General features: G+C 46.9%; 1 protein-coding gene across 1 annotated transcript; it reads left to right on the forward strand.

Annotated features, from left to right (window-relative positions):
* Positions 1–23358: 23358 nt before the first annotated feature.
* Positions 23359–54020, forward strand: SLC7A14 (solute carrier family 7 member 14). Its single transcript, XM_017827766.1, has 8 exons — positions 23359–23386; positions 37084–37482; positions 42521–42757; positions 43506–43723; positions 45605–45751; positions 46860–47068; positions 47616–48493; positions 49729–54020. The coding sequence occupies exons 2-8, from the start codon at positions 37179–37181 to the stop codon at positions 50049–50051; spliced, it is 2316 nt and encodes a 771-aa protein (XP_017683255.1). The 5' UTR covers positions 23359–23386; positions 37084–37178; the 3' UTR covers positions 50052–54020.
* Positions 54021–56285: the final 2265 nt, after the last annotated feature.

A 56285-nucleotide genomic window follows, 5' to 3' on the forward strand; every position in this document is an offset into this window, starting at 1 on the left:
AAAACTGTAACACTGGTCTAAACTTTCACCATGAAGCCAATTCTGTGCCAAGTGACTGAAAAATCCCTTCACTGCATCAGTTTCCTAATTATTTACAAGCAGACTGGTGCTACCTTTCCTGTTAGATAGGGTTCCCATAGCAACATTACTTTTATCACATAAGAGGATTTACCAGATTAAAACAGACGCCTTCAGGTAATTAAAATACATGAAATTTCTTTGTTATTTACATTTCTGCTAGCGAGGAACCACAATACTCAATTCAAACCAGGATGTTGAGGATCTTTGCGACCGAACAAACAAGAAATAAAGCTGTCAGTGTTTGTCTAGTACAAAATGGGGACATGCCAGCTGCAGGAGGCATTGCACACAAAAAGCCTCCCAGTTTGGAGCATGCGATGCTGAGAAGGGCAGGCTGTGCAACCTGGTATTTGCATTTGGAGCCGGTGCCAGAAGGTTGGGATGAATGGCCTGGTTTATTTTCTGGAGAGCCAGTTTTCAAGAGAAGACATAATGCATTGGATGTGTAAGAGCTTTGACCCTGGTCTGAATGACAGAGGGGGGTGCATTTGAATACTATCACCTGTTTCCCAGGTATTTCAGCTGGACACAGTCTTTGCCATCTCTGCCTTGCAGTGTCGGACCTCCAGTTAATTAGAAGTCGTGCAAAACTCATTCTTGAGTTCCCACTACAGGAGCAAAAAGATCCAAACCAAAGCATCTAATCCTTTCCATCTGTCTCCAAAGGCTTGCTATTTTGAATTTTGCTTTGCCTCCTTAGCACTTCCAGAAGCTCTCTCCCAGCTTTACGCTTGTGATGCTCCTGGATGTCCCAGCCTGTTGCAGGTGAAGGAAGACACAGAATTCAACCTGTCCTGTAAGGTGACAGGGATGGGAGTACCTCTGGCAGTGCTATCACTGGAGTCAGAATGAAAAAGAAAACAGCAGGGAAAGACCAATCTGGAAAAGCAGCCTTCTTCTGGGTGCTGAAAGTCATTTTGCACAGCGAGAGAGTTTCCTTCTGCTGATGTTGTGACCATCAGGTAAGAGGTGGGAGGTTGGAAGCAGGTGTTTGTCTTTGTCTTGAGGAACAGAGAATTCAGCCAGTAAAAGCACTTTGGTTAGAGGGCTGAATTAACCTGCTTGTACCTTTCCACAACAGTAACAGTGAAGACACGGCATTCAGAGAGCTGGATTTCAGACTGCTTCACTCTGTATTTTTGTATGGCTTCCAAAAAAGCACAGAAAGCTCTTCTCAAATTAAATCTGTCATTGCTATATTTTAGGATCTTTGTTTCTAATTAACATTCAATTTCAGTGTCTGCTATGGAAAGTTTTCTTGTTTGAAAGTATCAAGGAATATTAAATCCAAAGTTTTTCTCAACAGTGTGCCAAACGACACCACTTATTTACTCCACAGCTAGAGTCTGGAGCAGTGAGAACTTAAATCATGCTGTGTAAGATGCAACTTCAACTTTAACAGCAGAGACAGTTCAGACTTCCAGCCTTCTTCTACTTGGAGACAGAGTTTCAGCAGAGATTTAGTGTGTGTTGTCTAACCCTTGGCAAGCCCTGACTCCTGCCAGCAGCTACAACTGGTGGATGAAAGCAAAAGGATATTTAAATGCAGATAGGGGTCTCCTGATCATTTTATCTGCATTTCCTAACCATTTCTCGTGAGAATGAACAGAGCAGCTCACCCTCAGAAGTGAGATTTGGAGTCCCCACAATCCATGAAGACCCACAACACAGACTCACATTTCAAGCTTCTTTGCCAGACGTTAGAACTGGGAACTTTTTTTCTGAAGTTATGAAAGAAGAGCTAACTTCCGTTTTTTGGTGTTAAACCCCATGTCCAGCTTTGCATGACATGGAATTGTAATTAAAACCTGACTGCTCTGATTACAGGCAGAAAAGAGTAACTTACAGCTGAAAGTACAGCAGCCCCTGTAAGTCCAGTTTAGCCCCGGGAAGGCCAATCTAATTCTAATATTTCCATTGCAGATGGCCCATGAAACCCATATGTGACATCACTATGGCCTTGCAGCTTTCTTTTTATTGCCCTGGCATATCTTCAAAAAGATACATTTGTCTTCGGGAAGGTGAAATGGAAATAAATTTTAAAGAAAAATGAGTACAGAAGTGATTACACAGAAGGAAATTAAACCAACAGTGTTATGTCTGGCAAATCTCCTCCATCCTTTGAATAAGCTGGTTATCTCTTGATTAAAAAAAAAACAAAACCACAAAGAACTGGAAGACAGGAGAGTGTCCATAAAACAAAACTATAACCCCAGCCAACATCCTTCACTCATCTGGGAAAAATGTCGATTTGGGGTTATTTGGAACAGATTTAGGTGCTACCATGGAGTTTTAATGATTCTGACTCTGCAGACCAGCCTAGTGGGCTGCTCAGCAGCTGCTTCATGGGGTCTTGGTTCTGCACTGACTGAACTCTTCATGGTGAATTGACCTGTTCCTGACTGCTGCAGAGTAAATCTAACACCAAAGCAAACGACTCACATGGAAAGGTGGCAGCCTGTGGGCTCAGGTGACCACCTGGGTATGGTTTTGAACTCATAAAGCATTTCTCAGTGAACAGAAAGAAATATGACATGCTGTGTTTGGAGGACAATGAGGATGCCAGGAACAGCACATTCAGTTCCTTACTGCCCTAAGACATGCGGCTCATCTCTGTGGTAAATCCTCTGAGCAGGCTCTGACAACTCTTTCTTTTACAGGAGTGTTACACAAGCCTAATGCCCAATAGCTCTAACCTGGAACTATCATAAAAATAACATGACACCTTCCTACAGTCTTTGAGTGCAGGATGCTCACAGACCCACTTACAAGTGATGGTATCTGCTCTAAATAGTAAATTAATCAACCTCTGAGCTCTGAACCTCTTCTAGTTGTTCCTAAAGCACTAATCTACCTGAGGGCTCAACCCTACCAATCTTTACAATGCAAACCTTACCTGCTTGGACATACTTGGGTTAAAATTGCAAACTGTTTACTTTCTAGGCATTAAATTTTAGTATAAAATTTCAAACCCCATTGTGAGAACTGCCCATTCCCTTCTGTAGCCAAACAGCAGGCACTAATTCCACTAGCACACACTCCTGCCAGGTCACACCTAATCATTGCTTGCTGAGCCACAGCACAGACACAAAACCAGGAATTAAGAGACCTGTTGTAGATCATAAGTGTGTTCAGCTGGGAACTTACTGAGAACGTTGGCCATAAAATGTACTGCTGTCAGAGAATTTGGAAGGGGAAGTGCCTCTACTCTGTGCACATTATCAGTGCCTAGGTGGGCTTTGGACTTGAGTACAGTTTGCCCCAAGGATTGTTCCCAGCCCTGTCACTGGCTTCATCTGTAGATGGGCAAAGGACAGATGTAGAGCTATAGAATCATTTAAGCTGGAATTCTAAGATCACTGAGTCCAACCATAAATCTAACACTACCAAGTCCACCCACCTCAGGGTGGTTTCATGTCATAACATACAATGAGAAGTGGCTTCCTGAAAGGTTCCTGCCTGGTCTAAGGCCTCATCGAGGTTCTCCACAGCCAGCAAGGGATGGTACCACTTCCTGAGGACAAAGTATCTCACCTCACCCAGACATCTGCCCAAGAACTCCAGGGATTTTCACAGAAATATCTTGGATTAGACATGACTCATGGAGTGATTCAGGTACCTGTGACTCAGCTCTCCGTTGATTACAGTGGTCATAGCCCAGCTGTTAAAAGTTAATGTGAAGGTCATTTAAATGAAATGAAACAGGTGTTTTTCTAAGGATCATTACTGGCTTTGATGCTTCCCTATGGATTTTCACATTTCAGAAAATGCAGTGACAACATACAGTATCTTAAAACAAAGCCTGAATCATTTATCCACACAAATACAGCAACAGAGGCAGGGGTTTTAAAACAGAGTGATTTCTTACTCTGTTTTAGTATTTCCCTTGGGCATGGGCACTCTATTCCTGTGATCCTTCTTCTCGTGCCTGTGGTTTGTGTGCATTCCTGCTTTCCTCTTGACTGCCTGGACAACAGTTGTCTTATTTAAATTTAAATTTTTAAATCATACAGTTTCTTGCATTCCCTAGGAAGGGAGACCATCCCTACCTGGAAAGAGTCGTCCATTATAAGTCAAGTAACAGCAGAGAAGAACCCCCAGGATAACTTGATGTTATCTTGCAGCAAGAAAGATCACTGTCAGCAAGCAAAACACCACTCAGTGGTCCTGAACCTATGACAAATATATTCCTTTTTTTTTTTTTAATTAAATCTGAACTGAAACCATCAATGCCCCAATTCTGAAAGAACCCCCTGTAAACAATGGTTCAATTGGGCCTTCCCTAAGAGACAACTATTTTTATGCTTCATCAGAAAGAACACATTTCACTCCCAAGAATCATTTTAATCCTTTTCCTAATTCACACATGTTAACACTCAGAAGTGATTAGAGTTCCACAACATGAAGTAATCAAGTTCAGGTACTGTACACAATGCTCAGCAGTTTCTGCACAAGGCAGAACACACCTTCAACAAATTTATTAGTAGGGTTGCCCTTTTGGGACTATCTGGGGATTTTCTGTTGACAAAAATATTTCCTTTATTCCCATGGTATTTGCCTAAAGTATTCCCTGGAACACTGAAAGAACAAGACAATAACAAGGCTGCCTTCATAACCCTTCATACAAAACTTATGGTTTGTGTGGGGCCCTCTGAGCCTTTTTTGCTTGGCTTTTTGACTCATCTGAACTAATTTACTTTGGGTCAAATCCAGAAGCCTTTATTGAGGCAAAAATTCATCACCTCCAAATGACCAAATCTTGAAAGAAGCCTCAGCCCCCAGAAAGCAAACCATCAATTTAATCAGAGTACCTCTCTGCTAATAAATTAGATAGGCTTGGGACCACTTTCTTGGATATTGGCCAGCTGGCACAGGATGACCCATGTCCATAATGCTTAACTCTCTCACCCTGCAGAACAAAAAGGCTGTGTGAAAACTGCCTGTGGGAAGGGTTGACCCATCCTGACACCTGCACCGTGCCCAGGGTGTGCTGCTGGGCACAGACCATGGACAACTCTGACAACTAAGTGGTATCAAGGACAAGACCCCAGACTCCCTGAACATGAGTTCAAATGTAGCCCCACAGTCCAACCTGGGTCAGCACTTGTTGCTAAGTTTGCACAGCCCTTAATCAGGGAATCCATCAATGAATCCAAATGTAAAAAGTGAGCCAAGGCTCCTGAGTTCAGCTAAACATTATGCTCTTTGGGTTAATCCTGGAAGCTTGAACTTTCAGTTTTCCAGTTATAATGCCTTCTTGATGCAGTTGATAGGAAAACCTGAACAATTCCTGTAAAATCCACTGCATTACTGTATTTTTCACTTAATCTCTCATGGATAAGAGTGAGAGGAAGCATTAACAGAGCAGCATAAATTGACACTGACTACTGACAAACCAATGTTGTGAAATAATCCAGCTGATTCAATATGCTCAGTATTGAACATATTGCTGCCCCTGAGCAGCAGCAAGGGAGATCTGGGCTTTGGCTGCCTTGGCACTGCACAGAAACCATGGCGTGATGCCTTGCTCTGTTTGCCTCCACCTCCTCCTCCTTAGGCACAGCTCTTGCCTAGGGAATGACTAATGCCATATTCAATTTCCTTAATATGGCTTTGCATTGCTTATACTGCAATGGAAATTTATATTGGAGTCTGAACATGGAGAACCTGTACTGAAGAGATGGGAAGGACAGCCAAAACCACAGCCAGAGGGGCTCTTGGGCTCACCACCAGACTCTTGCTGGTGGCTCAGAAGTCACTCTCCCAGAAGGGCACCACCTTCCTGTTCAAGAGAGCACCTTTAATTTACGTCAGTTATTTCAAAATATTTTCTGCTTGTTCCAGAGTCTGCTCCCTCCAGAGATGTCACAACAAACCCCAGGGGAATGTTAAACACAGACCCCAAGCTGCGTTTGCACTGTAACCTCCATTTAGCTCCGTTCCTCTGGTTCTCATCTTCCCTGTCTAGTCCTTCCCTAATTCAGGCCAAGGATTTCTCAAAAACTCTGAGGATGGGCATTTTTCCTCCATTGTTTGAAGTGCATCAAAACCCATTAAATAACTTTTATTGTCTGTGTAATACAGGCAGTACTGCACCATCTGCGTTTCATGTTTGGGGAGAGAGGCAGGAAGCACTTACATACCCAAGGAAAGGCTATCAAATTAAATGAAACAATGGGGAAAAAAAGGCATCCTGTAACCTAGTTTGTCTTTCTACAGTGATTAGGATGACATGAAAGTGCCACTTGATCAAAGAACAATTTCCAGGCTATTGTACAGCCAATTGGGCTTTTCTTGGCTGTACTTCCAAAAGATATTTAGTCTGCAACCACTGTTGCAGCAGCAACAGAGGAGCTGGAAACGGTGTGCAGGGGCACTAAATGCCCATACACAGCTTCACATGTGTTCACTGCCCTTTCACACAGCCTGTGGGCACGTGCCCTGTGTGTGGCACAGCTCTGCACATCCCACAGGGACTGGGAAGGACAACTGCAGAAAATCCAAAAGAAAGCTGACAGTACAGACAGCGCAGACAGGGAAATGGCTGTGATAGTTTGGGATAACAAAGGTCCCGATATCCCAGTTTACCAAAGCTGACATGCTGTTTCACCCATGCTCTAAGCTCTGCAAACAACAGCTGGGGCATGAAGAGCAGCAGTTCAATCCCTCGCCCCCAGACAACACCATGGGATTCACACAGCATGGGCTGCAACTTCAGCATCCGAGGAGAAACTCATCTACACCCAGCTCTTTTCAAACTTAATGGGAAAAAAACCCAAACCCAACAAAAATATGGCATTATGGGGCAACAGGCTGGGCTGTGGAGAACCATGAGTAATGATTTCTGACCCCATGCTGAGGCTGTTAGTTATGAGGAAAAGGTTAATTCTCTCCTCCTTTACCTATTTTAAGTGCTTTAGAGTTCTTCATTCCTCTCATAGAAACTCAGTGTTATACTGCCAACATCCAGCACAGTCTTCTCCCAGCACAGCATTACAAGCACTCTAAAACAGCTCTGTGGGTGCACAGAGCAGGCAAGGGGTGGTGGAGGCTGGTCCTCCCAGGCATCAGCAGAGCTGTGGCCGGGGCTAGCCTTGTCTGCAAGGCCTGGGATATTCTGCACTGACATCAGTCAGGTTGTTTACAATGTAATATTGAAAAAGAAAAATAAAGAAAAGAAATAATTGCAACATAAGTCAGGAAAAACTGTAACTCCAGGGGAAAAGAGTGGGGCTATCATATATTCCATCCTAACAACTTAAAAGGAAAGTATTGGTTACTTCTGAGAACAACACAAGTATTACTAAATTCATATTATTATTATTTCAGGATGTTAACTCTATGCCCCCAAAGTGTCTCTGACAAGAGTCCAGTGGACTGCAAAGGGAGCAATTAGGACAGCACAGCGTTTTGTTAAATGCCTTCTGCCAGTCCTGTGTGGCTGTCCAGCACTCAGATATCACCAATATTGCTCATCTACAAACACTCCTTGCCTCCAGCTTCTCCATATATATTTCTTGCTTTCTATCACCCTACAGTCCTCCTGTATTTACAGTTACTCCTATGAAGACCACTACATGCACAGTCTTTTAGCTCAAAATCATCCTGAAAAACATTACCCAGCCCTCCTGTTCCAAACCTGTGGTTATATGTGACACTTCAGCTCCCCAGCAGGGTCCCTTCACCTGCAGGAGGTGACTCTCAGCACAGCCCTGACAGGCTGAGGGATTCATCGAGCACGGGATTGAACAGGGATGGGAAGTAAAGCAATTGCATTAGACAGGAAAGACAGAGAGTGTTCTTTTCTATTTTTTTTTTAATGCAGTCAATAAAAGAAATAACTGCAGGGAGATGCTGTGGATGAGCGATGGGTTAGCACAGCTTAGCAATATCTCCAGAAGAAAGTCTGTATCATTAGATTTTGCTCTTGAGAGCTGTGATGGACAAGCTCAGCCTTCACATCTTCCCACAGTTAAACAGAGCAGACTCTGACAAGCTGTGTTTGTCTTGCTCCCTGTTTGCCTTGACCTTTTGGGGAGGAACAGGGTAAATCCCCATGAGGGTTCACGGTAGGCTGTGCAATCAGAGCTACCAGTCTCTCCCCAGCCACCCATGGCCAGGTCAGCACAACCCAAGGGCTCCTCACTTCATGGTCACCTGAAGTCACTGTCTGTACCTCTGTGAGCAAAGTGGAGTCTCTTCAGCATCAGACTCCAGGGTCACAGTCAGGGACTGCTGTTCTGCCCATGAGACAAGGCCAGTGGTCTCTCTTTAATACAGAAATCACAGAATGGTTTGGATTGGAAGGGACCTTAAAGCTCATCTCATTCCGTTTCCCTACCTTGGACAGGGACACCTTCCACTATCCCAGGTTGCTCCAAGCCCTGTCCAACCTGGCCTTGGACACTTCCAGTGATGGGACATCCACAGCTTCTCTGGGCAACCTGTGCCAGGGCCTCACCACCCTCTGATTAGAGAATTTCCTCCTGACTTCTAACCTAAATCTCTCCTCTTTTAGTCGAAAACCATTCCTCCTTGTCCTATCACTATCAACCTTGTGTAAAATGAGAAATGTTCAGTTGAAAAACGCAGCTGATTAAAAAAAAAAATCACAGGGGAAGGTGAGCGTTAAATATTCAGGCAAGAAAAAGCAACATAAAGTTGTTCTCTGTAACACAAAGCCTCAAAATGGGACAAAGCACATCCCAGTGCTTTGCTATTACATGCTGCAAATAAATTGTTTCTGCAAGAGAAATAGGTGTTTTCTCAGCCAAAAGAAAAGCAGAGCAGGAACTAATCAAATTCAATGTTCTTCAGCAATATAACACGAATGCCTCCCACTCCAAAGTCATTTCAATCACTTGAAAAGAGAAGTGAAACCTATAACATGTATTTTGCTTTACTTGTAAATATTTTAAAGGGCAGGGGATCTCAGTACATCAGTATTCTTCCACAAACATTCCTGAGTTCATCTCCAATAGTCTCTGGAGTAAAAAGTTTGTTGTGAAGGCAGGTCATTATGAAGATGGTGTAACACACCTGAAGGTCTGGGCACCGGACCTCAGGAGTGTTGTGCCTCCCCAGAGCAAAGTGTTATCCATTCATTTGTTTCTTAAAAATACTGATGGAATGAAAGGGCTGGTTGCTTTTGCTGCTGGAGAAGAACTGGAACCCCCTGGCAGCTGCGGGCTGAGGGCTGGGAGCTGGTATGTTCAACTTGAGGAAAAGCAAGCAGGGATTTTAAAGTGCCACTTCATCTGATTCACTGAGCAACAGGACAATTAAATAAACAAACCCAAACCCAGAGTTTATTTCTCTTATTTCAAATTTGTACTTATTGCTTTTCTTTCCTTCATTTCTGCCCACTGTTTGGTTGAAGTTTAATCTGTCTGCACCACACAACTCCCATGGATCCATGCCAAGGCAGTGGAAAACATGGATCAAGATTTTGCATGCCCAAAAGGTATTTCATATATTTTTAAAGTATATCTCCCCCTTGCTGTTCAGACCTTCCCTTCTTTTAATCTCATCTGAAGGATGTTCAAGTGGGAGGTCAGGGATAGCTTTAGTTAAACATGAAGAAAACAGAAGAAATCATGCAATATTCTGAAAGTGCTGAAGCTGGAAGGAAAATTAAAACCAAACCAACAGTGTTCTCCCACACAGAAGCAATTACCACGGACTAGCCATCCTTTTTTTTTTTTTTTAAATTTCACAAATTTCCCCTTCCCATTAAGGGTTATTTGCATTGCCAAAAATTGAATTTTCTTTGCCAGCAACTTGTAGTCTGTGCCCTCCTTTCCCGTGGGTAGACAAAGTCATGGTAAGAGCACTGAAGATTCACCAGATAATTAACATAACAAAGAATAGTGTTCTATGCTCTACATTTGCCTTGAAAGCATCAAATACATGTGTACTTACAACATAAAAAGTGAGCTTTCTAAAAAAATTCATATCTTGGACTAGATAAGGCTTTAAATTTTAAAATACAAGTTAATCCTTGCTGGACTGGCACAGAGGGGGCTCTGACCTGGCCATAATGGCATAGTTTTTCTCCTACAGTTACAAATGGACCTCAGCTCCCTTCTGGGAAGATCTCATCTACAAAGGAAATGATAAAAAGAATTGATAAACCTCTGTCCAGTTCCTGAGTGCCAACAAAAGTGTAAACTTGAGCCATTTCTTCGGATGAATTTGATGATGGTGATATCCACCCCCTAAGAAAGTCGCTGAGCTGCTTTCCCTTCCCAGAGCACATTCCATGCCGAACACAAAAGGGAGCATTTGCTTACAAAGCAACTGTTTTAGAGCCAACTCCTGACTTTTTAATTTATTGAGTATTTGTTCTCCTTGACCGAAACTTCAGCAGTCCTTCTCTGCCAGAGCTAATATTTTAAATCATGTATTTTAACATCATTTGCATAACTTTTTGAAAACACGTTATCGTTATCTGTGTCCTCCTGTTTTACATCCTGCCTAATCCCAAGGTCAAGGAACTCAGTAGGATCCCCTTGATTTTTCTGGGCTTCAGACAAGAATTTCCAGGCCCAACAAGAGCTCTCTGCCAGCAAAGTGCTGCATTTGCCATGGGCTCTCTCCTGACTACACTGGACACTTGACAGCAGGACCACGCTTAGTTTGTTTTTATTCACTCTCTGCCATATATTTTAAACTTTTATCCTTGCTCAAAAAACCAACAGTTTTGCTTGCTACATTCTTTTGTAAGGTCTTTTGTGGCTACAACAAAGTCTTCTGTCAAAACCTGAGCAATAGCTAAAATTCATTTTTTCTAAAACACTCTTTTCTACAGGAATAACGTTCTGGAGAAGATGGCTACAAGCACAACAACCTTTCTGCTCAAAAAGCTGCAGGAAATTAAGACTATGCCAGCAGGAGTCACTCACCTGTGAGCTCCAAAAGCATCGACATACCAAAAGGGATCATGACCTGAAGCTTGGTGGAGTTTATGGGAATGTTCCAACTGGTTCCTCTGTGCCAAAGCCCATCCTGACTCAGACCAAAAGGGTCTCATCCTGATCGTGCTCTGTCAAAATCCAATGGGCTCCTCTGCACCCGTCCTCACAACCTGGGCTTCCTCACCCTGGGCTTTTGGTCAAGGACGCACGTCCATTTCCAGTTCTATCTTTGCTAAGGTAAGTCAAGGTGAAAGAGCAAAAACATGGCCATTTTCTGTGTTTCAAACCAACACCACTTCTGTTCAGGCATTTCTCTTCCAGTACTGTCCTTATGAAAAAGGCTGGGTTTGGTGCACAACTACTGTCCACACAACCCAACAGAAATGACAAATTGACTTATTTTTAAGAGGTGCCCTTTTGCAATCTGTTCTATAAATAACAGTTTTTACATGAGGATCTATAAGCAGATGGGTGGCAAGAGCAGTTACCAGCAATGGCAGATATGTAGGAATCTATTTTGTATACCACGTTATGCAATGGTGGTAACCTGTTGTACGTATACTACTATTTTTTAATGGTTCTACTCCATCCTTGCACTTCCTCCACATAAGAGGCTCTTGATTTTCAGTTCAGGAGAGGAACAGGAACAGACTGTTTCGCAGCAGCAGCCAAACAGTCCATTTGACAACCAACCTGACACAAAGCCGATGGAAATTCTGCTTCTATGTTAGTACAAAAAAAGTGGCTTTAATTGGTAACAGTTTTTGGACAGCTCATTCAGGAGTTGCCTTCTGAATCACATCCCTTCTCCCATAGATGAAGGTGCTATGAGCCCAGCCCAGAAGAAACACACCCCTCCCTATATGTCTTTTGTTCAGTTGGGTCTCTGAACTGTCAGGAGCAATTTTTCCAGGAGAGGATTATTGACTCTGAGTTGCATCACCCATGGGATGCAGCAATCTGACATGATTTAGAGGATGGGAAGGAGAATACAACACCCAGCTGAAAGAGCAAGGAAAATTAAGATGGGAGTGGACTAAATACACTGAAGGAGCTGGAAACCAAAAGTGACACAGAGGACAAAAAAAATTATGAATTCTCCTTATGCTCTCAATAAAACCACTGCAGGAAACATTGTTTTTTACTTGGTTTTCTCCACATTCTGACTGCCACCCTCATCCTTAATGGTTATAAAGAAAATAAGCTTTATAGATTACATTTTGTTCCTCTAAAGCAAGATATTTGGAATTGAAGAACAGAAGAAGAGACTTGCTGCAAGCCCTCACAGGCCCACACTTACCATGCTGCTGGACAAGGAGACCAGGCATTCTTGTTGAGGTGGCACTGAGAACTATTAACAGAGAACCACTTTTCCCAGTCCTTTAAATAGAGCAGGAAGACTTTTTTTCCCCCTTGTATCTCCATCACAATTGACTTGAAAACTGTGCTTCTCAGATCAGCTGCCCCACCCTGTCGATGGTGTTTATCCAGCACAACCAGGGGTGGGTGGGATGGTTGTAGGTAGGACCCTCCACCCACGTGAATCAGCCCAGCTGAGCTGATCTGTGAGGCCATCAGCTGATTCCTGCCAGCCGAGCCTCTGCCTTCGCCTCCTGTGACTCATCCTCCTTCGAATTCAACAAAGAGCCCCCAGGCTGTAGGCTGAGTCACATCTGCTTTGAAGGTGGGAGTGGGGTGGCTTTTGTGTCACCCTCTCTCTGCCTCGGGAGGGAGTGCTGGGGAGGAGGTTGTCCATGTGGCAGTGAAACTCGAGTCAGAGCTCTGAAAATAACAGCAGGGGGACAAGAAAGGCCTCTGAGAACAAGAGTGGCTTTCAGCCACCTTCTGTAATAACACTTCAATCTGCTTCTGCCGGGGCAGAGGGGACAGGGATGATGTCTGATGCAGGGGAAGACCAAGTTCCCGAGGACTGTAGTTACATGGAATTAAAATGTACAGCTCCGCAGTTACATTTTGACAGAAATGACAACCTTAACTGGGGAAAAACTCAGGAAAGGGCACTAGTGAATCAGAACAAGCAGGCAAATTCAGCTCTGATTTAAGCATGTATGTCTCTGCTGCCAGATTTGGCCACTTGGCACCCTCTGACAGCTGTGTATTACCCAGTGGTCCTTCCTACCAGAGGCAAAATCACAAATTTCCTTAGAGATCACTAAGATTACTCTAGATTTCTGCTTTAGTGTTGAGTATGCATTTCTTCCCTCCCCACAGATGTGCACCGCTTTTCCTGTGGAGAGGAGTTGGCAGTATGTTCCCCTGCCCTCTCCCCTCCTCCTCCTCTCCCCAGCCAGCAGAAACCTTGACTGCCCACTCCCTGCTCCCTGCCTTCAAGAATCATTAATTATCACAACAAAGAACATTTCCTTTAACTGCACAATGTCAAATGACTCTTCAATTGAAGTGCTCGTCTGTTTTTATCAGTTCAGAGCCAAACTGCTGTATGAGGAGATCGACTGGTAGCATTCCACTTGTGAGAATGCTCTGACTGGGAAATACAAAGACAATCCACTGACAGCAGGAAATAAGTCATGGAGAAGCCAGAAAAAAATGGAGGATAGACTTGGATATTGTGAGGGAACTGTGAGGCTGGATAAGGGCCGTCACTGGTTATCTTGGAGGAACCCATTAGGCTGAACATCTGCATTTCCAAGTAGAACTAAACTCCATCAGGAGCCTGGGTTTGCTTAGATGTTGCTTTAATGTTTAATTTATTCAGAATAATTTAGCTTCATTTGGGAAGCTGCAAATGAACTGTTACTTGTTCTGTGTCAACAAAACACTGGGGCTTCTTGCTTAAAAAAAAAAATAAAAAGAAAGAAAAACACACATCTTGTCAAGCCAGTGTTCTTTATTCACCATTCACCTTTCTGAAGATGAGCTGGTGGAAAGTCATATGGGATAAGTCACTCAGCAGTGGCCAGTGATGCTGTACAGCAACTGTGTTGAAGCACAGCACACTTCCAGACCAATGCCCAGCAGGAAAAGGGAAATTACTCTCCTAAACAGGTATTTCCAGAGTGGACAGTGGAAAGAGTGAAACAAACCACATTTTCCTGTGTGTCCTCCTGCATGCCTCAACACCAGAAACTTCATAAAAGCCCCAGGATAATTTGACTTTGTGATTCCGTGTGGGCACAAGAGGATAAAAATTGCCTGCAGGAATGTACATCTATAATGTATTTAAGGAGCTGGTGGTGCTGGGCACTGTGTGTGGCACAAAGCGCCAGGCAGCTCGTGCTCCCTGGTGAATGGGAAAGTGGGAATTCAAGCTGGGTGAAGCCTGTTTATACATACATTAGTGTGTAGGGGGGGTGGTTAAGTAACTGTCACACGCTGCAGTATGTGCTATCCTACTGCAAAATTTCATTATGTGTAACTCTCCTTACTCCTTTCTGTGTAATAAAAACACCTCAGGAAATTCCATAATGCTAAAATTAGCAGCCAAGTCTCCGTTCGGAACTCGATCTAGATATAATCCTGTATCAGCACAATAAGGCTGTTAACAGAAAGACCAATTTTAATTTCTCCTTAAAGCATAGATGCTGGGTTTAATCCCATTCACTGCCATCCGTGCTCCTGCTCCTCCTGCCTGAGCTCAGTGTCGCTGTGGGGCTGTTCCTGTGCAGGCAGGTCCCCACTGTCCCCTGGGGTGACCAGTGCCACCACACAGGAGCAGCTTCTGGGTCAGTAGCCTCTGGTTGCCATTTCCATGAAGCACTTTTCCACAGAGCAGCTTTGTTCCCAGTGCCTCTGCTTGATAATTCCCAGTGGGAAAGACCCAATGGCCAGTCCCAGGTATTAGCACTGCACCCATCAGCTCAGCACCAGTGCAAAGGGAATGGCAATAAGAAATGGGGATTGGAACCATTTTTTTTTAGGCTGGTGGGAGGGCAACGGAGCATTAGCATTTTTTAATTACTTGTGATGCTGTGAATGTAAAAGATGACGACGAACTCTAACAGAGTTTAGGGTTCTCCTCCTTCCCTTTGTAGTGCTACATGGTTCTTCTGCAGCTTAGGCTTGTTTGCTCACTTTCTCATGCTCTTGTTTGGTTAACAGCTACCTCTTGTCAGCTTTGCCCACCCTGCCAAGCCCCCAGGACATGCTGTGTGTCCTCAGCCTGGCTGAGGCACCTGGGGTCCCTGCTGTCCCCAAGGAGGCCACTGAGCTGTGGCACATCCCCTTGCCCTGCAGCACAACGGTGAACTCGCAGCCCTGGCTTGTGGTTCGATGCAGGTCATCAAAATGCAATTCAAATATTGTGGTTTTCACAGAGCAAGTCAAACACAACATCTGAATGAGACAAGGGTGGATCCAGCATGTAAATGCTGTCTCCAGCACTGCGTGATGAGGACCACTGAAGACTCACCTCCCCCATCAAGGGGATGGAGAGGGGATGAAAAGGCGGGGGCTTTCCCTCGCCCTCTCTCCTGCCTGCAACAGGCAGCATTTCCTAACCAGGAGTTGTATAAGCCATGAGAAACATGATTGAATCATATGCTCCAGAGTCCCTGCTGGCTTCTGTTCTGGTAAATCAGGAAGGTAAATATAGATCAGTCACTGCCTGGGTTTATCCAAGTGTATTTGAGCAGTAGCCGGGCTGTCCATGCTTTATGTGGACAGCCAGGACGCACCCCAGCCATTAATCTGGTTTGTCTAATTGATGTGGTCATTTCTCTTTTGCTGACTGGATACATTAAGAAATTGCTCATTCACTCCTCCAGGTTTTTGATGGAAATCTACTTTATTTTGCCCAAAAGCATGAAACAAAGCAAAGCCCTTCTTTTTCCCTTGTGCCCTGCACAGAAGAGATGGCTCCAGCCCCTGCTTCAGCACTTGTTTCCAGCTCTGTTCAGCGCTGGTTTCATGAGACTGAAAACATCACCTCAGATTAGGTAAATCTTTTCATAAAAGCCATTAACTCCTCTGTGGAAAAGCCCGGTGGATTTTTCCATGAGATGCAATTTCTAAAAGCCTGTCTTTATAAATGTGCAACGTCAGGGGCCAGGAAAATAACAATAAATTAGAAAGAAAAAAAAAAGCAGAACGGGTCAATGTAAGCAGCACTTCATTTATGTACACTCCAGCTGAGTTCAAGAGCTACATCATACCTGTACCTGGCCCACTCCAGTTCTGATTCTTCAAAACATGTACTTTTAGCATTAGATCTCACTGGATCAGACTCAATACCAGCATTTGGTCTCCATTCTGGATCAACTTTTTTTTTTTCAGTCTACAGACTAGTGGAAAAATTTATTTTTTCCCCAGTTTTCCAGTCTTTTCCCTGCACTGCAAGTGTTTTGCATACTAGCTGGCACATCAATGATGAAAAACACGCTGTCCTAATATCCTCCCCCAGCCCTGCAGAAGCTTTCTTGAAACCTATTTACTGCTGGGATGTGCATATTAATGTCTTGTCTTATTTGCCTCACCAAACAGAAAGGAGCTATTTTAAGTTAGCAGAAGATACACAAACTACTGAAAATCCAATCTTCATTTTCAGGAGAAGCCATCTGGTTCATGGTCCTTCTTTTGCATCAGTTTTAAAGCTTCTTTGGGGTATTCCTATGGACAGCACACCCCCATGTGCCAGAGGGTCACTAAAGGATGGTTTTCCAAGCCATGGGACCTACACTAGAGACCCAACACGTGGCAAGTTATTTCACCAGAGCCACCTGGCTGAGATCCCATTAGCAGCTCGTAAGTGAGCCTGGACCCTGATCGCTGATAATGATATAATGAATGCCAAATTAAAACCTAAAACTATGCTACCACAAGCTAGATCTTATCAACCTCCCCCGAAAGCTGAGCTGCTTCATGCCCTGTGGGTCTTGAGTAGGAGATTTCAACTAATATGCTGCAGGTAATTCAATCTGTGCTGCTCTGCTCTTTCGAGCTGCACTCGGCCAAGGCTGCGTTATGATATTAAATCCATGGCGACTTCAGAGGTGTAGGCTTTGGCTCATTGTCCTTCAGCTGACATGCAAAATCAGGTTGAACAGACCTGGAATGACCCAGTTGAAGTATCTTGGCTGAGCTTCAACTGAGAAACTGTGTTTAGTCCAAGGAAAACTGCACAATGGTGCACATCTGGATGAGGCTTTTGCCTTCAGTGCTGGCCCTTCCCAGCACTGGCCTTTGACTTTAGCAGTAAGAAATCATCAGGGAATAGTAGATCAATAGAAATGTCAATGACAACAAACTATCAGATCAATATTGTCCTCTCTTTTTCTGCAGTGCTGTTGGTTTCAGAGCAGATGTGCAGTGCTCTCCTGCTGAATAGCTGATGCTACTTATCTTCAATCCCTGAGATGTTTATAAACCTTTCCTTTCCTGGAAGGCCTACTTCTGGGACAACAGCAGTTATTCTGGGCGCGCAAAAACTGCACTTTTGTGAAAAACAAACAACAGACAATAGACCTTCTTATTTACATGCAAAGCAAATGCAGTCATGCAAACAACAGCCTCTCGGCAAATCCTGGGATGGGCAAAGCCCTGTCCATGATTAGCAGCAGGATGGATAAATCACACAGCCAGTTAGAGTGCCCAGGAAGCATTCATATATCTTTCTGTTTTCCTTCCCCAGAAGAAAATGTTCTGTTTTGTTTTTTATCCAAGCAGAAATAGTTCAGTCCTTGGGTAAAATTTGGCAAGTAAATGCTAAAATACTCTGAAGACCAATAATCTAACCTGGCACTCTCAGCAGTAACAAGTGAGCTATTTGTGTATGAACCCAAAACAGATACTGTGGCCTAACACTGCTTTTACTGAGGATAATGTAAACAGCTTCTCCTGGGCATGGGCAGCCCAGCAGAGACTGAGCTGGACCACAGTGTGCCACAGTGGGGACAAACAGCTCAGGGATCTCCCCAGCCCTGTGTGAGGCAGCCAGGTACAACAAGTGATGGGGAGCTGAAATGAGTCCAGGGTAGGGAGCATGAGAGGCAACACAGGAAAGCCATGGAGATCAGACACAACCTGGGGTTTGCAACACCACAGCAGAGCAAGTCATCCCTCAAAAGCCTCCCAGAACATACCTGGAAGTGTTCAAGGCGGGGTTGGATGGGACTTTGAGCAATCTGGTCTAGTGGAAGATGTCCTGCAGCAGAACATCTTTCCTGCCCCCTGTTCATCATGGGTGAACCAGGTCACGTGTCCCCTTCTCAAAGCTTTGCTTTCAAAGCACTTTTCTCAAAGTATTCCCATACTAAAAGCATTTACAGCACTTGCTCCTACAGCAAAGAAAAAATGTTCTCTCCAAGCTCTTTACTGATAGAGTTTCTGCCTAAAAGTAGCCCAGCATGTGTCCTGCTAGAACCAGCTTTTCTAAGACAAGTAGCTGGCTAAGCCAAGCAATCCTCTCAGCTTCAGAGGCTTGTCTTTACAGGGCGTGTGACAGGTGGCAAACACCACAACCCACTGCTCTGGACTAAGCTCTCAACACCAGACAAGTCAGTGCCGAGAGATATGGGTTACATCACTTCAAACCCAAGGTGCCTGGCAGACTTTGGAGGGCTTGAAGACATCAAGTAGGTACTGATCTTCTGGGAAACATCCACGGGAGTCACACTCTTGCCTAACACAGAGTTGTCATCCTGTGGTGTCTCTATATCCAGAGTCACATCCCATGTATGGTCTGTCAACGAAGCCATCAAATGTCCCTGCACTGGTACCACCTTTGTGCTATGGTACTTTATCTTTTACTCTTAGAACAGACAACTAAAACAAAATCCTGCCACCAGCTGCACCCAGGTGACTTTAACTGAAATTCAGAAGAGCTAAACCCACCTGCAAGACAGTGGGAACTGATACTCAGCAGAGTATCAAGTCTCACTTGATTAAGCCATAATCATCACAGCATACCTGGTGTGACCTGGATGGACAGGTAGCACTTAGAAGCTACACAGTGGCCCAAAGCATTAATGTTAAACCGTGGGATGAAGAACATGGGAAGGCAACAAAAATCAAGTTTCTGCTTGATTTGGTTGTTAAAAGCAGTCTTCACTGGATAAGGAAAAAATAGTGTGTGGTCCTTTAAATAAGGCAGCAGCCTCCAAACAGTGAATCATTTAATCCCTTCTCACTGGCAGCTGCTTTATCCCAGCCTCCACAAGAGGCACATCTGCAGCCCCTGTCCCAGTGCAGGAAGGGGAGCCCCACTGGGGACTGCAGCTCCCCAAGGTGGGGTGTCCCCACAGGTATCCCCACACCATGCAGCCTCCATCCCCATCACATGGTTCTTTATGTGTCCATGGCCAAGGCAAACACAGCTATCTCGGTGCCAGTGTGATCTCCCTGTTGGAGCAGTGACAGCACAACCAATCACTTCATTTGCAGGCTTGGAACTAGGCTTGCACTGTGTGTTCACAGCTGAACTGTCCCAGTGAGGTCAGGATCCCATAAAACATGTAGAGACCATCCCTCACCCAAAGAAATTACAGCCTGTGCAGTCAATATGCTCCCTGAGACCAGGCAGTGTTTCTAAAACTGTTTCTAAAAATACTGGCACTTCTGCAGGGCTCCGCCTGGTCTAGGCTTAGAGACACTGTCAGCTGAACTTTGCAGTGGATGTCTGGGAGATCCTGCTGTTCTCTGAGATATCTTGTGATGCCAGAGACCGAATCAAAGAGAGAACGCTTGCCAAAGCTGTGGACATGAGCTCCTGGGCATGCAGAGCAAGCAGGTGCAGGGCTAACAGGCTCCTACCACTTCATCCCAGTGGCTGCTTAATACAGTGTCCCTGTGCAACCTGGTGTTTGCAGACAGAAGAGCTTTTCTATGAAATATCAATTGTTCCTAAGAGCCAGCTGACACTGAAACTACCTTCGCTAAATGATGAGTGTATGATAGAGGCTGTGCCTTGCTTGTCTAACAGGAGCTGCTGGAGGGATGGCAGGCAGCACACATGGACACAGAAATGGAAAGGGAAAGGTGCTGTGGGTTCTCTCAAATAGTTTCAAATAATTTTTTGTTTGGAAACATTACCCAAATCAGTGCACCTTTTTAAACACAACAAAAATGTCATTCGGTGACCAAGCACACACTCTGGGACCTTGATGTAAATCCAAGCTTGAACATCCCATTAGACAGTTTTGATAATGTCAAAACATTTTGAGGAACAGCACTGAGGAAAACTCATCAAACTAAAGGAATTAGAGATGAACCTTCCCATTCTGGGGAGGTTTCATGGAGAAAAAGAGGCCCCATGAGATGAGGATGCTGGAAGCCCTGGAAGAATTTGGGGGTCAGCAGGCCAAGAGATGTTGACTGTCCTAATAGAAAGCTCTGTAGACAGAGAAATAACCCAGAAAACTGCAGTAACCATGGTATTTAAATGGCACGATTAATTAGTCACCGATGAGACAAGTATGAGGGGATTATGAGGGAGGTAAACAAAGATTTTAATAAAAGGAAGAAAGAAAATCAATTGAATGGATTCTGCTGGCTTCTTCTCTCTCTTTGGTATTCAGAGTCACAAAAAAAAGAAACCTATGTCCCACGAAATTGGAAAGGCCATATTTAACACTGATAAGCAAAACAGCTGAGATAATGAGATAGCAGCTGGTAGAGATCCCTGCTACAAGGTGTTATTGAGGCCAAAGTGAAATTCAAAATAGGATTAAGTATTTAAATTACTAGTCAGATGGCCACTTGCTGTTAGGGAAAAAAGGACAGAAATTAGTTTGGTCTCGAAAGTGGGCAGTGCCTGAGAACAGAAGAAATTCTGCTGTGGAAGTATCATCCTGTGCTTGGCTGCTATGGAAAATTTTACCTTAACCTGAGGGCGACCTCGCTGATGGGACTTGTTGAGAGGGTAACTTGTCCTCACTCGGTCCTTTATCCACATTTAATCACCTTGAAGAGCACCATTAGAGGGGTAGGTGTAGAAATTCATCTTCCTGCAAGATTGGAAGTTACAAAACTCATGAGAACAGGGTAAAGATTAATGAGAAAGAGCTTAAATGAGCCTCTGACAAAATGCTTGCAACATTTATTACTCAAAGTGGTGGCAGGTTGTTTTGTGGCACTAACAGCAGGTACCACTGGATAGAACAGAAGCAAACTTACACAAAGTAGATCAAGGCTGGACTAAAACAGGGTCTTCGAAGCTATTACACAGCAAAGGCTGCCAGAGCAAGAGTTCTGAGCAGTAGAAGGTGGAAGGTGGGGGTGGTATTGTGGAACTGCACAGTGATTTATACCAACTTGGGTGCTAGAAGGCTTTCCTAAGAGGATACAAAAGCCTCTCTCTGCTGCTGCCAACCAAACTGCCCTCAAACTGCACACGCTCTGCTATGCAAGCCCCAAGTAGTAAATATGACTCAATTGATTCTGAACCCCCCCACACAGATAAGTCCCATTACAACTTGGCCAGACTGACAATCCTTTAAGAAACAAACAGTCCCATGTCCTTTACTCACACACTCTACAAGCACCAAGGAGTTGGATGTGAACACAAAAGTCTGGTGGTGCTGTCAGATAGAGTTCACCATGGTCTTAGAAGTGCTGCAAAACAAGGTGCAATAACAAATGGAGAAGGTTTTCACTTTTGCACAGATTTAGTCAAAGGAAAGCTCCTGATATCAGCTGTATCCAGTGTCCACAGACTGAGGAAAAGCAGCTGGGGGAAGCCAGTGAATGAGAAGAGAAGCAACAACCAAACAGGAAGCATGGGGACTACAGAGAGGGACAGGAGAGAAGCTGCAGTGCTCAGTGTTGCTTTCAGGCAACCAAAGAATAAGGAAAAGAATAAAAACAGGGTTTCAAAATGGCTGGTTGTGAAGAGGGTAGTCAGCTGGCTGCACTTTGGCTCCAACAAAGCTTTTTCTGCTGTGTGCTGTATGATGAGATGTGTGCTGGCCACAGCAACAGGAAGGGGACAGAGCATCCTGATATCCTGTGATGACACCTTCTGCTGACCAGCAGTAACCTGGGAGAGGTCTTTTCTGTTCCTGTCTGGGAATAGAGGGGCTGCAAAGAGACTGCTGCAAGGGGGGGAAAGAGGAAGGTAAAGCTAAGCTGGAGAGAGTCTGGTAAGAAACTGGGAGAATGATGGCACTCATCTGGAAAGCCAGAAAAACCACCACAGAAATCAAAGCTGGAAAGGAAATCAGACATGGCATGTAGTCTGCTACCCTGGACAAAGACAAGATCATGGACATAGAATCATAGAATAGTTTGGGCTGGAAGGGACCTTTAAAGGTCACCTAGTCCAACCCCCACCCTGTCTGGGTTTATCTGTGCAGTGTCACTGTCTGTATGTCCCCAGAAGGTCACTGCCATTGATGCTGCTCCTGTCAGGGTCACTCACATTGGGCAAACACTGACTTCTGAACTGAACTGATCCCACTGAAGGATACCATCTTTCACTTTTATGAGCAGACATTTATTTCAGTACTTAGAGAATGAAAAGTTTCTCTCCACTCGAGACAGAGTCTGCATTTGGAATAGGTCCTGTTAGAAGCTCTAGCATGAAGCTTGTAACAGAGACTGAAATCTGATTCTCTCCAGGCATAACTGGAGATGAAACCAGTTTGGATTTGATGCCAAAATGGTACAACACAGATACAGCCAGGGAGTGTATCCAGAGCAAACCAAACTGCAAGAATCAAGAAATAAAAATGCAAAAAGAAATAATCTTGAACATGAATTCCAGCTATCCTGAAAAGCAGCTATGGATATAAAATATTAAACACATCCTGCACCTGATACCTAACTCCTCCCAGCCATGCCATGCCAAGGGCTGGACAACCCGGTGTGCTGCAGTGCATGAGGCATTATTTTAGTCCTAATTCTGTCTGTTCCGGGATTATGGCATTAGCACCCAAATCTCACAGTGCAGTTCAAGGAGAAAACAAAAACCAGGCTCCCCATGTTTTGTCCCTGGGATGAGGAAAGCCCTGCTCTGGGGGAGGCAGACAGAGGAGTTATTTTCCAGCAGCCAGACAGTTTGGGGGATGCCGTCTGCAGCCCTCAGGACACTTGGACAGGCAGGAACGACTCAGTGGGAGGGGAGGTGACAGCCCCGTGCAGGGAGATCTCCCGGGCCCGGCACGGCCCGTGGGTATTGCTGGCGGTCACATGCGGCAGAGGCGGGGAGGGGAAGCGCCGAATAATTGAGGAGCTGCAGCGCCCTCCTCCCTCCCTCCCTCCTTCCCTCCTCCCTCCATCCCTCTCTCCCTCCATCCATCCCTCCCTCCCCCCTCCCTCCACACTCCCTCCGCCCTGCGTGCGCTGCCGGGAGCCGGGGTCGGCGGTGCCGGCGCAGCCCCCCCGCCCCTCCGGCTGCAGCAGCGCAGCCGCCCCCGCGGGGAGCGCGCCCGCGGCCGCCCCGCAGCACCGCCCGCCCGCCGCGCTCCGCGCCCGCGGTGAGTGCCCGCGCCGCGGGGAGGGAGGGAGGGAGAGAGGGAGGGAGGGGAGGTGGGAGCCCCTCGGGGAGCGGGGGACGGGCGGCGAGCCCGGGAAAGGTCTGCCCGGAGCCCCGCGGGGGAGCGCGGCCGCGGCCCCCCCGCCGCGCACACGGGGCCGGTTTTGTGCCCCGCTCGGCAAGGGCAGAGCCCCGGCTCCTCCGGGACACGGGCAACCGGCCCCGGGGGACCCCAGCCCGCCTGAGCATCCCCTCGTCCCGGCCCGCCGCGGCCCCGTGTTTACGGAGTGTCGGGGCACTCGCCGGCGGGGAGGAGGAGGCGGGGGCGCCGGCGCTGACGGCGCGGGATTGATAGGAAACGGGGGAAAAGCAGAGTGAGAGGAGGGATATCGGGTGGTCTGAGCGAAGCGACAGCTCTCGCTACAGGTGACCGCGCGGAACGCGCCGGGAGGGGAACGTCGGGAAGCTGCGGGAAGGGGGGAAATGGGGGAACAGAATCGGAGGAGATGGAAAACCGCGAGGGAGGCGGGTGCGGACAGATGAGACCTGCGGGGCAGGTGACACCCGCGGGGCCGGTGACACTCGCGTGGCCGGTGTCACCCGGGGGGGCGGCTCGGGGTGATGCGGGGGTCGGTCCCGCGTGGGGCCGGCGGCGCCGGGCGGGCGCTGTCCGCGGTGCTGAAGCCCCGACGGGGCGGCCCCCGGCGCAGGCGGCCCCCGCCCCGGCCCCCCGAGGCTCCCCCGTGGCCGCGGGCGACCCACGCACACGGGCCCCGTTTGCGGCTCCGTCTTCCCGCCGGCGTCGGCAAAACTCCCCGCGACTTGGAAGCCGGTAATGGAGTTGGCTTCCTCTTTACGTCACCCCGGCTCGGTGCTGTTTATTGATTCCACACGGGTATTTTGGAGCTGACTGGTACCAGCCGCCTGCCCGCCTCGGCCCCGGGTAGGTGTGCTCCAGCAGCCTAATTTCTTCCCTCAGATTGCTTTCCAGCCCAGGTTTTGTTGCTTATTAAATAAGAGTTTATGCAAATAGACTTACTGCCTTCCTGTCACAGACCATGCTGAAAGTGCTCTAGTACAGGGCTTCCAAAATCAACACCGACTCTGGGAGTAGGAAGCTGTATCACTCTGGTCGACCCCAGAGATGACTTTTTCTCAAAAGGACCATGTCTGATTTTATCTAGCATATTAGCTAATTAATTCTCCCAGTGTCCCTAAGCAGTAGGCGAGTACATTTTAGCATGCCAAGGCATTTGTTTAACTGCCCAAAAACTGTCATGAGACTGAAAGTCTGATTGCTAAAGATATTTACGTGTGTTTGTTTTATTGGCACACGTTGCTTAAGGCATGTGACTTACAGGAGTTGAACAACATATTGTAAACAAACAAAAAACCTCAAAGAAGCCAAAAACGACACTAGAGAGAAAAGTTACCTAGGTTAAACTGACAATCTGTTCTTGCTCTCCATGAGGAATCCTTGTTGCATGACAGCAGAGAATTAAGGGGTTCTTGCCGAGATCCAAGGTCCAATTTCCCTTTTTCATCTATCAAAGCTGCTAAACTTTGCCAACCAAACAGAGACTGATAAGCAGTAAATAATACCAACAAGGAATATTGGATCCTCTCAAAGTCAAATGTGCAGTACATATCTGAGAAGACAGCACAGAAGCAAGAGCTGTGATAGGACAAGCTGTTGAACAAGAACTAGGGAAAAAATGTCTTGTTCAGTTGCTGCTCAGTAAGTGGGGATGTAGGAAGGAAATTTTGCCTCAGCCCTTAAAGACAGACTGCTAGAATACATTAGACATCAACAAAAATGACAATAAAATTGTAAGTAAGGAGGAAAAAAATAAAAGGAGGAAAAAAAAGGAGGAAAGAAAAGCCAAAGCCTGTCAAGGACTGGAGAAAGGCCCTTACAAAGGAGGAACTATGCCACCTGAGAATTCACTTCATTACAAAGAAAGGTGACATGATTCTTGCCTCTACAGAAAGAAATTATTAGGCACTGACTTATTCTTCCATCTGCCAAAGAGAGACACAACATGAGCTAGTGCCGAGGTGCTGAAGCCAAAACATTCCAATTTAAGTGAGGGATCGCATTTTTGAACAGTGGAGGGCTGATGACCTGATGAAGGAGCCATCAGAAAACCTGCTGGATTCTCCATCTGTTTATGTCAAGACTTGATGTCCTCCCAGAATATGTAACTTAGCCAAAACAAGTCATTGGGCTCCCTGCAGGAGTAATTGCCTGGAAACTAATGGCCTGCAATTCAGACAGAATTAACTCAGAGGACTTAATGGTACCTTTGATTCTTAATTCTCCAAGTAAGGCACAGGAATGTAGAGGTATTCCAGCCTCGCCTCTAGACAAGTATAATGTTCCCAGTGAGTGGGATTTTAACTACGTGCCAGGAGCAGAACAAATGACTGACCAAATTCTATTTTGAATCCCCCAGATTTCCAATTGGTTTCATTAATTAACTCTGCCTAAAAATAATCTCTTTCTTTGTGCATATTGCAGTGAAGTGAAGCATTTTAAAACCCTTTTCCTCAGGGAGTCAGTTATGACTCTCAATTCAAGACGTATCTTATTCTTCTCCAATTTTTTTAGGATTATATGAAAATGATGAAAATTCATTCTTTGTGTAACTTCAGAATCTCAGATGGGATCATATCAGAAAGGATTCCAGCCAAAATTATTTTAAAGGATATATTTGTAGGCTGACGTGACACTACTTCTTTCTTGAGCACAAGACAGTCTGTTTTCTCGGTTCTGAAATCACGCACATATAATAGAATTTCATCCATCTTCCCTTGAAGGCAACAGGAGTTTTTCTAGAAAATTCAGTGAGAACAGGCAAACCTCTTACTGGCTAAACTAATGGTTTTCCTGTGAAGCCCTGCAATACTCAATCAAATAGAATGGCAAGAACTTACACAAATGTAAACACCATCCTGGACTCCTCATGAAAACAAACAAACAAGCAAACAAAGAGGATAACAGAGCAGTCTGTAACAGACGACTTAGCCTCCAGATAATCAGAATTTTGCTTTCAGAGCACTTGAGCTATTAAAGTCATCATAATGTATATGTGTAAGCAACATGTCATTGTTTGGATTATTAAGACATTTAAAAATAAGAATATAAAAGGAAAGCAAATACTTCATCTGTGTGTGGTAGTGGGATCTATATGTCACTCAAAAACACTTATCTGGTGGGCAGTATTTGTGTCTTTCACATCGATTAAAAATAATTAAAACCCACAAATCACTCGCAGAATAAAATTTTATATATATATATATATATAAATCACTCTCTCTATAAAATATAAAGCCATGGTTGGGTCTGACCTTGTCACTCTTGTGGAAGATAGAAGATCTAGGGATGCAAAGTATCCAGAGCCCAGAAATATAGTAGGCATTTTTAAGCTACTTCATATGGATGTGAAAACATGTCCAGAGTCTCACCTCAGCCCGGGTTGAGTCTGCTGAACTCGTTAAACCACCCAAAGTGTAAATGGGAGCAGACTCTAACTTTAGATCCACAGAGATTCCTAAAACATTTTTCATTTACGAGGTATGAGACATAGTTAAGCTGTGGTTGCCAATGGGAAACTGCTCCCTACTACAGGAAAAGGTTTTTCTTGTATATGTTTCCTTGACTCATCGAATAGCAGCCCTTCCTCTAGACCATGTGGTCATCTGCATGGCACTGGGTGTTCTGAGCAGCGTTGATGCTGCCACCACAGCCCTTCCTTTCTGTCACCAGACAGGAACATCTCTAAGGGAAAATTATTTTTTCCCACAATAAAACTCTGGTACTTATGAAACAAAACCAGTGAGGTGGAGCCACACAGCACGTGACTCTATTGTTTTTGTTCCTCAGCACAGTGACTGTATCAATAATTTACCGAAAGTCATGACACCATAAATTAAATCTACCCAGGAGGTGATCAGAAGAAGAGCTTTTACAGTACAGGTTTTTCAAGCACCACAACCTAATTCTCAGAAGACAGTGTTACAGGACCCAGTGGTTTGCTGCCTATGGGGAAATGGGTTACTGCTGCCATGCTACAAGTGCCTATGAGGGTGTCAAAACTTTAGGCTGATGTCTGTAAAACCAGACGTGTGCATTTAGTCCCTCTCAGCAGACATTGACTCCTGCTTGTTGGTGACCATGACCTCAGTTAGTGGTTTGGTCCATTCCTCCTGTGGGTCCCTCAGCTCCATGAGTGCAGGCTAGGTTTTCTTCAACACAGGTTTTTAAAGCTGAGGATGGAGACACCCATTCGTGCTAGACATCTATTTCAAACCTGGGCAGGTTTCACCCACAGCAGCCCAATTAAAACTTAGCTTTAATCATGTGCTTGAGCATTATTGAACTAGGTCTTGATGATGGACCAATCGAGCCATTCTGAATGAGCCACTGCCCCACAGTGCTCAACAATGCCAGGGTGGCTCCAGGTAGGATTTGGACACCCTAGTCTGGTAGAGAAAGAAATGTGTGCTTCTCCTGCCTGTCCTTCATTTTCAGCTGGGACTAGGCAGAAAGCATTGATGACAGGCCTTGCACCACTCCAGCCCTGGAGCAAGGAGCTCAGGAAGCATCTGGATACGCCAGTGCCTTGTCTAAGGCACCTGGGCAGCAGCAGGTGTGTTCCACTCATTAACCAGCTGTGGAATCAACAGGGACCAGGAGATCTGCAATTAATAACCAGGGGCACCAGCTCTGCACAGAGTAAATTAAGACAGAAAGAAGCAATATGTCAAGTTCCTTTGGCTGAGAGCTCTGGCACAAGCAAGAACTACGGTAATAATATCCCAGCAGCTCTACTCTTAGTTGTTTGTGGGCATGCCAGTGGAATTACACTTGCCAGGCAGGGCAGCACAGCATGGGGAGACTCTGCTGGCTGTGACTGCGTTGTCTCAATGAAAGAAATTAAGTTTTGGGGTCTTAGCACTAAGGGAGGCTAAGAGCAAGTATGGAATTAGCTACTTTAAACTGGAGGTAATCACGTTGGCTCAGCTGATTCCCTTGCTCCGTAAGGACATCTCTGGCCAGGGCATGTTTATCACTCAGGGATGTTATAATACCTGAACTTATAATTTTTAAGAACACATAATTCTTCATTTAATTCTACTTCTCTAGTACCATCCTAGATACTGATTTAGCCTTAGATATGCATTTTCAACTCACTGGGAAATGTCAAAGAGCTCTCATGCTAAAGCTCCAGGTATTACTCACGCTACACACTGCTTAGGTGTTACGTTGCCTTTGCCTGACTGATGATGAAAAATGACTAAACACAGGAACCCTATTCTAAATCTTTGATCATCTTGTGCTCACATTACTCATATAATCGGTTGTGTTGAAAAGCAGGAGGATTACTCATGTAAGGCAAGGATGTTTTGTCCTAGTGAATAAAAAGAATAAGCAGCAAAATGTAATAAAAGCAGCAGGAGCTGCTATTCACTTCTTTGGAAGTGCAGTGAATCTACCTCAGGCTTCTGCTGAGGAATTTGGTGACACAGGTTACAAGCAGCCAAATTACCCCCCAGCTCAAAGCTCTCATTTGCATATGCAAAAAACTCCCGTTGATTTGCATATGCTACTACTGCTTTTTCTGGAACATTTAGTAGGCTCGGGATTGAAGAATGTGTCTTTCCAGCTTCTTCTGAGGAAAGCAGTTGTTTGAGAGCCTCTCCTGCATTAATTAGCTGATAGCCAAAATAGTGGAAGCAGGACAGCAAGGCATAATCAATTACATTTGTAGAACTGCTGATGGAATACGATAACTAATTAATGAGACCACGTGCACGCCCAAAAGAAAAACGCATTTGAAACCTGGCAAGAACTGATTTGTGTTTGTAAGCCTGATGTGTTTACTGTGTAAAGGGCCAGTTCAGGACTCCTACTAAATTATTACAGAAAGCTGGAAAGATTGCTGGTGAGTGAGAGTCAGCACTAAGAGCAAAAAACCCCAGCAGTTTCTTAGCTGGGAATAAAGGAATCTCTATAAACCCAACAATCTTCAAAATAAAAGTAGAGGTTTAAAAATAGTGGATTTTCAGGTCCTGTGTTTGCCATACAGGTAAATCTTTTTCTGACTCAGGTGATGAAGCCAAAGTGTTAAACCAGTTCTTTACTGAAAGATTTGTGATTTTGCCTCTGAATGCAAAATGCTACCCAGAGATTAAATAAGTTGTCATAATGATGCATCAGCCAGACTCTTGCAACAGTAAAAATCCATTTTGTTTAGAGAGCCTCACACGTTAATAAATAACCCATTCTGTGAATTATGTCAAATGAAAAAAGCTCTCCTGTCTGGCTTGCAGCAAACCATAATGACTTTCATTCTGTGGTGTAAAAGTATGGATCCACTGAGGAAAGAAAAAGAAAACACAGCCCAGTAATTAGAGAGATTTCCTCCTGTGTGTTGTTAAAGCAAAGACAGTTTTTAAATGAGTATAATTCTAGAAGAGACCGTCTGGTAACCCAGGACTAAATGCTTCAGTGACACAAAAGCAACCCTTTCCCACTCTCACAGTGAGATTTGATACAGAAAATGTGCTATATCATCAAAGTGGTAATTACTGAAAGTATAATCTACTAACCAAAACCAGGGAAAAGCTCAGAGTTGCAAACACAGGGCTGCAACCACTCCACTGATGCCATCAGCAGTCATACTGTTAGAGAAATGTATACCCAGCATTGCAAACAGGCCACTCACTACAATCCAGAGATACCAGAATATCAGGAAGATGCTTTTCCTCTTGTGGCAGCTCAGGGTCTGGAACTGCTACTCTCAAAACCAGAGGGAAGGGTGCAGAAGGATCTGCCAGCATATTTCCAAGACCAGGTTGGATGAAGCCCTGAGAAACCTGCTCTAGCAAAAGGTGTCCCTGCCCATGGCAAGTTGGGTTGGAACTACAGGATCTTTAGGGTCCCTTTGAACCCAAACCATTCTATGAATCTGTGATTCCATGCGAGACAAATCTGGGTTCCTGGGCACCCATCTCACAGTATTTAAAATGCCTGAACTTCAGCAGTCAGCACATTAGTGCTTGAAAGAGTCTGAGCATCCAGACCTGTGAGCCCAAACTTCCTTTAGGAGTTGCACTTGTCCAATACCACTGTGGCTTGTGACTGCAGCAGGATGGGGGAGGCTGTATCCAGTGGCTGTCAGCTTTGGTGTCAATATCTGCACTTGGAATGCAGAGTCACACGGCTGCCAAAAATGACTGTTTGGAAGTGTCCAGAGCCTCAAGGGTCCTTCTGCAGATGACCATATGCAAGTGCAAAACCAACATTGACTTCAACAAGGCACATCTAGAGGAGCATGAATAATTTCTGAGCGTTTTTTCTCTTCTGCTTCCTTAGAAAACCCAACCGAGTTAATCACCACACACTTCCGTAAGGCAGCGGTTTTCTCCATTGTACTGATGGAGGAACAAATTTACTAATCTCATGTGGTTTCACTACTCTCCTAGAGGGATCCTGTCATAACAGCTACAAGAAGTTCCTGGTTGCCCACTTTCTGCTCAGCTCACCCATCTATTTATTTACCATTTACCTGCATTAACTGTATCGTTACAGTCTTTAAGGCTTTTACTTTCCCATCTCAAGGCAACAATGACAAACTAGACCTTTTGCAAATGTGCAAATTGATTATGCCTCTTTCTCTGCAGTTCTCTCTTTTTTTTTTTCTTTTGGTGGTTAAATAGCTTTTTTGCAAACCCAAATGGAGCACTTCATACATATTGCATTACCTACAGCTCCGCACGCAAAGACTCTTGCCTGTCATACCCTGCACTCATTCCTATGCTGCTCTGCACCATGGAAATCATTGGTACCTGTACAAAACCAGCAGAAAACAAGTGAAAAACCAAAATTCTAGGCATTGGACTGCCTTCTACAGACACAAGGACAGGAGAAAATCTGATGTCTTGAATAGGTGGATTTACTAAGGGGAGGGGATGTGCCTTCAGGGATGCACATGAGCATCTCTGAAAGGGTGAACAGGGTATTTTGGCTTCCATCCCATGCAGGCTGTAAGAACTGTAGGTGCTGTCTCCAAATGCATCCAGGCCCTAGGAAGGAGGAAAAGACTGATTCCTTCAGTCCCAGAGCTGTTTCTCACTAGACTGGTGCTCCAGAGGATCCCAAGGGACCCTGACAGCCTGGACTGACTGCTTGTGAGGCTGGCATGTAATTAACCCTGGCAGAGCATAGAGCAACTCAGTATCAAGGGATCTGCTGGCCTTCACCATGACCAGCTCTAATTTCACCTCTGAATACGTCACTTCATCTCCTGTCTCATCCAGGCAGGAAGATGAGCTCTCAGCCACCAAAACCTCCTGTGTGAAGACTGCCCACAGAGCAGTGCTCAAATACTGATTAGCTATTTACTTGGGACATGGGAACCATCAGCTGCAAGACAGGAAAAAGCTTTAACATCTCTCCCATCCTTCCCTCTGCCTTTTCCCTGATAATTCAGGCAGTCCAGTCTCTTACCAGCAAGGACAGCAGTTAAACCATCACACTGTATCCCCCCTGAAGGCTGGAGAGAGGCAAAAAAGGGTGATCTCTATGCACATGCTAATTATATCACTGGATTACTCGTCTATGCTCTTTTAAGTCCTGCACTAGAGACTAGAATACAAAGTTTAGGAATTCCTTGGGGGCTAGCTCTGGATGCATGCACCTTGTGACTTTGGTGCAATTAAATATTTCCTCTTTTATTTTGTTTATTTGTGAAAAGAGGTTAATGATGTTTAGTCAGCTTGGAGCGGTGCTAACAACAGTGAAGCACTAACTGTAACACGGATGGAAATAATGTAGGAAACGGCCATTCAACCTCTCCACTTCCATTTTGCTGGGAAGACACACACAAACAATCCCAGAACCCATTTTTTAAGTTGATGCACACAGAAAGTTAGCCTTAAACCTGAGATATTGTCACTGGTTTAACTTAGCAACAGTTTTAGTTTAAATTAATGACAGCTCCACTTGAATTGCTCCAGCAGAAATAAAAATGGAAAGATTAAAAATAAGAAGAGCCCAAAATTACCAGCAAAGGCACAAGGCCAGATTGCTGAAGCTGGACCCACGTGAGCGGCGCCGGGATCGGCAGGGACCAGCCCTCGCTCTCGGCTCTGTGCCTGGTTTTAAATCCCTTTAAGGAGGGCTGACGATGGAGACAGAGCCAGCTTTTACAGTGGCAGCCCAGCTGGGGCTCAGCACTGTAAAAACAAGCACGTAAAACTCCGGATGAAATCGCACTCGCAACGAAAACACCGCGGTGAGGAGCAGCCCCAGCAGAAGGCTCCGCTCGGGTCGGCGGCCGCCGGAGCTGCTGCCCGACTCCCGCATCGCCCCGCTGACGTCAGTGCTGTCCCTGCTGTAGGAGCTGTAATGAAATTCAGGATCCAGTGTCTCTTCAGACGAGCCGCCTCACCGCTACCGAGCTCACAATCAAAGGAAAACGAGAAGGGGGAGGTCAGGCTAGCACACTGTTCCACTTGTCCTTTTTCTGGGATTGCAGCGGGTTTGCTGCCTGGAGCCGCCTTTTCCATCATCTCGAGCCACCTCTCGCATCCCTTTGAGCCTTTGGGGCTCCCTTTCCCCAGGCAAATGCTTTAGCCCAGCTCTCCATGCAGCCCCTACGAGGAAGGCGTCTGAGGGCTGCTGCTCCTACATCAAACACCCGTGTTACTATTGCCAGGGTCCACTGCAGGCACCGCCTTGGGGATTGGTAGGAACCTGCTTCAATCCCACATTTCTGGAGCTCATCTCCCCTGGGCAAGGATGAAGGTGCTTTCCTCCTAGAAAATCCTGCAGCAAACTGGGTGCTGCTGACCCAGCTGCTGGGGGCATCATCCAGTTTCCCTCTGTAATAATTACTCTGGGAGCCATGGAAAAGCAGAGAAAATCCAACCTTTTCCTCTTAATGAGGGCCCCTGGCTGATTTTCCATATACCAACAGGAGCTCTCTTTTTTCATTTACCACCATCAATATTCTGTTTCTTTTACATCCTCAATAGCTTTTAATAGAGATCTTTGCTCAAAAATACTCCTATGGACTCCTGGACAGATTTTTTCTGTCATTAACAGACAAATCAAGTAAGCCATTCCCAAGATGTGGTTTGGGGAAGGTTGTCTGGGGAAGCTGGAGCTGTGGGGGTGATGAGAATGGGCGATGCTGGGGTGCACCGTGCTGCATCTCACCAGCAGAACGAGTTTTACATCAGGAATAATTCAGCACTGGCCCAGACACTGAGGAATATCCATGCCTGTAAATACCTAGACCTCTCCTTCTGACTTGATTGCAGTTTTAGTTAATTTACCCTGATGAAGAAGAGTGTTTCGGTACAAACAGCAGTCACCAACAAGCACGTGGTGGCAGCCGCAAGCGCCAGCCAGCGAGGAAAACCAGCCCCAACAGCCTGATGATGGAGAGCTGAGCAGCTCCAAAATCCGGCTGCAGCTTATCCCCCCGAGCCACAGCTCCCTTCATCTTCCTGGGTTTATGATGAGGAGAGCAGATTAAAGAAAACAAGTATAAATTCCCTTTCCTTCCCACTGTGTGCTTTTAGCCAGCCAGAGTGAGTGAAGCAGAGCAGAAGGGAGCTGTCTCTGCCCCATGGAAAAGGTTGCCATCCATGACATATTTTTTCATTGTTTCAAATGGAGTGAAAGGATGTTTTCCAAGCTACAGAGCAGCAATATGCTGATCTCACTTAAACATCTGGAATAGTTTCGAGTGACTGCTTTAATTGAATGTAGCAGCAATTATAGAGTTATTTCATTTCAGATGCTTTGAAAGGTTCTTTTTCTTTTCCTTGGTGACTTAGGAGGGGCCATATGAATTGCAGGGCTACGCTGGGCTGCCATGCAGAAGGATTTGGTCACAGCCCAGCCCCAGGCAGCTGGAACTGCCTGACAGCCTAAATCTGGGTGCATCACCAATCCACCAGCTAGTTCCTGCTTTAAATTTAAAGCTTTTAAAATATTTAAGTTTTTTTTCGTTATTTTAGCAGTTGAGTTTATTCCAGAATAAGACTGCCATGTCTTCTCTTGGAGTTCTTTGCAATGCTGGTGAGAAAGTAATTTCTATACCATGACGTGGCTCAAGAGTGAACTGAGCAGTCCAAATCAGTCATGCTCAGCTCTCTTCAGCTGGGGGAATGCAGTGATTTTTCCAGTGTGGGTGTGAATCCCTCCAGCAAGACCTGAGCATTTGCCACCCTTCTCAAAGCCTTCATCAGCCACTCACAAACAAGCCAGACAAGATAATGAAAAATTGCTGGTCTCAAATCACGGTCCCAACCCCTATTAAAAACACAGGGCAGGTCTTCCCATGACAAAACACAACCTGGTGATGGGACCAAGGACCAGCCCATAGCCTCAGCACCTCCATCCCACACCATCCTACCTCTCCCAATGGCCCTTCTCGACTGGTTTAAGTCAATTTGGTGCACACCTTAGCATAGCAACCTGAGTCTTTCAAACTCAACTAGGAGCACCCATAAAGCCCAGGGTAAATAATTATATAGAGGTTGGGAGGTGGGAAGCACTGCAAGACCTCTTTGCCAGCCCATGCTTCAGACATGTGCTTTGGATAACAGGAAGCTCAATTTTGGGTAATGATGAGCACTTTTCTTGGAGAAGTATTTTTCCCTGTGGTTGAAGCCACAGATGCACATTTACTTGGGAGCAGTAACAATTTTTCCTTATTATTATTCCTAGCTAGAACATCCAGCCTTTCAGCTTGTGGTTGCTTGAGGTAAAAAAAAATCAGCACAATTTGAACTGTGATCAACCAAAACATGAAATGAATGCTGTGTTTCATTTAATAAACTCCAGCAACACAAGGCTGCCTGGTGGACACAATGTAATTTGTTTTGGATGTAAAGACGGAAAAAAATAATTGTTTTGTCTTCGAGGCAATTAGAGAATAAGAAAGATTTCTCTATTAACAGAAAAGAAGCTGCCAGGTTAAAATTCATATTTCATAAACTATTTTTCCTGTTCCTTTGTATTAACTTGCAGATTGTCAGTTCTTGTTGTTTTGCTCAAAGCTAAGTCATCATGTGTCACTAGAAAGTCACTGCTGCTGATATTATGAGAACTACACCGTTTGTGAAGAACAGCAGAAAAGGAAATGGGAATGGCAGTTGCTGAATAGCTCTTGAAAATATGACTGGGGAGGAAAAAGCACAGAGAAAGAGCTAAATAAGATAATGTCATGATTTTTAGGACAATCCTAGAAGAGATGGGTTCAGGCACGATAATTTAAAAGTGTTTAAAAATGGCTGGAGCTATCAGTTACTTGCTTTTTAGTGGCCAGTGAAGCTGGCACTGCTTCTACTGAGCTTCCCACCCAGCTTAACTACACAGAAGCCAGACCCCAAAATGCATTGCAGTTACACCAGCAAGAACACATATCTCAATTTTAAAAAGTACTCCTTAAACAGTATTTAAACAACTACAAGAATGAAGCGATAAATTGAATGAAGAAATCACACCGAGGAGCCTTTTTAACTTTGTGATTCATGGGGACCTGAACAAACAGTACCTTTTAAAATTTTTCCCTTTAGGTTTCACCAGGATGACAGTAGCACGCAAAAAAACCACAAACAACCAGTATAGCCTGAGAGCTGTAGGACTGAAAGTCTATAGCACCAGAATGAAAAATCACCTGTCCTTGTAAGGGCCGGTTTGTGGTGATCCAGCCCCAGCCTGGCACAGGTGGCCAGTGGTCTCAACACACTGGATGTAGGAGCAAAGGTACAGACTTCCTTAGTTTTTTGCAGTACAGGTGGAGCACAGTGATCACAAAATGGTTTGGGTTGGAAGGGACCTTCAAGATCATCTCATTCCAACCCTCCTGACATGACCAGGGACATCTTCCACTTGACCAGGTTGCTCCAAGCCCCATCCAACCTGGCCTTAAACAATTCCAGGGATGGGGCATCCACAGCTTCTCTGGGCAACCTGTGCCAGGGCCTCACCACCCTCACAGGGAAGAATTTCTTCTTTCATCTAGTTTAAACCTGCCCCCTGTCAGTTTGAAGGCCCATTCCCCCTTGTCCTGTCACTTCATGCCCTTGTACAAGTCCCTCTCCAGCTCTCTTGGAGCCCATTTTTATACTGGAAGGGGCTCTGAGGTCTCCCTGGAGCCTTCTCTTCTCCAAGCTGAGCAACCCCAACTCTCTCAGCCTGCCTCCACAGGAGGTATCCCACACATGGTCCCCACGTAGTCTGCCATGGTGATGGTGGGCTGACAGCCCTGCTGCTGGAAGTGCAGTGCCATCAGGCTTGGAGTCACACTGGGTCCTGACCAGTTCCCGGTGTGCCACAGTGGCCACCAACACCTCACAGCTACACGTAGCCATCACTGCTTTTGGTAGCAGTTAAGCCATGTAATGAGCACTTGGAGGAAATCAGGTTCCTGCTGTTGTAGCACTGTAGCAATGACCAGGGTTACACCCATCCAAACATGAAGGAGGGCAGTGCATCCCTGCTGTACAGAACAATTGGGATGGAAGGAGAGATTTCTTGTAGCAGCAGCAAAGGTGAAACCAAAGCTCTCCCAGCACTGGAGCCCAGTCAGAAAACAACTTAGGGGGCCTTTTTGGAGCACATCCCTCTTTCTTTGCTATTTCAGTCAAAAACTCTGTTCCTCTCTCTTGCAGCCGGGCTGCCAGCACAGGAGGGAGATGCAGCCACAGCTCTGAGTGGGTGCTGCCAAAACCATCCGTGACCCCCTCTCCGGAGCCCAGCCCCAGCCATGAGTGGGTTCTTCTCGCGGCTGGACCCACGGCGGGTGCCATGGGGGGCGGCGGGCCATGCCCTGCGCACCCGCGTCCTGCGCACCAAGCCCGTGGAGTCCATGCTGGAGGGCACGGGGACCGCGGCCACCCAGGGCGCCAGGCTGGCCAAGGTCCTCACCACCCTCGACCTCATCTCCCTCGGCGTCGGGAGCTGCGTGGGCACTGGCATGTACGTGGTGTCCGGCCTGGTGGCCAAGGAGATGGCGGGGCCTGGGGTCATCGTGTCCTTCATCATCGCGGCCGTCGCCTCCATCTTGTCGGGTGAGTTGTGCTTGTGGGATTTTGGGTGATGTTCCCTCTCGTACCACCTCGTGCATCCTCTCCATTCATGGGTGGACACCTGGCAGGATCCATGCTCGGCAGCACAAGCTGCAAGGAGGCAGAACCTTCCCCACAGACTAAAAAACCATTTCCCTGGTTCACCCAACTGGGTTCACCCAACTTGTGGGGTGCACTGTCCCTCACTGCCCAAATATCAGACCAAACCTTGTACTGGGAGCCAGCAGCCCAAGCACAATTATCCTGATGAACTGCTGATGGCTTCCACAAGGATGGAGCCTGTGGCCAATATGTTTTGAGACATTGGAGAGTTTTGTAGTGCGTGTCCCAGGCAGAGATCTTGGCCAAGCCACAGTATTGGAGCGAGAGCAAAACGTGGCTTGTGGGAAACTCAGTTCCAGCAGGGAGGATATCAGTGGCTTGGGCAGCACCAGGGCCAGCTTCCTTTGTTGACATGGCTAACAGTTAAGAAATTCCTGGAATTAAGAAATTAGTTCTGGAGTTGATTTTATTGGCTCCTATTCATGCAGGGTCACTCTTTGAATTTCCAAACAAAAAACACAACAAAAAAATGTGCAGGGACAGAGGAATTACGTATTTTAGCGAAAACCCTGTGAATTCCATCTCCTCTGTAGGAACCCAGCTGAGCATATGGCTCGAGCTGCGGTTTCTACATGAAGCCAGTACTGCTGGCATTTGTCCTTTCCAGATCAGTGCTAACACGATGATGTGATATTCCTGCTCTCCCCTGCTCAGAGGACTTTGCATGCTGTGTCAGTCTGGTATCCAGCTTTTGTCTGCGGGTTGGATAAGGAAACTTGAGTAAATGGCAAAGAGCTTTGATAGAAGCAAACATGGCAAAATGACCCAGCTCAGCTTTTCAAGCCTCCAGATTTTTGTAGGTGGAGGTGGAAACACACTGTGCTCTTTCCCTGGAGGTTGCCATGCTGCTCTATGGAGATCCCATCAAAGCATGTGTGAGTTTGAACCCCTGACATCCTGCAGCCCAGAGGTACAGCCCTGGCACAGCACAGGGGTGAGCATCACATTCTCTCCAAAGCCCACAAAAAGAGCAGAGAGCTTGCAATGAGATCTGATGTTTATTTGAGATCCCAACAGAACAAATAACCCTAAACGTCCATTTTTTAACCGAGGCAGTAAGATAGCATCAGTGTCTCTCCCACTGCCTGCTTTCTCTCCTCTGTGAGGGTTTGGTTAGCTGGGATGCAAACCAAGAGCAAATGGAGCTTGGGTGGGTCTGTGCTAACAAAAACATGCTGTCCTCCAAAAGGGGCTATTTCACCCCAGACATGAGCCCTGCCCCACAGCAGGAGCTCCTCCCGCCTTCGCCCACGGGAGCCTGCGCCACTTCCCACTCTGCTTTCATCTCCCCTTGCTTTTGTAGCCCTGGGAAAGTGTTTTGTGAAGGATGCAGTGTTTTGATAGTCTCCTTGGCCGCTTCCTCACTTCATCCTTTACACTGCTGTTGTTTGTAACAGCAACACTTTCTTGGCAAGTAAAACCAAGCAAGAATTCAGGAGCTGGACAGGCTGTTGGACTCACTGGGGATGTGATTTCAGCTCTCACACCATGGTTGCTCCCGGTGTGTCAGGCACGGAGTTTGGGCAAGTGTGCACGAACAGATTTTAAGGAGCTTTTAAAAGTTTTAAGGCCAGATGGGACCACTAGATCACTCACTCTCCCTTGGTCCATCACAGATCACCAAGTCAAACCCCACTGGGTGCAAAGTGAACCCAAGGGTGTTTGGATTAAAAAAATTTCTAACAACAAAAAGCAAACAAACAAAACCAATACCATCCAGAAAGCCATCCAGCTCACCTGGGAGCCCTGCCAGTGGGAAACCCCTCTGCACTGGTTAGCCCAGTTTCAGACAGGGATTTTTCCAATTTCATCTACTTAACAAATTCCAGTTACATCTTCCCTGAGGTTTAAGTAACATGTACCCCATCAGGGTACTTACACAGGCACCATAATCCATTAACCTGATAAATTAAATTAAATCAATTATTCTCTCACTGGAAGGCCTTTTGTTTAGCTCTCAAGTAGAAGCTTCCCTCCACAAAGCCTCTGCAGGCTCCCATGATCACCAGCATTTTCCACTCTGACACCCATGTCTAACCAAACCCCCTTCTTGGCAAAAATCAGCAGTTTCCATGTCACCCAACCCCATCACCCTCTCTACAGCCTTTTTCACCAGCTGTTGCTTGGTGATCTCCTCTCCTGAAGTAATACAACCTTATTTGGAGCACAGTGCCATGGTCTTACCTGGTACCCATATAGGAACAGCTCACCAGCAGCCGGGATGCTCCATGGAACGGGAGGGAGCTGAGCATGTGCCTCAGGTGCTACCTGGCTGCAGGATGAGGGCTGGGCTAAGGGGCTCCAGCTGCAGCCATTTGGGCGGAACTGGAGGGATGGGAGTCCTTGTTCTAAGGAATCTTTCTTTAGGGAGCTGCCTCTTATATATCAGCACATAGTGATCATGAAACACAACGGGCAGGCTCAGTGGCCTGCTGCAAATAATATGAATGCCTCAATAAATTAGGTGCTGTTCGTTAACAAAGTATGATCCCTCTGGGTTTCTTGCACAGTAACATGAATTATTTGGTGTTACCTCCAGTGCATCTGAAAGACCCCTCTCTGAAGGCTTTTTTTTCACCTGAAACATCACTCCCATCATGCCAGTGCCCTATGGGATGTCTCATAGTTCCTGTGCCAGGTAGTACTGGGAGAGTCAGAACCCACAGCATGGCCACCACCATCCCAGCACACCAAAAGCACCAGTTCCTCATGCCACCAGTTGTGCTGCCCATCAGCTGTTTTCTTCTTAGAAGGGCCAATGCCTTGGACCAAACCCCTCAGCTGTGCTTATGTCCTGCTGAATAATGTCAACAACCATGTAATTACACAAGTGTAATGACTGTCACATCAATTGCACAAGTGTAGCAGATATTCAAGGAAAAGAAATGGTCCTCTGTAGAATGTTTGCTCTTCCGAACAGCCACTGTGTTGGCTTGTTTTCTGCAGAAGCTTGCAAACACTCTTGATTGGGTTGGGGGGGGGGAAGAGAAATCTGTCTCCAAAGAGTTGTGGCAGGGAGGGTGTGCCCAGTCTCTGCCTACAGCCCCCAAGCTGGACTGTGCAGGAGCACTGGGAGAGCTGCATCCCTCTGGATACAGAGGGACAAGGTGCTGAATAGCTTAGGCTGCCAAGGAGTAACTCACACAGTGTTGTTGTGCGGTTATATTGTAGTAGTAATAGTAGTAGTAGCAGTAGCAGTAGTAATGGTAATAATAATAATAATAATTTTACTAGTATTATTCTACACTGCAGATGCAGCAGATTACTATATATAATATGTATTTTATATATATATATGTATAAAATATACTGATACCTAATGCTGATATCCATAATGTATTGCTGTACCCAATGCATAGTGAAAGACTGCTCTTCTATTTTGGGATCCTAGTAGAATAATTGAAAACTCAAATGTTTTATACATATTAATGTCCTTGCTTTGCCGTTATCGTGTATTGATCACAATTGTCTTTAACTTGTTATCTTGTCATTGGCTAGAAGTAGAGCTGCCTCCAGGAAAGTGTATATGATTTTTAGGGCCATCAGAGAGTGACACTAGATACTTGTCCCCATCAGAGCACCAGTTTTATAAATCATTCAGGCCTGTAGTTGTCTGTGAATGTCGTACCTTTGCCAAGCACATGCATTTTTCATCAGCTTTGAATAATGACTGTCAGTAGGGCTGGATGGATGATGGGGATGTCTTGCAGCTCCTGTTGGGCTGCTTTACAGAAATCAAGTTTTGAAGAGCCCCATTGCAAAGCAACACACATGCAAGTCGAACAGTGAATGGAATGTAAAAGTCCTCCAATAGCAAGAAAAAAAGCACCACTAAATTCAGTTTAAGAGATTCAATAACTCTGTGTTTGTACTGTATAAAAACTGCACTTAGAGTCTGAGAGCAGCCACCTCATAATGTTTTTATAAATTATTCATTCCCCTCTCTATACTGAAGTGATTGCAAATTTGAAGCAATTATTATCTTTTAAATAGAGAATAGTAGATGGTAAAGAACTCAATAATTACTAAGTGTTTACACAATGGTAGTAACAGCCTTAACCAATTCACCCATACAAGCTGTACTGGGGTCTTTGGGAAAGGGGTTTTGGGACTTAATCAGTGTTAAACATGCAAGACACTGTGTGCCCTTCTGGCACTTGTCCTGACTAATATTTGGGGAATTTATAAGTAAGTCCATCCACTCCTTTTAAATAAAAGCTAATGATTGTTTTAAGACATCAATGTGTCAGGGTCAAGTTTTTATTAAAAATTATCCTGACATAGTAAGCTCACAAGGAGTTCAGAAGGTATTAATGTCCACTGAATTCTCCTCCCAAACAGTTCCAGTTAAATACTTCTTTTTGCTTTTCTTTTCTTCTTCTGCACAGTTAGTTTTGCAATTATTCTTTAGAAGATTTAAATATAACATTTTTTAAGTGTTAAAATAACTTATGTTCTCTATGTGAGATGTCTTCAAACTCCTCTTGCATGAACAGGAGCACGGGTGATCAGGACAGTGCTCGTGCCTGGATCTGGCAATAACACAATAATAGTCGTTTGGAGATTGGAAGGTTGGGGCAGGGAGAGGCGTAGCCTCGTGTGAGCCCTTCAGTGGCATCTCGATCAGGGCAACACCAGTCCAGGATCCCATGTAAACATTTAGCTAGTTTGAACTGTGTCTCCCCAGAAAAAAAGAAAAATCCATCACAACTTGATTTTAGCGGAAATTTGTCTGGTTTTCAAGCCAAGAAACTGGGGATGGAGGGTCACCATGGCCCCCTGCAATGTCTCTGGGCTCCTGATGCTGACTGCAGCCCTGACACCTCCTGGCACCTCCTGGGAGGTGCCACCAAGGCAGTTTTACTTCCTCCATTTCCAAGCACATCTTCCTTATCTCTCTTGGTATTCTTCCAACCAGGCGTTTGCTACGCCGAGTTCGGCGTGCGCGTCCCCAAGACCACGGGCTCTGCCTACACCTATAGCTACGTGACTGTGGGGGAGTTCGTGGCGTTCTTCATCGGCTGGAACCTCATCCTGGAGTACCTGATCGGCACGGCCGCGGGGGCCAGCGCCCTCAGCAGCATGTTCGACTCGCTGGCCAACCACACCATCAGCCGCTGGATGATCAGCAGCGTTGGGACGCTGAACGGGCTGGGTACGCCGCGCTTCCGCGTAATGAGGGTCTGGAAAGCAATTGGAAGCTCGTCAAAAGTCAGACATGGATATTAGGCTTCATTCATTATTTACCGTCTGTCTGGCTCTGCTACTTTGCCTCGGTGGCCGGGTTCACAGGCAGGGTTTGAGGAGATGGGATATGGGATACTTTGAGCCCCTTCGGGATGAGCTGGAATTTGGAGTAAACGCACAGAAACAGTCAAATGTCAAAGGGTAGCAACAGCACAGAAACACTTCACCCAGTGCAAACACTCTGCTCAGTCCCATTGGGGCACACACAGAATTTTGGTAGAGAGCACAAGCTGGTGTCTGCGGTACTGCCATGGACAAACTCGGGGCTGTGGTGATCCTGCATGACCATCATTTCCAGCAGCAGTCCATGGGTCCTACCAGTAAGTAAACCAGCCAGATGTCCTGTACCTGTCATGAAAACTTCATGACTGATGGATTTTTAATGAGTGTTTGGCAGATACATGTTATGCAAACTGGGACCTGATCACTTGTTTGCTGCTCTCCCAAAACTCTGAACAGTGTCTTTAGGCATCAAGATTTATCACCTTAATTAAATAACTTTAACTGATGGAGTTGAGAGCATCTGGAGACTGCCTTTGCAATGAGACCAGTGGGTTCTGCAAAGCTTCAAGGTCTGGAAAGTGTTTAAAACTCCCCCACAGAGTTCCTGGTGATGCTGTGGATGGAGAGTAACACATCTCTTTTCTCTCACCTAGGGAAAGGAGAGGAGTCATACCCTGACCTTCTTGCTCTGGTCATTGCTGTCATTGTCACCATCATCGTGGCCATGGGGGTGAAGAACTCGGTGGGGCTGAACAATGTGCTCAATGTCATTAACTTGGCAGTCTGGATCTTCATCATGATTGCTGGACTCTTCTACATCAAAAGTGACAACTGGGCTGAAGGGCAATTCCTGCCGTTTGGATGGCCAGGGGTAAGTCCTGGGCACATGGAGGGACACGCAGCACCCAAGTGGTGCCTCACACTCAGGTTTGCTCATGGGGTGCTTCCACTGCACCCTTCAAACCCCAACCCTGCTAAACCCACCTGTGCTTTGGCCAGGGACCTCCAAATCCCAGGACTGTAGGCTTGGATCCAGACCTGCTCACTCTGCCAAACCCAGAGACTACAGCAATGCTTTGCTTTTATCTCCTGATACCTCTTAGCATAAACCCAGAACTATCCCAAAACATCCTTCTGGAGAGCCAAACTCCACATGAAAGCATCCCCCAGGAAATGCCACTAATTGTCAGGCCATGGAGCAAAATGCTGTGGCCATCCGAGGCAGGGAGCTCCAGAGGAGCTGGCTCAGCCTCTGTGGAGTGGGGAGATACTTGTGTTGGCTGGTTTTCAACAACAATGTTCTCAAGCATTTGTTTTGAGCACTTCATAATGCCACCTGCCAGTACTTATTTTATGGACGTTCCCTCATAGCTTACTGAGAATTTGGACATATTTGGCTTTTTTAGCTTGCTTGCACTGGTTTTTATCCAAGGATGAACAGAGACTGAAAATATCTCAGCTGGCCTAAACCCAAGATAATTTCTCAGATTTACACTGCTCGACTCCATTGGGGTTTTGTGCAGAAAAACAAGCAAGAAAGTAAAGTAAACCAAGAATCTTGATTATTGAAAGGATCCCAAGCTGCCATACAGTCCCTGCACCTCCCTTCAGTAAATCAATACCTCTCTGCCAGAGAACAACAGTGAGAAGAGCCCTGAGGCTCACTTGAGACCAGAGGTCGTCTTTACCTTTGGGTTGTGATTGGCTTTTTGTGCCATACAACAGGAGTGAAAAAGAGGAAATAGAAAACATCTGTTTTGCTCCAATTCAGCTCACCAAGTTGAGAGCAAAAACCCATAATTTTAAAAGGTACATATCCAAAACACATCAAACCCAATAGGGTGGTCCCATCATGTTCAGCTGGTTGATTCTGTCACAAGTTGTTTGTAAAAGTGAATCCACCAAGCAGAGGTGTGAGATCACCAGCAGTGTAGGGGATACTTTAAAAAGGTAATTACAGATAGTCCCTAAAAGAGGTGAGTTTTACTGTGTTCTCTATCACCAGACACTGAGATGACAGAGATGTGATGGACAGGTGGTGCTCAGCAAGCAATCTAGATGCATGCAAGGGTTTCACAACTCCAGATCAGCTCACTCACAGCCAGGCAGTCTTTACCCTGCTTCAGCGTTTCTTTCCTATAAATGTCCTCGCTAGTATTGTATATTTTAAAAAATCACATAAAAAAAAAACCCTAAAAAGTACAAATAATTCCTCATTTAAGGGCTCCAACATGTGCTCCTAACCTGTCTGCAGCTTCCAAGCAAAACAGAGGTTGTTTGGAGAGCGGCACACATCTGATTGCTGCTGCTCTCTCCTGCTTCCTCTGCTAACGGCTCTTGCTGCCACATGAGACATCTTGCTAACACAGAACGTGTAAACATGTTCCAAATCCCTACTAATATAAACGGATTTGGGGTGGAGGATTGTGAAAGCAAACCTGAAATTGGTTGACTGTTTTCCTCTGCCGCTGGGGCCCTGAGTGTGCACAGGTTTGTGGTGTACCACGAGTCGCAGGTGCCTCCAGTGACTCGGGACACACAGGGAAATCTTTCCCCCAGACCAGATCACTGGGTTAGGGGAGCTCCCAGGGTCGGTCCCCAGCTCTATGTGTGTGTCCCCTGACCTGCCCTCACTCATCCTTTAGCTCAGACAAGGAGCAGAACTGGACTCCTTCAGTTTTTGCTCAGCTCCCTCTCCCTGGCCGGGTGCCAGCCTCCCTCCTGGCACCCAGAAGTTTGATCCTCCATGCAGGTGCTCAAAGGGGCTGCGACCTGTTTCTATGCCTTCATCGGCTTCGACATCATCGCTACGACGGGAGAAGAAGCGAAGAATCCCAACACCTCCATCCCCTACGCCATCACAGCCTCACTGGTCACGTGCTTGACAGCATATGTGTCTGTAAGTAACACCTATACAGGTGTACAGAAATGTACAAAAATATGCATGTAAGCATGTTTTATATATATTTATATATATATATATGTACAGTGTGAGTCCCTTCTGGGCATCTGCACGGCTCCCCTCTCCAGTCTGAGGTGAGGTGAGCCAAGGTCCCAGTCTGACCCTTGGACAAGGTCCCTTTCCTTGGTAGGAACTGACATCAGCTTTGTTTCCATGTGCCTGCAGTACCTGCCAAGGCTCCCCTCGGCCATAGCCTCGTTTGTCCCCAGGCTCCTGTCACCTGACAAGACCCCTCTTCCAGCTACAGGGACATGTGGCAGACTTTTCTTTTTCCTCATCCCCACCCACAGCTATTTTTGCATCCAGGAGTGCAGGAAAGCAGAAGGAGAAGCAGCATTGCAGCATCCTTTCTCTGTGTTTATGGGAAAAGCAGCACTGCCTCTGCTGGAGATATGGGAGAGGGTCTAAGGGAGGGGAGGGATGGGCAGGGGTGGCTGTGTGAGAGATTCTGCTGCTCTGCAACCCAACAAATGCATATCTGTACTCAGGGATTTTCCCTCTAAGGGAGCAAAATTGAGTCATGAAGGAGAAAAAACATTGTTCTGATAATGTCAAAGAAAGCTTCTCGCAAAACCAGATTCTTTGACTCAAATAGGATCAGTGTTTCCCAAAGGAATGCAATCTGAATTTGGGGGTCTGTCCCATCAGGAGTGCATGACTCAGGTAGCGCTGTCCCAGTAGTGGAACGTGGCCAATACGAGTGTTAGTGACCCCGCCAATCCCACCAGCCCCATCAGCCAAACCAGTCCCACTTGACTCCTGCATCACCACTACAGCAAAGTTCAAGGGTCCCTTTCCTGCCTTTGAATAGCAGGGACCAAGTTCCCACAGTTTTCTGGATTAACCACCCTACAACAAAGCACATACAATCCTAGCCTCCAGCATTTTACATCCCATCCACAGGGGACATAGGAGTACAATCCCAATCAGACTTGAATTTTTTTGAGTTTCTGCCCTTGACAAGCAGCCCCCACACCCTGAGAGTCCCCTGCAGCCTCTGGAGCTGCTGCTGACACCTGTGATCTGCTCCTCTCCCCTTCCCCAGGTGAGCATGATCCTCACGCTGATGGTGCCCTACGATGCCATCGACACCGAGTCCCCGCTGATGGAAATGTTTGTGGTCCACGGCTTCTACGCGGCCAAATTCATCGTTGCCATCGGGTCCGTGGCTGGACTGACCGTCAGCTTGCTGGGCTCCCTCTTCCCAATGCCCAGAGTCATTTATGCCATGGCTGGTGATGGGCTGCTCTTCAGGTCAGTCATGCCCATCCCGGCATTTATTTTTGGCCCCTTGGGATCTGGAGGGGAATTGTGCAGGGGGATGGGGGCTGTCCTGTGCCCCAACACCCTGACAGTGCAGGGGGCAATGGGCACGCAGTGACTCAGTGCTTGCAGAGCATGGCACACACCAAAGCAATAGCCTGGGGGGAAAATATCAGGAGTGGTCTACCCAGAAGTTTCTCATTTGGTGCTAGTACATGGAGGTTCCTCTTATGTGAGGATGAGAGTTTAATTCCAGAGTTACTTGCAAAGGAGATCAGCTTATACACATAAAATCTAGGCACTTATTTGCAAGTGTTCCAGTGCTCATTTCAGAGCTGCTCAGACCTAGATCTAACTCCAGATCCAGCTTCAGCAGTGCTGCCAGTCACCAGCTTTCTGGAGTCTAAGATCCAAAAAGCAGCAAGAGCTGAAGAGGTCCCAGCTCTGAGTCTGTCCCTTCCAGCTGGGGATGGGTTATTGCAGCAGAGAACTGCTGTGATGTGAAATTTCAACTTCCTGAAACTCTTTTTTGCTCCAGGTTTTTGTCCCACATCAGTTCTTACACGGAAACCCCCGCGGTGGCTTGTATCGTCTCCGGGTTCCTCGCAGCGCTGCTCTCCTTGCTGGTCAGCCTGCGGGACCTGATAGAAATGATGTCCATCGGCACCCTGCTCGCCTACACGCTGGTGTCCGTCTGCGTCCTGCTCCTCCGCTACCAGCCCGAGAGCGACATCGACGGCTTCGTCAAATTCCTCTCCGAGGAGCACACCAAGAAGAAGGAGGGCATCCTGGCTGACTGTGAGAAGGAAGCTTGCTCCCCAGGGAGCGAAGGAGAGGAGTTCTCCGGCCCACCGACCAACACGTGCGGGGCGAAGAATCTGCCATCGCTGGGGGATAATGAGATGCTGATTGGGAAATCCGATAAATCCACCTACAACGTGAATCACCCCAATTATGGCACGGTCGACATGACCTCGGGAATAGAGGCAGATGAGTCTGAGAACATTTACCTCATCAAGCTGAAGAAGCTGATTGGCCCTCGATACTACACGATGCGGATCCACCTGGGGCTGCCAGGGAAGATGGACCGTCCGACAGCAGCCACCGGCCACACCGTCACCACCTGCGTGCTCCTGCTCTTCGTCCTGATGTTCATCTTCTGCTCCTTCATCATTTTCGGGGCAGACTACATCTCCGAGCAGAGCTGGTGGGCTGTCCTCCTGGTCGTGCTGATGGTCCTGCTCATCGCTGTGCTGGTGTTCGTGATCTTGCAGCAGCCAGAAAACCCCAAGAAGCTGCCCTACATGGCACCCTGTCTGCCCTTCGTCCCTGCCTTCGCTATGCTGGTGAACATCTATCTCATGCTGAAGCTCTCCACCGTCACTTGGATCCGATTTGCTGTCTGGTGTTTTGTGGGTGAGTCCCAGATTCATTTATTTTAATTTTTTAACTGACACTTTTTTGAAAAGTTGTTAATAATAACAACTTCCCTAATTAGAGTGCTTAGACTGAGGCTTCTTCAGCTGGGACATGCCCGGTCCTTTTCGTCTGCCCCTTGTCATCCTGAAGTTCTTAGAGACCTCATTTTATCAAGCCCCTGAACCACATCTAAATGGAAAATTACACCTCCAGGAAATGTCAGTTTGATGGAAGCAAACTGCTCCATGCAAAGGTGACTATTTTGATGGCTTTTTTGATGCAAGGTAGGCGGGTTCTGGAAATTGCCTCGCAGGCAGGTTTCATACAGATATCAGCCTGCTTTCTTGCTATTGCACCCACTTGGGCTCTTCAGCAGCCCACACCAATATCTCAGCACTGTGTTTCCAAAGCCTGGAGCTGCCCAACCCCAACAGCCCTGGGGAAGACAGAACCAAGGGACCTGTAGAATGTATCTCCTTTTCTTGTCTAAATTCTTAACTATGTGGCAGGAGCATCTTAGGACTCACAGGCTCTGTTGCGGACCCTTTTTTTTCCAAATGTAGGTTTTCTGACGCATAGCCAGGAGTCCAGCATAACCATAGTTTCCCTTGCTTTACATTGAAACCCACTTACTCCACAAACCCAAGAGAAATAGGCAGCTCTCACAGCTCCTCCATGCTGAGCCACTGAGCAGGAGCTGCCACCTGCACTGTATGGGCTGGCGAAGCCACACTTGGTGCTTTTTTGCCCTTGAAGTTGATAGGTGAAGCTGTAAATCCAGGGAAAGCCCTTCTACCCAGAAGCAAAGATGACTCTGAAGCATCAATTTAATCTGCTGTGATTAAGTACTTTCCCCTGTGGGTACATCTAATACCTCTTCAGCTGCCAGCAATGGCAACAAGTCAATTAAATCACTACATTAGGTGTTATGGGCTCCAGTAGCCCATCCACAGATGTTTGTGTGCTGGGGGAGGCACATCCCATTGGTTTTTCTGGCAGAGATGTGTGGTCCTGATTTAACACCACAAGCAGTCCCCTGTGGTCAGTCCACAGCACGTGGAGAAGTCTGGGGTTTCTCTGTGCACACTGTAGTGTAGGTTAATCCCAGGATCAACTGGAAATGAGATCTCTGGATACATTTGCGCTCAGGGAAAGCATTGGTGCAGGAGAGTGGGATCAGGTAGGGGTAGTAGCTAGCTGGGGTCCAACCCTCTCCCTCTCACCCACCGCAGGTCTGCTTATCTACTTTGGCTACGGGATGTGGAACAGCACTCTGGAGATCAGCGCCCGGGAGGAGGCCCTGCACCAGAGCACCTACCAGCGCTACGACGTGGACGTCGACCCCTTCTCTGTAGACGACAGCTTCTCCTTCGCCCCCGAGGGTGAGAGCTACCCGGGCTGGGATCCTCCCGAGGACAAGGGCTTCTCATACCAGCAAATGGCGGGCGCCAAGGAAAGCCATCGGACAAGTAGCAGGTCGAAAAGCAAAGGCAGGCACAAAGCGCCGTCAGAGGCTCTCATTGCCAACGATGAGTTGGACTACTCGCCCGAGTAGCGGGACGGGCAGCGGGATGCCACACCACCCAGACCATGAGGAAGGGTCCCTGTGGCTCCCTCGTCCTGTCCCATACTCCCTGGGTCCTCCACCACCGCCCTGCTCACCTCCAGTCCTCGGGACACGCTCTGCGATTACCGTTGACCCCGAACCAAAATCACTCGTGGCCCGCCCCAGCTCCACCAGTTGGGTCTCGCCCCGGTGAATGCTGGCTGATCCCCCAGCACTTGTTGATCTCCTGGCACCAGCTGCACCAGAGGAGGCAGTGGAGTGGGGGACGTGCCAAACTGGGAGGGTGTTGAGAGGTGGAAGGAGCCACATGAGGAGACAAGACAAATTGTCCCTGGGGAATGTCCACCTGAAGGCTGCAGCAGTGGGATGTCACTCTTACATTTTTGGCACTTTCTTGGCATGTGTATTTTTTTCCTTTGAACCACCTAAAGCGACAGCTGAGCCAGAGACACGGGCATGTGGATAGGTACAAAATGGAGATGGACAAACTCTTTCCCAGGAGTTGTTCAGAGGTAGATGGTTGTTTCCATCACATGGTGTTTCTGTGGCCCGTTCTGGTGTTAAGGCACTCGGTGCACACAGCAGTGCTACCCCTGAGTCCATCCCCACACCCTGAACTCAAGAACCCCAAATATAGGGATTCAAAATTAATCCATGTCTTAGTCCAACCTTGAAGTCCCAGCACAGCCCAACATCCCAAATCTGTGGTTGCGACCCTGGTCCCATTTCTGGTCGCAGCGAGGGCTGTGACCCACTCTTGGCTAACCCACTTTTTAGGAATGGTCGACAAGGACCACGCGCTGCTGCTCTGAGCATCACCTGTCTGAGGCTGAGCGCTGCTTCCAGCACCTTGTGTCTTTTGCAGAAATGACTGCACCATCATTCCCTCACCGCGCTGGGCACATTTCAGTGCTCGCTCTGGCCTCAGTGCTTCGGGGATGCATCCATGCCCTCACAAAACAGCAGCGTCCCTGGGTCAGCCACGCCTTGACAGGGCTGGGCCACACGCGGTGAGCAGAGAGGACTTGGCAGCTGAAATCTGTCTCCCTGCTGCCATCTCCACCTTGTACCATTTCCTCTGACTTTGGCTTGGTGGGTGCTGTATGAAAAACACTGAAGTGCTGCTCGTTCCTTAAGTGTCCATATTTCAGTCTGAAACCAAACTGAGCTGCTGGCTCGCAGGGCAGAGGTGGTCAGCAGGTGGATGTTAAACCTCCTGAACGTGACCATGGCCCCCAGCAGTGCCATCAGATTCCCTGCTGCCGGTGTCCCCACAGAACCATTAGCAGTGATGGGGTTTGGTCAGTGATTAGCAGCAGGTCCAGTGCTGAAGCCCATCACGCTTGGTGTAAAACACTGCAATGGAGGAACATCTTATTGAATAAATAATAACCAAAAAGCACCCCATCAGACAGCAACGCCCATCCTCCTCCTGGCTGCTGAAGGTCACAGGTGAATCCATCCGTGGGGCTCCTCAGCACAGCCTAGACCAATCCCTGGTATCAGGTGCTGCTGCTGGCATTCCAGAGGAAAATTTAACATCAGTGGGGGCAGAGTTTCCGACATGGAATTATCCTCATGGATATTGAGAACCATTAACACTTTGGTTCACTGAATGAGACTCAGCCCCCAAAACACCTGCCTGGCACCCTCTGTGGGTAAGTGGCTGCTGGGTGCAGAGGGTGCCTGGATGTGTGTCCACCCCCATTGTTCCCAGAGCTCAAGGGTTCAATGGACAGGCTCTGCCTGGGGCCACAGAAGTTTCCCTGCAGCGCCTGTCCCAAACAGTGACAAACTACAGTCATTTTCCCAGTGGAGAAGAGCATCTGATTCTGCAGATATTAACCTGGAGCGCTGCGGGCAAGCCAAGGGATGTTTGACCTCTGTGGGGGCTTCCAATTGGGAGTGAGGATTTGGTTAATGGACTTGTAAGCTTTGCTCTGGCATTGCCTCCTGCTGCCCACCCCTACCACGCTCCTACAGCAGAAAACCGGAGTGTGTCCCACCGAAAAGCTGTTTGCAATGTGTGCACCGCTCACGGGCCAGCTTGGAAAACCTTCCTGGTGGTGCTGAGCTCCTCTTGCAACGGTCACTGCTCACTCACGCTTGGCTGCTCTCCTCCTCAATGCCTTAGAAGTTCCCAAGAGAGATGGCACCTCGCAGGTCTGGCGTTACGTTTTCAGGGAGAAAGATTGATGCTATTTTGCTACCAGCTCTTGTACTGTACCATATCCCAGGTAGTCGTTTTCGTCCTGCTTCCTCACGGTATTTAGGCATCTGCCGAGCCACAAACTCAAGCCCAAGTACCCTGTTGAATCAAAGCCCGTTATTCTTCTTGCAGCCTTAATCTCTTGCTACAGAGCAGTTACCAGTTCCAGTGTCTGTCGTCACGTCTGCTCTAGTTATGCCGTATAATTTGGTGGGGGCTTGACCCCTTGCTCTTTGGTGTCTATAGGAACCTCTCCATTGGATCCAAGCATTGAGTGAAGCCCTTTGGCTGCTCTTGTTCCCATTCACCCATCTTCCTTCCCCTTCCCGAGGAAGTGCTGGGGCAGGATGGCTGTGCCACATCCTGGGACTGCCAGGAAACAGCATTTGATGCCACAGCACTGTCTGGTGCGGATGGGCTGCCGTCAGCTCTCGCCGTGTCAGGGGTGGGAGCTGTACCCTCTTCCCAAGCCCACTACATCCCACCCAATGGAGCTGTTCAAGGAGAAATGGTCAAGCCACAGTCTGGGTCAGGCCTGGTTCACAGCAGGATCCCTGCCCCCTGCTCCGGGTGGCAGTTCCTGGGGGATATGTGGATTCAGTCTCCATTTGGGAGCTTATGTGCTGTCTCTTGTAGCAGTGTTGGGGTCTTCAGTGGGCACGAGCAAAAGCTGCCAAGGCAAAATGTCCAGGTGTGTCCATCGTCCCTGGGCACCGCTGGCCCCTGGGACAGTCTTGGGTGCTGCAAGAGGCGCAAGTGCTTGTTTTGCTGTAACCCCAAATCCAGCCTTTCTCCCGGGGTGCCCTGAGGGATGTTCTCACATCCCTGACCATCACAAGGGCACAGGCAGAGCGGTACCATCCCGCTCCCACCACTGGTGAGAGGCACAGAGCCCCTTCATGCCTGACCACCCCTCCTGAGGGGCCCAGTGCATGGTACAGATTGAGCATAAATACCTCAGACCTTCCAGACCAACTCTATAAGATCTCAACCCGTCCACAAATTCACTCTGCACCATCACAACCCCTCAGTCCGAGGCCCAGCACGCTGGCATCCTCCACATGGCAGCGAAATCACACCCTGAACTACGTGGGATGTTGTAAATCCAGCTTGTAAATGACCTTCACTTTGTTTTGTTTGGTCTCTCTGATGTATATCTTGCTTTTTTTTTTGCAGGTGGTACTTTCTGGTGTAACAATTCTCTGCAGTTCTGGTATGAAGTTGGTGTATTTGTTAAAAGCAGTTTGTTATATCCATTTATTTTTTTTTGTGGTTTCCAGAATCCCATTGGTGCATTGTACAATGGGATCTTGTAGTGTGTCATGAGAAAGAAAAAAAATATGCAGATATCTTATGGAGTGATTTTTATTTTCAAATGATTGTGTTGTTGACAACTATACATATAATACATATATATAATCAAGATACTAAGAAAAAAAAATCTAAATTTACCAAATCTGTATATTTTAATAAATGCATAAAGCTTTATTGTGTGCCTTTACATTTAAAAATCAAAGAGGAACTAAGGGATTTGTAAAGAAAGCCAGAGACAAATGTGTCTTAGTATCAGTTTCCATAGTAATGTAAATCCTTTAAATGAAAGACTAAACCAAAAAATAATAAAAGAAAATTTCCATGTAAATTTTGTTAACCCAATCAGTACCTGAAGGTCTGATACTTTTTCAGTGCTAAATTGAAGCTAGAGATGAACAAAATCTTGCCTTAAGTGCTTCAAAATTTCCATTGTAGAAGATCCATTTCAGTGAGCTGACTTTGGTATTGACTTGCATTGTTGTGAAAGAAAATGGTTATCCATTTACACAATTAAAAAAAAAATAGAAGGAAAAAACCTAAAGCTAATGACCACAGGTTGATTACTGCAGTGTGAAGCCCTGGGGAGCTACCTGGTCTTTCCATCTGCCTGTGGTGCTGCTAGCACCCACCTTTCCCTGGAGGACCTGGAGTGTCACAGTACTGTCCCCTCCCTGCACAGGCACTGGCACTATCGGGAGCCAGGTTTCACTTGTGAAGACACAGCTGCCTGTCCTCTTTGGGGTGCTCAGGGCCACCAGTGTCCCCCCATGGTCTTCTTCCTTATATCCTTGCTATCTGGGGAGTGGGGAGGCTGCCAGGTGCATTCCCATCATGGGGATGGGATCACCAGCTCCAACTGGTCCTGGTGGAGGTGGGGAGAGCTCCACTGGGCATCGGGGATCACCAGCTCCACAGTGGAGCTGGCCACTACAGTTCACACCCACTGTTCCAGACTTGATGGTAGGCATGGTGTGGAGCAGTTTTTACATTCAAGACAATCCTATTTGATCCTGTTTTGAGGCTTTGAGTCAGCAAACAAACACCCAAAGCCTTCAAGAGCCAACAGTGCCATGGCCATCCCCACCTGAGACAGCCCACAGGGGAGCAGCGTGTTTGGGGAGGGCACAAAGCAGGTATTTCAGCTTTGATCCTTTAAAAACTTGAATAGTTTAGTGTTCTTGGTGCTTCCTTTGAACACTTCCCCTCTGCCATGCCAGCACTAATATCCCGTCACATTCTTGGCCCCTTCTCCTCACACCCCACAGTTGCAGACAGCACATTTTCCCCGCAACTGCTGGGGGGTTGTTTTGTTTAGTTTGTTTTTTTTATTTTCTTCCCTGAAATAAAGTTTCTTCCCTCTGAGCAGCTCACCCAGGGCTTTTCAAGGGTTGCATTTGGGGTCTGACACCGGTAACTTGTGACCATGGGCAGAGCAAACAGAGCCCTGGCACCATGCCCTGCCAAGGGGCCTCAGCCCCACCTGCCTGAAGATTATGGAATCACAGAACGGGTAAAGTTGGAAGGGACAAGGTGCAGTCCAAGGATGTGGACAGGAAAAAACCCCTAAGGGCTGCCTGGCAGGGCTCGTTCCCCATCAGGCCATGCACCTCCAGCAGCACCAACACCTTGCCAAAGACCCGACTCCGGCATCTGAGAGCGGTATTCCTGTGCTTTACCCTCCCGCTTTGCTCCAGGGCTGCTTGCAGGGCAGCATTCCAGCGGTGTCCTGCTCCCACGCCGCTGTCAGTCCCGGGGTTAAATCCCGGGGCTCAATCCGCGGGGCACAATCCACAATCCCCGGGCAGCCCGCACAAGCTGGCACGTCTGTGCGCCGCCCCCTCGCCCGTGGCACCCGCACATCAATGGCAGCACTGACAGCGCCCGGCGCGTACAACAACTGCCTGTGCCCTGCCTGTGATGTCATGGGCACAAGTGTCCTGCCACCGGCCCTGCCCGCCCTGGGGACATCGCACAGCACGGCGGCGAGGCACAGCGCACACAACAGAGCCGCCTTCAAGGCTGCGCGGCGTTAGAGGCAGATGCTCGGGCTGCTGCCCATCCCTGGCCCAGGCAGGCAAAGGGTCGCTGTGGAGCACAATCAACCTCCCTTTGGCTCGTTTTAAATGCTCCAGCCTCTGCTTCCCGCAGGGAGGTGGGGGGAGGTGGGAGCTGCAACATCCTTGCCCATGGCTGTGTTGCACAATTTGGCTTCTACTGAAGCAGATCAAGGTGAAAGGACAGTCCCGAATCCACAGCCTTGTTTTGAAATTATTCTTCGTCACCCCATACAATTTGGTTGTTCAGACCCTTCTCCTCCCCTCACCTTTCCACTGTGGCTCTCCCCTTGCCCATCCCTGAACAGCAGCTATTCCTCTTTTCTTTCTCCTGGTTTACACAAATTATTTGAACTGAGTTAACATCTCTGGGAACAGATGGGATTTTGTATCAACATAATTAAATTGCTACAGCCTCTGGTAAGGACAGAGTCAGATCTTGATCTTACAGAGTTTTAATCAGAGCGATGACCCCAGATCAGACTCTTCTTTTAGTTGAGAGCACTTCCAGCAACATGAGGTCTCAATTTTACAGTGCTGGGGGTGCATCTCCACCACCTCGGGGAGTTTCTAAGTCTTCTCCATAATAAAGAGTCCCACAAGTGGGTACTACTGGTACAAGCTGCTACTGGGAACATCGAAAGA

This window comes from Lepidothrix coronata, unplaced genomic scaffold (genome assembly GCF_001604755.1).
Source record: "Lepidothrix coronata isolate B3197 unplaced genomic scaffold, Lepidothrix_coronata-1.0 Scaffold142, whole genome shotgun sequence".
In the NCBI taxonomy this organism is placed as follows: Eukaryota; Metazoa; Chordata; class Aves; order Passeriformes; family Pipridae; genus Lepidothrix; species Lepidothrix coronata.

What these genes read in the sequence shown, in the direction of transcription:
- SLC7A14 (XM_017827766.1), top strand. Translation starts at nt 37,179, where the DNA reads ATGAGTGGGTTCTTCTCGCGGCTGGACCCACGGCGGGTGCCATGGGGG. An exon ending in TGCCGTTTGGATGGCCAGGG is followed by an intron (nt 43,724 to 45,604) that starts GTAAGTCCTGGG and finishes TCCTCCATGCAG; the next exon opens with GTGCTCAAAGGGGCTGCGAC. An exon ending in GGTGATGGGCTGCTCTTCAG is followed by an intron (nt 47,069 to 47,615) that starts GTCAGTCATGCC and finishes TTTTTGCTCCAG; the next exon opens with GTTTTTGTCCCACATCAGTT.